The sequence below is a fragment of the Odocoileus virginianus genome, chromosome 5 (genome assembly GCF_023699985.2).
Source record: "Odocoileus virginianus isolate 20LAN1187 ecotype Illinois chromosome 5, Ovbor_1.2, whole genome shotgun sequence".
Taxonomy (NCBI): Eukaryota; Metazoa; Chordata; class Mammalia; order Artiodactyla; family Cervidae; genus Odocoileus; species Odocoileus virginianus.
In genome coordinates this window covers 59297437-59356436 of record NC_069678.1, presented here as the reverse complement: position 1 = coordinate 59356436, position 59000 = coordinate 59297437, and the positions used below count along the sequence as shown (strand labels likewise).

The 59000-nt window shown below is 44.4% G+C and overlaps 1 long non-coding RNA gene across 2 annotated transcripts; it reads right to left on the bottom strand.

The window, feature by feature from the left end:
• Nucleotides 1–22721: 22721 nt before the first annotated feature.
• LOC110138821 (uncharacterized) lies at nt 22722–49876 on the bottom strand. Of its 2 annotated transcripts, none has more exons than XR_011487577.1 (3): nt 49442–49876; nt 47935–48235; nt 22722–23684 (listed from the first exon to the last, which is right to left on the bottom strand). It is a non-coding gene; the product is annotated as an uncharacterized lncRNA (long non-coding RNA). The 2 variants fall into 2 exon arrangements; XR_002314305.2 differs by lacking the exon at nt 22722–23684 and adding an exon at nt 31482–32565.
• Nucleotides 49877–59000: the final 9124 nt, after the last annotated feature.

Genomic DNA, 59000 nt, shown 5'->3' with positions numbered 1-59000 from the left:
AGTCTTGGGAAAGCCAGCAGGTGAGGCCAGCCCTGGGGAGGCCCTGGTGGGGACCCACTGCATCTAGATTTGTCCACACAGTCCTGGTGTGCCTGCCATCACAGGGTAATTGTTCATGCTCACTTTTGCTCTTTGATCCATGGTAAATCATGTGGTCACCTTATGCAATGAGCAAGAGCAGGGAGGCTCAGGGTGCAAGGATTTTCTTTTTAACTTCTGCTATCACTGAGCAGAGAGAAGCAGGGGGAACCTGCAATGGGAAGGATTGAGAGAGAGAGGAGATACAGAGGGGAGGGTTGCTGGCAACAGTCTTGACTCCACCTAACAAGGATTAGGAGCATAGATTCTGTAACATATTAACTCGAGAATACAGCATAGTGAGTTGACTGGCTACTCCCCCACGCCTAAAAGATATGCTTACCTTTTTACCCCAAGAAACCGAAACCGTGAATGTGGCCTTATGGAAAAAGGGTTTTTATAGGTGTAATTAAGTGAAGGAGTTTGAGAAGAGATCACTCTGGATTGTCTTGGTGGGCTCTAAATTACATAACAAATGTCCACCCAGGGCTTCCCTGGTGACACAGTGGTAAAGAATCTACCTGCCAACGCAGGAGGTACAAGAGAGGTAGGTTTGATCCCTGGGTTGGGAAGATCCCCTGGAGCAGAAAATGGCAATCTGCTCCAGTATTCTTGCCTGGAAAATTCCATGGACAGAGGCACCTGGTGGGCGCAAAGAGTCAGACACGACAGAGCGCACACACAGTCCTTTTGAGAGAAACACAGAAGAGAGACACACAGGGAGAAGCAGGAGAAGGTCATGTGGAGATGCAGGCAGGGATGAGAGTGATGTGGCCACAAGCCAAGGAACACTGGAGCCTCCAGAAACCGGGGGAGCCAGGACATATTCTTCACTAGAGCTTTTGGAAGGAGTCCGCCCCTGTTGACACCTTGATTTCAGGCATCTGGCCTCCATAATGATATGAGAATAAATTCTACAGTTCTTAAGCTACCAGCTTTGCAGTAATGTGATACAGCAACCCTAGGAAACTAATATACATAAGGTGGGTTCAGTTCAGTTCAGTCGCTCAGTCATGTCCAACTTTTTGCAACCACATGGACAGAAGCACGCCAGGCTTCCCTGTCCATCACCAACTCCCAGAGCTTGCTTAAACTCATGTCCATTGAGTTGGTGATGCCATCTGACCATCTCATCCTCTGTCATCCCCTTCTCCTCCTGCCTTCAATCTTTCCCAGCATCAGAGTCTTTTCCAATGAGTCAGTTCTTCACATCAGATGGCCAAAGTACCTAAACCACTGTGAACCTCAGGCGCCTCATCCAAACATGGCAGTGAGACTGAACCTACCTTATAGAGTTGCTTGGAGGAGTGAAAGGAATTGTACATGGAAATTGCATGGCACTAAGAAGCATCTTAACAGATGGAAACTGCTACCATGGCTGATGAGTGGCAGTACTGAAATGCTGCTCTCATCCAGCAGATGGCAGAAGATGGATTTGCAAACCAGAGGCCTTGGTGAAGTTTAGTGTGCCTGACCTAAAGTAGCCCTCCTAACTCACACACTGAAGAGGGTTAATCTTTCCACCTCAAAGTGAGGTTTCAGCTGTGTGGATATTCAGCTGATTCTGTTATTTTCTGGCCATTATACACAGTAGATGCAGGCTCCTGGGTTCTGGGACAAGCTCTGTGACTTCACTAGGACTCAGCTTCTCCATCTGTAAAATAACCATTGATAAACTTTGGGAGGACTGTTGCTGAAGCTGAAGCTCTAATATTTTGGCCAGCTGATGAGAGGAGATGACTCACTGGAAAAGACCCTGATGCTGGGAAAGATTGAAGGCAAAAGTACAAGAGGGTGGCAGAGGGTGAGATGGTTTTAGGTAGTATCACCAATTCAATAGATACGAATATGAGAAAACTTTGGGGATAGTGGAGGGCAGAGGAACCTGGCATGTGACAGTCTATGGGGTTGCAAAGATTGAACCCAATTTAGCGACTGAACAACAACAATACAAAATAACCATATAATGAAATACAAAGTGCAACACAAATTAGAGGATTGTTGTGATGGACTTCCCTGGTGACTCAGATGGTAAAGCTTCTGCTTACAATGTGGGAGACCTGGGTTTGATCCCTGGGTCGGGAAGATGCTCTGGAGAAGGAAATGGTAACCCACTCCAGTACTCTTGCCTGGAAAATCCCATGGAAACAGGAGAATGGTGGGCTACAGTCCATGGGGTCGCAAAGAGTTGGACATGACTGAACAACTTCACTTTCACTTTGTGAGGCTAGAATGACCCAATGTTTGAAAGTGCTGGGAAAGCAGGATGCCATGAAGCACAGAAAGCCCCAGTGGGGATTAATTTTGTGGAATCACAAGGTCATTAGTTTATTCACTTGGCAAACATTGATTTGTGCCAGACATTGTACTAGGTTCTGGGAAGCTTGCATTCTAGTTTTGGAGGATAAACACACGACAAAGTTGGGCACAGGGCATCCTTTCCCTCAGATGCTCGGATGACATTCCAAGTGTGGATTTTGCCTGAAAAAAACAGGCTGTTTTAAACAAAATTTTAATTGGAGAATAGTTGCTTTAAAATGTTATGTTAGTTTCTACAATGAGATATCACCTCACACTGGTTAGAATGGCAATCATTAAAAAGTCTACGAGCAATAAATACTGGAGAGGATGTGGAGAAAAGGGAACACTCTTATACTGTTGGTGGGAATGCAAATTGATACAGCCACTGTGGAAGACAGTATGAAGATTCCTTAAAAAACTAGGAATAAAACCACCATATGACCCAGCAATCCCACTCCTAGGCATGTACCCTGAGGAAACCAAAATTGAAAAGGACACATGTACCCCAATGTTCATTGCAGCACTAATTACAATAGCTAGAACATGGAAGGAACCTAGATGTCCATCAACAGATGAATGGATGAAGAAGTTGTGGTATATATACACAATGGAATATTACTCAGCCATGGAAATGAATACATTTGAGTCAGTTCTAATGAGGTGGATGAACCTAGAGCCTATTATACAGAGTGAAGTAAATCAGAAAGAGAAAGATAAATATTGTATACTAATGCATATATATGGAATCTAGAAAGACTGTACTGGTTAATTTATTTGCAAGGCATCAATGGAGAAACAGACATAGAGAACAGACTTATAGATGTGGAGACTTGGGAAGAGATAGTGAGATGTATGGAGGGAGTAACATGAAAACTTACATTACCATATGTAAAATAGAGAGCCAATGGGAATTTGCTGTATGTCTTGGGGAACACAAACAGGGTCTCTGTATCAACCTAGAGGGGTGGGGTGGGGAGGGAGATGGAAGGGAAGTTCAAGAGGGAGGGGACATATGTATACCTATGGCTGATTCATACTGATGTTTGACAGAAAACAACAAAGTTCTGTAAAGCAATTATCCTTCAATCAAAAAATAAATTTAAAAATATATAAAATGTTGCATCAGTTTCCACCATACAGGAAAGTGAATCAGCCACATGTGTACATATATCCTCTCTTTTTGGATTTTCTTCCCATCTAGGACACCACAGAGCGCTGAATAAAGTTCCCAGTGCTACACGGGAAGTTCTCATTAGCTGTCTATCTTATACACAGTAGTGAATATATGTCAGTCCCAATCTCCCAGTTCTTCCCACCTCATCTTCCCCCTTGATATCTGTACATTTGTTCTCTATGTCTGTGTCTCTATTTCTGCTACATAAATAAGATCATTTATACCATTTTTTTCAGATTTCACATATATGCATTAATATATGGTATTTGTTTTTCTCCTTCTGACTTACTTCACTGTGTATGGCAGTCTCTAGGTCAACCATGTCTCTACAAATGCCCCAGTTTCATTCCTTTTTGTGCCTGAGTAATATTCCATCATATACATACACCACCTCCTCTTTATCCATTCCTCTGCTGATGGACATTTAGCTTGTTTCCATGTCCTGGCTGGTGTAAATAGTGCTGCAACAAACACTGGGATACATGTGTCAAGACACAGAATAAGTAGTCCCCTTGGCAAAACATTTATATTGCTCTCGAAATTTCTTTAAAAATTTTCATGTAAAAAGAAAAAAACCACGCTACTGTTTATGGTTAAGTGAAAAAAGAAAATTGCAGGATCATATGTACTGAAATCCCTTATGTCTGTCAAACAGTGGCCACCTCTGGGAAGGGATGAAGGTAGTATTAGAAGAGTTGGGCTTTTCCCTTTTTTCTATACTCCTATATCATTTACACTTAAAAAATAAGCACACACAATTGCTCTTCCCATTAAAAATAACCATAGTAATATTTTAAATAACTCTGCCCCTACCGAACCCTTCTACCCTCACTTGGCTAATTCAAACATTGTAACTAATGAGGGAGTGAGTTGTTTCTCTTTTTGAAAGAAAATTAAAAGGAAGAGAAAAGGCCACATTTGCTCTTCTTGTAAAGAAGTCATCTAACCCCAAGTGATCCAAGCAGTTTTAAAACCCTTGTCCTCTTTAAAGTGGTTTGCAAACATTAGTTCAGCCACCCTCCGGGCCTCCTGGTGAGATGGGCTCACATAAGAAGCTGGTGAGTCACCCGGAAGTGCCAGGCTGTGGATGCCCTGTGCCAGCCGGTCACAACGCCCCTGACATGAGTTTACAGCGTTCAAAGGGCTTTCTCCAGCATTCTCTAATATGACCCTTCTATGACTCTTCAGGAGTCCGGTCAGTATTGCTCTTCCTACATGTGAGATGGGACAATAAAAGGTTTTGGAAGGAAAAATAAGAAGCCCAAGATGGGGGAGCTAGACAGCATTAGGATTTATCATCACGTACATGTCAATTAGTGCTCAGCACAGAAAAGATGGCTGCTAATGTCAGATTCTCACATGACATGCCTCTGAGCTGGGGGGTTAAGGGAGAAGAGGAATAGAAGTCAGTCTTTCTGTCTAATCTTCCCCTCCCTTCCATCTTTCCTTCCTGCCTCCCTCCTACTCAGCTGGGAAAAAAGAGGTGAGGAAGAAGGCCTGTCAGAGGATAAATAGATAATGGTGGTTCAGGAGTCAACTTTTGTGCAGTTTTAAATTACACTGAAGATTTGAGGGAGCATGGTAGAAATATATTGTCTCATTTATGTGCAAATATTGAAGAATGAGAGGCTTCTTGTAAACTGGTTGAGTTGTTGAGTGCCCGTGAATCCGGTCATTTGCAGATGATGTTCACATCTTTGCCACACGGGGGCGCCACCATTGCTTGATAAGTGGACCAACGTGCCATTCTGTCAGGGTTGGCCCTGAATTATGGGAGCTTTGCATTACCCAAGGTTTTCATGGACTACTGCCCTCTTCTCCCCCACACCTAAATATAACCACTCTGTTTTGCCTCATAAAGTCTAAGGTAGACAGAGCTTGGAGGAAGGCACTCAAAACAACTTGCAAGAGGGAAGGATGAAGTGGCTCTTGCAGGAGGTAATGTATGAACTGGATCGTGATGGGAATGATGTCCATTCAGACATAATCCTTCTCTGCATTTGTGTAAGCCAGCAACGTGGTCTGGGGGGAGAGCAGAAGCTGGAGAACTGTCCTCCTCCCTCAGGTGCTCCACCGATCCCCCACTTGAACTCTTTTTCCTTATTGTTCTGCTTGAAATGACCACTATCACAACTGTCTCTTCCACCCTCCAGTGAACTCCTCAGAGTCTGAATTTATTCTTCTTTCAAACCCTCTCTCCTCTGTCAGTGTTTGGCAAATAGACACTTATCAATATGATTTTAAAAATAATTTTAATATAGAAAATTTCAAACATATACAAAAGTACAGAGACTGGTATATGAATTCCCTTGTACCCGTTGTTGTCATTGCACAGTCACTCAGTTGTGTCCGACTCTTTGCGACCCCATGGACTGCAGCACACCAGGCTTCCCTGTCCATCAACAACTCCCAGAGCCTGCTCGAACTCCTGTCCCTCGAATTGGTGATGCCATCCAACCATCTCATCCTCCGTCATCCCCTTCTCTTCCTGTCCTCAATTTTTCCCAGCATCAGGGTCTTTTCCAGTGAGTTGGTTCTTCGCATCAGGTGGCCAAAGTACTAGAACTTCAGCTTCAACGTCAGTCCTTCCAATGAACACCCAGGACTTATTTCCTTTAGGATGGACTGGTTGGATCTCCTTGCAGTCCAAGGGACTCTCAAGAGTCTTCTCCAGCACCACAGTTTGAAAGCATCAATTCTTTGGCATTTAGCCTTCTTCATGGTCTAACTCTCACTTCCATACATGACCACTGGAAAAACCATAGTTTTGACTAAATGGAACTTTGTTGGCAAAGTGATGTCTCTGTTTTTTTAATACACTATCTAGGTTTGTCATAGCTTTTCTTCCAAGGAGCAAGTTATCTTTTAATTTCACGGCTGCAGTCACCATCTGCGGCGATTTTGGAGACCAAGAAAATAAAGTCAGCCACTGTTTCCATTGTTTCCCCGTCTCTTTGCCGTGAAATGATGGGACCAGATGCTATGATCTTCTTTTTCTGAATGTTGAGCTTTAAGCCAACTTTTTCACTCTCCTCTTTCACCTTCATCAAGAGGCTCTTTAGTTCCTCTTCACTTTCTGCCATTAGGGTGGTGTCATCTGCATATCTGAGATTACTGATATTTCTCCGGGCAGTCCTGATTCCAGCTTGAGCCTCATCCAACTTGGCATTTCACATGATTTGCTCTGCATAGAAGTTAAATAAGCAGGCTGACAATATACAGCCTTGATGTACTCCTTTCCCAATTTTGAACCAGTCCATTGTTTCATGTCTGGTTCTAACTGTTGTATCTTGATATGCATACAGATTTCTCAAGAGGCAGGCAAGGTGGTCTGGTATTCCCATTTCTTGAAGAATTTTCCACAGTTTGTTGTGATCCACACAGTCAAAGGCTTTGGCATAGTCAATAAAGCCAAAGTAGATGTTTTTCTGGAACTCTCTTGCTTTTTCTATGATCCAACGAACCCAAAGGTTCCATGGGGTCACAAAGAGTCAGACACAACTAAAGCAACTTAGCAAGGCTTCCCTAGTGGCTCAGTGGTAACCACCTGCAATGCAGGACTTGCAGGAGACATGGATTCGATTGCTGGGTCGGGAAGATCCCCTGGAGGAGGGCATGGCAACCCACTTCATATTCTTGCCTGGAGAATCCCATGGATAGAGGAGACTGGTGGGCTACGCTCCATGGGGTCACAAAAAGTCAGAACCTAGCGAAGCCACTTAGCACACAAGACGTTTATGGGAAAGTTTCCAATAACGAAAAAAACAGAAAGTAAAGAGGCAGGAAAAATGCTTATTGTGTGTTATTTTACTTCATCTTTCCAGGAGATACAGGTATTATTATCCCATTTTACAAACAAAGGCTCAGAGATGTTAAGAGCTGTCTCTAAGGCAAAGCCAGGATCGGAACCCAGCTCTATGTGGTGTCAGCGTTTGTGTTGTTAACCCTCTGATAATATGACTTCTGTGATGCAAACCCAATAAAATCCATCCCTGGCCTGAGCCTAATGATGAGACTTCCCTCGGCCATGAACACTTGTCTTCCTCGCTGTTGTTCAGTCACTGAGAAATCACACTTGACTCTTTATGACCCCGTGGACTGCAGCATGCCAGGCTTCCCTGTCCTTCACTGTCTCCTGGAATTTGCTCAGATTTATGGCCATTGAGTTGGTGATGTTATCTAACCATCTTTGGAAAGACCCTGATGCTGGGAAAGATTGAAGGCAAAAGGAGAAGGGAGCAGCAGAGGATGCGATGGTTAGATAACCTCTCCCTCTCTTCTGCATATTCCACAAGCCCTCCCACTTATCCCAAAAGCCCTGTGGGCTACTGCAACCTAGGAGGAGGGAGGGTTTCCAGGCCCAGGATGAAAAAGGGTAATTAAATTCCTAATGAGAAAGAAGTCTATTTTTTCCTGGTGCTTGTCCCCAGAAAGTGACAGCCAGGAGCTGAAGAGTCAGGAGTCTGAAATAAATGTGTGAAGGGTTAAACACTGAAAACATTTAATACCTGGTTAAACAGGAAAACATTGAAACACCTGACTCGGAAGTTGAGATAAACCATTTGTAGGAAAAAATCCAAGGACTGTGTTTAATGTGTCATTGGATAGATGAAACTGGGCTTGATGGTGACTGTGAGTGAGTGACCAGAGTCCCCGTTTCTCTGGGGGTGGCAGGGGTCACCTTGTCAGAGGCAGGCACTGGCCAGACTTAGAAGCTGAAAATGACAAGTCTCAGGGGCAGATGCTGGCAATGCCCGCCCATTCAGCATCCAGGTAGGAAGCAAGTTTGGCCGGCAGACCTGAACAGTGTGGTTTGCTGGGCACAGCAACCTGTCTAGCTGGGAGAGCAACGCAAGCAACCGCGCTGCGAGACGTGTTTAATGTTTCACCATCACCTCTGCCCCGACCCTTGCTCACAGTCTCCGTTGGATGATTTGGCTGCTTCCGTATTCCTTTTTCAACAGGGAAAGAACAAGGCGACCCAGCCAGCGTGAACTTCCAGTACTCTTCATAGTTGATTTTCTCGTTATACGTGAATCCACTGGCTTTCTCATGACAACTTGGCCTTCCCAGGGATTTGCCTTCAGGGAAGGAGTGATCTGATCTCCCTACCAGAGTGTGCTGTCTGCCTGCCATCGTTTTTCCTTTGGAACTTCATGCATGGGCATCCTGTGGTTTTTATCAGTCTTGTGTGTGAGCCTGCTGAATGCTGGGATGCCTGGAGAAGAAGGCCCCCGGGGTAGGGGTCGGGGGTCGGACTAGTGGAATCAAGCCCCAGCCTGGTGAGAACAGAGCCCCTGCAGGTGGACAACTCATCCAAGCAGTAAAGGCAACCTTCTCGGGTCTCTTAGGAGAAAGCTGGTGGGCCTCCCCTGAAGATATCCCCAGTGACACATGGGCCTTAGCCCAGCAACTCAAAATCCCTCATGCCCTCTGGGAACCAAGTATAGATCCCTTCAGCCCTGGTTCCTGCCCACCATCTCTGTGCTATACACCCTATCCCACCTCCACACTCACATGACTTGAAAAACACCCATTCCATCTTTAAGATTCAGTCCAAGATTCCCATGATCTGAGAAGCCTTTTATGCACATTTCCTCACCCTCCACCCCACCCCTTGGGAGTAGATTATCTCCTCTTATTGCCCCATCGGCTTCTGTGCAGACCTCTCTCAGACTGGCTCTGTCCTGGGCTGATTTGGGTTCCTCCAAAGTTATATTGGAGTCCTGGTTCTAAGTATCTCAGGCTGTGACTCTATTTTGAGATAGGCTCTTTATAGAGGTAATCAAGTTGAAATGAGGTCATTTAAGGTGGGCTCTAATCCAATATGACTGAATTTGGACACAGAAATACATGACAAGAGGGCTTCCCAGGTGGCACTAGTGGTAAAGAATTTGCCTGCCAGTGCAGGAGATGTGAGAAACACGGGTTCGATCCCTGAGTCGGGAAGATCCCCTGGAAAAGGGAATGGCAACCCACTCCAGTATTCCTGCTGGAGAATTCCATGGGCGGAGGAGCCTGGCAGGCTATAGTCCATGGGGTTGCAGAGAGTTGGACACAACTGACGTGACTTAGCATGCACACACACATACACGACAAGAATGCCATGCAAAAATGGGAGTCATGCTGCCAGAAGCCAAGAAACTCCCAAATTAGAGAGGCCTGGAACAGATCTTCCCCTATGCTCCTAGAAGGAACATGGCCCTACTGACACCTTGAACTTGGACTTCTAGACCCCAGAACTGTGAGACAATAAATTCCTAAGCTACTCACTTTACAGCACTTTATTATGATAACCCTAGAAAACTAATACAGTTGTCAACATACCAGTGCCTTTATCTTGTTAGTTCCATCACCCCCACTAAACTAGAAGCCCCCTCCAAAGCAGAGCCTGCTTTAGTCTTCTTTGTACCTCAACTAATGACACCTAAATATTTGTTGAATGAGTCAGTGACCGCAGTGCATCCTCCAATTTTCTGAATTTATTCTCGGAAACAGGACCAGGCAGCAAAAAATGCCCTGAGACTTAGCCTGGTTGCTGGTACCTACTCTGCCAACAGCTATCCAGGAGCATCTTCAGTAACCACAGGAAAGATGCTTATTCTACTTCCAGTTGGGATTCAGTGGCCATCAAATTGTATGCATTCCTTCAGTCAGTCAGTCAGCAACTTTGAGTGACTCCCCTGGACCAGATTCTGTGCTAGGAACTGGGCTGTGTGTTCATGTGTGCTCAGTCATGTCAGACTCTTTGAGACCCTATGGACTATAACCCAGCAGGCTCCTCTGTCCATGGGATTCTCCAGGCAAAGGTGGCTTGGGTTGCCCTTTTCTCCTCCAGGGGATCTTCGCAACCCAGGAATCAAACATGCGTCTCCTGTGTCTCCTGCATTGGCAGGGGGATTCTTTACCACCAAGCCACCTGGAAAGCCAGGAACTGAGGATATAGCAGTAAATAAGACCAGCCCAGGCCCAGGATTCATGGAGATTCATACTTACAGGAGAGGTTGATTAAGTAATTAGGTAATTACAGTGATGTAAGTGCTAAGAGAAGAAGCCAAGGGTGCAAGGGGATCATTAACAGAAAAATCTAGTGAATTCCAGAGAGCTTCTAGGAGAGAGTGATGTTTGAGCGGAGCCAAGGGGATCTAAGAGGAATAAGCCTGACAAAATGGTAGCGCAAGTATGATTCTTGTTGAAGACACAGCACATGTGAAGGCTATTGGTTCAACAATTATTTGTGGAGCCCTTACCACGGGCCAAGCAGGTGCTCTGGGTCCTGGGCCCACAGCTGAGGGAAAAAAAAAACCAATCAAACTCCAGCTTTGTGAAGTCTACCTTTAAGGAGGCAGAAGGAAGGGAGCAGGAAGAGCTGAGGGAGGAAGAAGTATGGCGTGTCTTCAAGGACATGAAACGCCACGGGTCAGGCCCACAGAATCTGCTTTGATTGCCGCTGGGCTTTCCGTAGAATAGTGCCTGGCACACAGTAAGAGCTTGATAACGTGACGTGCTGTGGTTGGATTCGATTCTGCGAGAGGGGTGGAGCTGGGGTGAGTTGGAGTGGTGATTCTGAGGTGGTCTGGGTTAACGAGCGCTAGGCAAGAAAGTGCCGTCGAGTTTATAAGCCCTTTCACTTTCACCGTCCAGTTCTTCTGTGCTTCGCAGTGATCGGGTTGGTCTATGATATTCCCCAAGCTCTTCTGGCAATAGGGTGTTCTCAGGCTGTGAGCGGCATAGTGGCCTGTCCAGCTTGCAGCCCAGATTCACTGCTCTTGGCATTCTTTACCTAAACCAGGTTCTCTAACTCTCCAGTGCCGGGACTGCCTGTGATTAGAAACCTCTGGAGGGAAATTCTGTGCCCTTTCCATTCCGGTGGCTTCCTCCCTGGCTCCGGTCACCATGACCTGGACTCCGGGCTATTAAATGAAGGGAGAGGCCCAGTCCGGTTCCTAGGTGGATGATTCTATTGTTTAGGAAACACTTGGATGGATTTTCTGGTTGGTAAAGGCAGATTCCATTTCCCTCCTCTCTCCTCCTTTTCTTCTCTTTCAATACAGGAAAACGTTCATTGTAGAAATAATATAAAATACACAAAAGCAAATTTTAAAAAATGATCCAGTATCCCACTAACCAGGAGTAACCAGTGTTTGCATTTGGTTGTGTTTCTTGCAGACTTTTCCTCTGCAGATGTACATTGTAGGTGTTTGTGTATTTATATTTGCAAAAATGAGATTATGTATATGGTACATGTCAACTTGCAGCTGACTTAACCTTATAACTTAAGTGCAACCATCTTTCCAAGTTAAGAGAAACTCATAATCTCACTGTTTTAATTTCTGGCCTGGACTGATGCTGCTGCTGCTGCTGCTAAGTTACAACCTCCTGAATTTTCCATTTCCAGTTTCTCAGCAGCCTATGAGCAGGATTAATCTTCCTGAGACAATTCTGAGCATGTCACTTTCCCATAGAAACCGTTCAAAATGTCTCCCACTCCCCATGTCCAGCAGATGAAATCCAAATGATTTCACCCCAAATTCAAGACCCCCCGTGTTAGGACCCTGCCCCTGACCTGCTTGTCCATTTTTACCTTCATGCTTTTCCTGATGCTCCAGTGAAAGCCTGATGTCTAAGGTCCTGACTTTCCCATCTCTGCTCAGACTGCTCTCCTCCTCCCAGAGCACCATTCCCACCAACTCTCCAGCTTCTAGAACCCCAAGCCACCTTCGAGGCCTGGCTGAGAGGCCACCTTCTTCAGACAGCCTTGTTCCTTTCCAATAAACACACTAGGAACCAAGCCATGTGCTCTTTTCATTGTGGGGAAGAAAGATCAGTCACCACACCTTTGTCATTGCTTCACATGTACTGTACTTCTTGGAAGTGCGTGTGTGTGCACACACAACACAAACATTGTGGTAAATTGTGCAAAGGAGGGGTAGTTACAGGGAAGAATTAGAATCTAGGACTTCACTCCCACAGGCACTTTTCTCATTTCCAGCAAGTATCTGTATGCATCTATACATCTGCATGGGTGTGTACACAGATACAGGTGTGTAAGTGACACGTGTGCATGCACATTATGCAGGTGTAGATATGTACATGTGCGTGTAGGTGGGTGTGTATCAAGAGTCTCGCAATTTATTTTCTGGGAGCTGCTGCTTCTAAGGTACAAGCTAATTTTCCTCTGACGTTTATAGGCTTCAGTTGATTACAGCATTTTATTAGGGAGCTTGCAGGGAGAAAGCACCTGAGTCACATTCTTCATAAATCTGTCTGCCTCAGTCGAGCATTTGGCTCCTCCTTGTTTTTGTACTATTAAATTGACAAATAGCTCTTAATAAACCCATAGAGCTTACATAATTCAGCTTGGGAACTTTGAGGCTTGACGGTGGGGTGATGTGCTGATGTTGGGCAAGTTCATGTTTAACCGACTAGACTGCATAGGTTAGCTTTTCTGGGCGAGCCCTGGCACTTGGGAGCCAGATTTCCTTTCATAGCTAAGAAATCGGTTTTCCTCAGCTTTGAGAAGCAACCCTCTAGGACTTGAGCATTTCAATTCTGCAAAAAATGTCCAGGAGGTAGACAGGAGGGAGGTGGACTTGGAGACTTTCACCCAAGGGATGTTTAGAGTTCCAATGGTGTCCCTCTAGTGGACTGCCTTATTTCAGAGTTATCAGGGTTTAAGTATGCACTTCCTCCCTCCCCTGAGGCTGCCTTCTCAAATTGCTTGGCTGACCTTCACCCACTGTTGATCCTATAAGTTTTCAGCTCTACAGGGGAGAATCCACGCCAGGCACACGTGGGGATCTCCTGGTCCTCCCTGAGTCTGGTGTTGATGGTGAGGTGTCATGACGATTTTGTTCCGGTCTCTGGGTCCTGTCAGTTTTAACTTTCTCTTTCCCCTCTAATCTCTCCCTATGTGATCTCATCCACTCCTAAGGATGCCACCTATCAATGTGGGAGTGGTTACCATGAATCTCCATTTCATATCTGTCTTCTGAGCTCTGACCCTTGTATCCAACCACCAACTTGTCATCACCATCTGGGTATCAGCCTGGCATCACAAGCCCGACTCAGTTAAAATGAATTCATCAGCTGTCTCCTAAACTCGCCCCTCCTCATTGGTTTCCTATTCAGACAATGACAGTGCCAACTACCTAGATGATCAGGAGGAAATCAGGGAGGTGTCCTCATTGACTCTGCCTCTCCCTTTCACCTCCCCCACACCCCATCAACTGCACAATGGACAGTCATCAAGTCCTGCCAACCCAACAGCCTTCCGAAGAGCTCTCACTTATGTCCATTGCTCTGCATTTCACTGCCAGCACCACGCTGTCTGCACCAGACACCAGAGCCTCTTGCCTGGACAAAGCCTCAGGTCCGTTCTTAAATTCTCTAATCCATTTTCCATGTAGCAGCAAGAAAGATGTTTTTAAAAACAAATCTAATTGTGTTACTTTCCTGCTTAAACATGATCAGTGATGTTCCATTTCTTTTATTAAAAAATGCAAATCTGTTGCCACGGCTCACAGTGCCCGGCCTAGCCTGGCTACACCCTCCTCTTCAGCGTCCTCAGGTGTCCCCATGTCCCCTTTCTCTGTCCATGCTGTGCTCTTGCCTCATAGGCATAGTCCAACCCCTTAGACCTTCCCTGCTGTCAAGGCACTTCTTTCCTCTTTGGCTGAGTCGTTTTTTATATATTTATTAAGAAAATCATTCATAATTGTATTACTTTTATTTTCAAATATTTGTTTTGAAAAGTTTCTCTTTCATTACTTGACTTGTTTAAATGATCTCACTAGGTTTTACATTTTATAGAATAACAAATTAGATAAAATATCTCATAAAACATTTTTATTATGAAATATAAAAAATAGTGCAGAAATTTCTGTAACAGGGTAACAAATCTAGTGGTTATGCAATTGACACCTATCTTCCTTCCAACTGGGCCAAGAGAGCTTTGATAATGTCTGTAAAGCTTTTCTTTTTTAAAAATTTATTTTATTTTTTATAAATTTATTCATTTTAATTGAATGCTAATTAAGCTTTTCTTTTTTAAAGAAGGCTCTGACCAAAAAATGACAAAATACTAATAATTAAAAATCTACATGGTAATTTTATAGATGTTTGGTATATTATCTCTGGACTTTCCTCTGTGTTTAAAATAGCTCATGAGAGTGGCTAGTTCCCATTCATCTTTTAAGTTGCATCTTGACTCTTCTTTCTGTAGGAAACCTGCATCCCCTGGGACCAGACTAGGACCCATGTACCCATGCAATTTGCATAGCACCTGGCTGTTTTTCTGTGCCGCTCATCACAATGACTGCCATTTGGTCATTGATTTGTTTAATATTGGTTTCTTTTACTAGTTTGTAACCTCTGTGAGTTTAAGAAGTGGTAACTTTTTTTTTCAGTGATGTCTTTCCGGCATCTAGCACCTGACATTTAGCAAGTGTTCCTTAAGTCTTTGTTAAGTGAATAAAAGATGTCCTAAAGCTGGATCTTTCTGAAATAGTGGAACACATTAGTAATTTCTGTTCAGTTCAGTTGCTCAGTCATGTCTGACTCTTTGCAACCCCATCGACTGCAGCACGCCAGGCCTCCCTGTCCATCACCAACTCCCGGAATTTACCCAAGCTCATGTCCATTGAGTTGGTAATGCCATCCAGCCATCTCATCCTCTGTTGTCCCCTTCTCCTCCTGCCCTCAATCTTTCCCAGCATCAGGGTCTTTTCAAATGAGTCAGCTCTTTGCGTCAGGTGGTCAAAGTATTGAAATGGCTGTAACCTTACTCATTGTGTGTGTTGATAGGTTTTACTTTTTTAATGAATGCACCGTGAACATTTGCTCTAGCCAGGTAATATACTGGGTGCCGAGATTCAAAGCTGAACTGTGACCCTGCCCTGAAGGAGTTTACCAATTAGCAACTCAAGTCATGTTTTCATGGAAGGACACAGACAATGGGAGGCTTGGGAGTTTCCACAGGAGCAAGAAAACCTATACCCGAATGACCTCTGAGAGTTCATTCACCTAAAAGTAGGTAGGGCGTCAGAGAAAGGGTTATGGGCCCTTGTGGCTGAGCCGCTGTGGCTGTGGCCAGGTTTATTGGAATCAGAGTAACAGCCCCAAGGTCAGGAGGGCTGAGCTGACGCATTCTACAAAGAGAGCAGTCAGGGTTCAGGCCAGGTAAGGTGAGCAGGTTGGGGTTCACCCACAAGGGAAGCAGACAGAGAGGACCTCTGCGGCTCAGACTTGGTTGGTCACATCCCTGGCTGATGGTACCTCCCCAGCTGCCACAAGGCCCACTTGCATCTCAGCCTTCTGTGCCCAGGCTGATGACTTCCCAGCAAGGGCTGAGCCAAGGTCTTCAGGCAAGAGGTTGAGCAACAGGCCTGCATTCAGGCAGAGCTGGGTTTGTATCTGGCACCACTTGGGACTGCATGATTGTGAGCAAGTCCCACCAACCTTCTGAGGCTCAGTTTTCTCTTTAATGAGATGTGACATACTGTCCCTCACTCACTAGGGAGACGAAAGCGTGTATGGCGAGTGTGGCTCTGTAGTTGGTGCCTGTCAGTTACGTGCTCCTTTTCCTAAATTGTGCCAGAGGTGTAGGTCTTGCTTTGGTGGCCCTTTTATCCCTCCTCCCATCTTTTTTTCCTTTTTTCCTTTTTAACTGTTCTGGCACCTTATTCCTGCCCCACACTTTCTCCAATCTTGGAGAATCCTCCAGTGGAGGTATAACGAATAGGTGATTTCTGTGCTCTGGAGCGGGGGTCTGGAACCTGGAAGGTACTCAACAAATCTTTGTGAAATCAGTGTTCAGATGGATGGAGAATTGAATAAAATGCACATTTCACGGCTTCTGCTGCCACCATGGTATCCAAGGCCAACAATGAGACAATCATGGAACACCTTTTAATTTCTAACTCAGCTGCATCAGAGACAGCAGACAACCTTTGACCGTCAGCCAGAAGTGGCTTTATAGCCGAAGTCATCCTGCCCAGGCACACCTCTTCCCAAGTGACCCCTGTCAGTGAACGACAATGCTTGAGTATAAATGCCCATCATCTCCACGTGACTCCCTAACTTTTGAGGTCATTCCAGTTCCAGGGCACCTCCTGGTCTCATCTGAGACTGTCCTCAGGCCTGTGTTTGGCTTCAGTCCTTCCTATCTTTGGCTCCATCACGCTCCTCCCTTCCTCCAGCAGTCATCCCCTAGGGAACTTTCTCACAAACATCCTGCACCCTGAATTCCCTCTCAGAATCCACTTTCTGGGAACGAACCTGTGATACACTGGCTCACCTGAGTGGAAGGTCTGGGGATGATTGGCCACAGTTGGGCAGAAGGTGAAGCTAGATGTGATCCCTGCCCTGCAGGCCTTACAATCTAGCAGAGGAGCGTGAGCTCAGTCGCTCAGCCATGTCCGACTCTTTGTGACTCCATGGACTGTAGCCTGCCAGGCTACTCTGTGTATGGAATTTTTCCAGGCAAGAATACTGGAGTAGGTCACCATTTCCTATTCCAGGGGAATCTTCCTGACCCAGGGATCGAACCTGTGACTCTTGCATCTCCTGCATTGGCAGGTGGATTCTTTATCACTAGTGCCACCTGGGAAGCCCAGTGGAGAAGAGAGACCTTAAATATGGCAGATTCAATAGAGTAATCATAATGAGATGGAGACACTAAGGAAAAGAAAGAGTGGGGTGAGGGTTACAATAGGTTGGGGCTTGTCCCAGGGTGCAGGGGGCCTCCCCAAGCAGTAGACCAGCAAGGTGACTTTATAGATTGAGTAAGAAGGAGCCAGGTGCCAGACACCCTGCCCAGGCAGATGGGGCCACACATAATAGAAAGGAGCTGATGTGTTGAGACAACCCAAAGGCCAGGGCTGCAGTGGGATTTTTTTTTTTTTTTGACATGTATACACTACTAAATAAATATATTTATTTTTAATGCATTTTTGGCTGCACTGCATCTTAACTGCTGCATGTAGGTTTTCCCTAGTTGCGGGGATCTCTAGTTCCTAGTTACACAGGCTGCTCACTGCAGTGGTTTCTCTTAGGCAGTACAGGCTGTAAGTGCATGGGCTTCAGTAGGTGTGGCACATGGGCTTGGCCCACCCTACGTGAGGTCTTCCCGGATCAGGGATCGAACCCAAATCCCCTGCAGTGGCAGGCAGATTCTTATCTACTGTGCCACCAGGGAAGTCCAGCAGCAATATTTTGATGTAAAGAAAGAGCTTTAGGACTTTGGTGCAGTGATTAAGACTCCGAGCTCCCAATGCAGGGGGTGCCCTGGTCAGGGAATTAGATCCCATATGCTATGACTAAGGATCCTGCTTATCCAACTAAGATGCAATGCAGCCAAATAAATAATATATTTTTTTTAAAGAACATTGTTTTGTGGGTTCTTCCTTTCTTTGCCTCATCACTCCAAGACCTCCATCTCCATGTGGCCTGTTGAATGTCCGAGCCTTCTTTTTCTATCTCTGACTCCTCTCTCCTCCTCTATCCTCAGAGAGGCTGCCTTCCTCACATACCCCCTGCCCCTTTTCTCCTTCAGAATTAGTCTATTATGGTCTCCTTGGACTTTTTTTTAAAAATGAATCCAAAAAATGAACAACAATACGTGTTCCTTCTCAGATCATCTGGCATCCAAGGGGCTTTGATGCAATAACTCAATTGCAGGTGTGTGGAAGGATTATGCAGAGAGGAAACTGGCGGAGGCAGAGACTGGAGCCAAGTGGAGAAAGAAAAACCTTTGCTTAAATGCCACGCCAAAGGGGGTGAAGTTCAAGAGCCAGGTCCTGGCAGGAGGGAGATGGACCTGAACCAGGAAATAGGTCAATCAGAGGCTCAATTATCAGAATGCCGGAAAGTGGAGTATGAGGCCGCGTCAGCTGGAAGATGGTTGATTTGTGGTTGAAGTGCTTTTTATAGCCCTGCCCTGTCTCCGCTTGGGAGCTGCAGCCTGAGGTCCTGAATGTCTGCAGGTGTGAGTAATGCTGAGCGTGGCAGGCACTGCGGAGGCAGGGGAGGGGAGGGCGGGCGCACGGAGAAGAAGGGGAGCTTTCTGGAGCCAGCAACCACACCTGTCTACGTTTTTCAAAGCTTTATCACCTTTGCAATTTAAGCAGTTTCATTTCCACTGAGATTAAAAGTAAGTGTGAGCAATTAGATAAATTATGCCTGATTTACTACTCCCTAAGGAAGTATGAGAGACTAACCTTGAACTTCATCCCACCCATCAAATATCCTGATCACAGTTGCCTTCTTTGGATCTTAAGAGTTTTGAATTTTCAATTGTTTTTATTTGGGTATACATTTCTCCCCCACTACTTAACATTTTTGTCAAAATGTTTTTTTTGTTTTGTTTTGTTTTTATCTTGCAAACTTTCATATCAACGACCTGTTCTCACCTTAATGTTTTAGGACGGAAACATCACCTTCCCTTTTCTTGTGCTGTAGTGATTAAGAAGCTAGGGGTCTCTTTCTCTCTCTTCAGACCCTTCTGCCAGCAGTTCTCCACATCTGTGCAGGCTTCTCACCCCCAGTCTCTGCAACTCATGTTCCGCCTCCAACCTCCTGCCGCTGGGTGTCCCCCGCGGGGCTTCCATACAGTAGGTGGTACCCAGAGGTATAACTTCATCAGCCCTGAATGTACTGCACTCTGCTGGAATCACCCCCTCCTTGTCTGGGTTGTGATTACTGATGAGCTATGATATCGATGTAATGGGGCTAGAGCAGCCTTTGGCAGTTTTGTATTATTTATTTGGGGATAATCTTTCTAAATTGTATTTGAATAGAATACAATTATCTTTGCTGTTTAACTTTGCTATTTGTTCCTTTCTCATAGGTAGCAAAAGGGAGTTTTGGTTCATGAAACTTTGTTTCAGTTTGTGTGTGTGTGTCTGTGTGTATGCAATGGTGAATAAGACAGGTGTAGGCCAGGAAAGAATGTTTTTCTTCAAATTTTTAAACTGTGACCTATGGTAAGAAAACATCTTATACTGTAACATTTCTTAAAAGCAAGAAAAACATTTTATAAAATAAAACACATTATACTGTATATACACATATACATATAGTTTTGAAAGCATATGTGATAATTGATTTTGATATATACGACTTATACAAGGTAGATATTTTTAACTCATTTCTGTATGATGAAGTGTAGACTGAGTAATTAAGTGATCAGCAAAGGTCACACAGCTTGTAAGTATTGGTGCTCATGACTTGAACACAGGATTCTGGTCCAGTAATCTTTCTCATGCATGTAATTTTATATGTGTGAGAGTCATATAAATATACCAAGTCAAAGCAGGATGAGTTCTGACATCCAATCTCCCTCTATATATATATATACACACACATATATATATAATTGTCATATTACATGCAATATTATTCAAAAATTTAACTACACAACTGTGGAATGAGAAGATATGTGGCCATACTGGAACTTTAGAAAAGGTGTCAGGCAAATAGAACCATATTTCTTGTTAGAAGGCAAATTTTTATATCCACCAAGACAAGCTCATTGTTTTGCTCCTGGACTTCATTAACAGAAGCTGATGCCCCAAAGGAGAGAAGTGATTATCTGGTATACTTCTAAGAGCAGCTGTATTTCGTTCTGGGCGGCACACTTTGAAACCAAAGACAAAAGAGATCGTTTTTAAAAGAGAATGCCCTGAGAGGCGAGAGGGCTCAGGGCCAAGCCACGTCGGAGCAGAGGGGAGATGGATGGAGGGGCAGTCGGGATGTGGGGAGATGTGCAGGCTGTCCTGTGGAGGAGGCCGCGGACCTTCGTGCCGTGTGACCCTGTGGGCGGCAACTTCTGCACAGGCAACTGTGGTGTGTGCCTGTGTGGCGTCTGCCTTCCTTCCTTCTAGTCACAGAGCCCACGTCTTGTTCATGGAACCGTCCCTCCCCTTCTCCTGGCCTTCATGTTTTGGTGGACGACTCCACCCCTTCATCCAGGTGATTGTATGATTCTGGTCTAAGAGAGTCAGCATACCCTCTTCTCTTTGGCCACAGTGACTGATCCAAGAATCAGCTTGTGACCCAGATCAGTTCAATGAGAAGTACATTTTGAACTTCTAGGGAGTTGCTGAGGAAAAGCTTCTCCCCTCACTGGATGTGAGGCTGCAAAGATGTATCTAAAAGCGAAGTCGCTACAAAGCCACACTCAGCAGAGAGAAGGGGTGACAATGTGCCCTGGCTCACCCCTCCAGAGCCCCTGGAAACAGCTGTGCCTGGTGTCCTCTAGACCTTCCAGTTAGGGGAGCCAGTAGGCCACAATTTTGTTCCCTGGAAGGCAGACTCTGAGGCAGAGCTCAGGGTATAGGATGTTTATTAAGGAGTGTCCTAGGGATGAATGTTCTGAGGAAGGAAAGCGAGCAGAGGTGGGAACTCAAGCCAAATGAAGTTCTGACGACAGCTTCGGCCAAGCCCAGGATGAGACCTAGGTGGTGGTGACCCAGACATCTATAACCCTGGAATCGATTAGTCATTGGCTGTGGGTTGCCCCAAGAGAGGCGGTTGCAGGGAAGCAGTCCCTGAAGGGGTTGCCAGTTAAAGTTGCCTGCTGGCAGCTGTCCAGAAGCTGGTGGTAAAAGTCCTTCCTCTGGGTGGCATATCAAAGGCTTACTGCACAATGGATTCCTTATTTATTTGTTAATTTATTCTTTTGCTAATGACAGATTCAGTTTTGCTTTTCTGTCACTGGCCACTGAAGAATATAATAAGCAAACATTTTCCTAAAATTTAGAGCTGTCCATATATGTAAAGGGCTGACTTGGGTGGGGGGTAGTAGGCTGCCTCTCACCAGAGGTGTTCAGACCACTTTGAAAGGGAAGCTTCATGTGCTGGAGGGAAATGTGAGCTGGATGATCTTTCAGGCTAAGATTACATGACTCCAAGTTCTCTGGAAAACAAACTGAAAGAGATTCCGGTTACTTGTACTGTGCGGACACGTGGACATCACGTGGACATCACATGGATATCCGGAGCACCTCGCATCAAGTCATAGCAAACAGGCTTCTCCTAGCTAATCTCCCTTGACTAGAGACTTGGAGGAATCTATTTGTGAAATATTGCTTGTTTTGCTAAAGAAAGGAAGGAAAGACACTTTCTTTCTTTGTCATCAGAAGGAATCCTAAAGAAGCACCTTTTTAAAAAAAATTTGTTTTTTGGCTATGCTGGGTCTTCACGGCTGCGCAGGCTTTTCTCTAGCTGTGGCGAGTGGGGGCTACTTTTTGTTGCAGCGCCTGGGCTTCTCATTGCAGTGGCTTCTCTCGTTGCAGAGCACAGACTCTAGGGCCCGCGAACTTCAGGACTTGTGGCCCGTGGGCTCAGTAGCTGTGGTTCCCAGGCTCTGGACCACAGGCTCAGTAGTTGTGGCACATGGGCTTAGTTGCTCGGCAGCATGTGGGAATCTTCCTGGACCAGGGATCGAACCCCCGTCTTCTGCATTGGCAGGTGGATTCTTTACCACTTGAGCCATCAGGGAAGCCCCTATAGGACCATCTTAACTGACTCCACCACAGACAGAGATTTTCACTTGTCACACCCCAGAAGACAGGTGCCGTTCTGAATTAACATGATCTTGGAGACGCTCATCAAGTTTCCCTCCCTCTATTTCTGTCTGTTTCTGAGATCTTCATATTTGTCCTCGTCTCTAGCCTCTGGCCTCTTGAGTCACAGCCTGGCTCCCCAAGTCAGCCTGCACCGGCTGCTTGCTAGGCGGCTTGTCCTTTACTGCCAGGCCCTCCGCCTCACACAGCCCTCTGGGCCTCCCTGCTGTGAACTTTGTCCAGGTCCTCAGGCTCCTGAGCTCCGGGCATCCAGCTCCTGTCTGACTGGTGGAGCTTCCACTCCCTGCTGTGGCTTCCTCTGCTGGGGCTCCTTCTCCAGCCCTGCAGTCTGAGATTCAGCTGAGTTTCTGCAAACTTGGCAGAGGGGAGAGCATGCATCCTATATGTGGAATGAGGAAAGGGCTCTAGACTCGGTGCCTGGAGAGACAGTGTTTGAACCCCCCCACCCAAGTCTGTGATACTCATGTGGATCACTCTGTGTCTTTACATCTGTAAAGCAGGTCTGACCCGCCTCACAAAGTTATGGTGGGAATAACCACAGTCCAGCTACCCAAGATTGCACTTTTACTACATGCTGGGCATTCAGTTTAGACTTACTGTCCTTCTCCATTCTCCCAAAACAACACTTTGAGGATGGCATTTGTATCTCAGTTTTACACCTGAGAAAATGGAGGCTCAGGGAAGTTAAGCAATCTACCCAAGGCCACACAGCAGGGCTAAAATTTGAGCCCTAGTCTGTCAATTATAAAACCCTTGCCACTGACACTTCCCTATAAGGTGTTCAGTTCAGTCACTCAGTCGTGTCCGACTCTTTGTGACCCCAATAAGGACCACAGAAATGCTTTATAGTAGTAAGAAATCTTTTCTGCACATCAGTATTTATTATTATTTCTAAATCACCCATGAATCTCTATGTGTCTCAAAGGCACAAGTACTGTCTGTTAGGGATGGTGCTTACACGTTTGTGGGCGAATTGCAGAAAGAACCATCTCAAGGTAACAATCATTCACATCTCTAATTTCTTCAGCCTCAAGAAATACACACTTAGGAAAAGAGAGGTTTGGGGGGGGGGGGGTGGGGGACATTTTGTTACTGAATATAGACTGGAACATTTGAACCCAGAGCTTGATCCCAAGATCAACTTTGAAATAACAAAGCTTGTCTGGGATCAAAATGATTTGTATCTTTGCACTGTACAAATATGCCCCTGGCTGCCACCGCCCTCACCCTGCGATAAGACCTCTCTGGGAACCGCAGCCTGTGGTCCTGTGTGGGGCTAGAAGCCCCACCATCTCCATGCTGGTTGCAGTCCTGGCCCAGGAACAAGAAAGCAGATGCTGGGAGGACATTTGATCCCACTCATCCAAACACTGCATTCATGGGTGGCTGGAAAGATGAGGGGAATGCTGCAGGAGATCAGCAACTCCCAGCTGCGGAGCGAGCTATCGTCTCCCAGTCTCAGCTCCAGGCGGATGAAGCTGCTCTGCAGGCTGGCCAAGCCCAGAAAGAAGCGATGGGAGGGTGGGTGCTGCTGTTGCTGTTACCTGTTAGAGGAGGGAAAACTGATTAAAAAAAAAAACTTCTCTTGGAACTAATTCAGCTCAAGGTTTGAAGACTTCCTAGCTTCTCCTATGAACCTCAAAACCAAGAACAAATTAAATTTTTAAAAAATTATTTATTTTACTTTACAACATTGTATTGGTTTTGCCATACATTGACTTGAATCCGCCATGGGTGTACATGTGTTGATAGGTCATTTTGTTTCAAAAGGTCACTTAAGAAGCACCTAGAATTTTTCAATTATATGAATATATTTTCTGGGTTCTGCAATACCCCAGACAGTGTTTTAACTATTTTTTCTACTGTGAGTTTTTATTTTTTCCCCTAGAAATTGTTTTTATTTGACCTACCCAAGTCTTAAGTTTCTTAATTCAAAAACTTCATTAAAAAACACAAAACCCAGAGTTTTGGCAGGTTCTGCCTGTCATGAACTACCTAGCTGACACCAGGAGGTGGCGCCAGAGAGGCAGTACCCGGCAGGAGAGATCTTCGGAGGAGGCTCTTGATATGAAATCGTGAATCTTCAGTTTCCAAAAGGCACCACTTAATTTTTCAGGCGCCCTGAATTCCTCATGTGTCAGCAGGCTGGCTGCTCTTGTTCCTCACAGTGTAACGAGGTGACCTGGGGTTTGGTCACCTGGAGTCCATCGGGAAGCGAGATCGGGTTCTTTGCTGTTTCAGAGACAATGCTCATGGCCTTTTGAAAGGCGGTGGGTCAGTACAAATGGGCCACAGGAGTGCTGCCTTTGCCTTGTCACTATCACCGCCCCAGTCTGCGCTACTCCTTGCTCCTTACGGGTATGTCTCCTCCTCATTTCGTTTATGGAAAATATTTATGGAGGTCTCACTCAGGTGGAGTCTACATGCTTCTACAGATCAGTCCAAAACTTCCTAACCCAGCACAGCAGAGCTACAGGTAGCTCAAGCTTTGAGCCCTTCATCCGTGGCAGTGAGAAGATCCATCGATTTAGGCCCCTAGAACTTGTGTTATGTTAGTACATCATACAAATACTATGCATTTTCTCTGGGTGTTATGATGTGAAAAAGTTGAGAAACACTGGCCTCATTCACCCTTTACAACTAATGGGGTAGCACTATTAATATTTCCATTTTGCAGAATTGTGTGCCCAAGGCCTCGGAGCTAATAAACAGCCCAGCCAGAATTTAAGCCCAGACAGCCCACCCTTAGAAGTTCCATGCTTTTTACTCCAGACCAGAAGAGCTCAACCCTGGCTGTATAATATAAACTGAGGTATTAAAAAAATACCAAAGCCAAGAAGCTTTCACAGAAGAGAAGCCTAAGGAGGTATGATGATTAAGTGTAATGAGGGGTCCTAGGTGGGATCCTGGGACAAACAAAGGACATTAGGGAAAAGCTGAGGAAATTTAAATCAAGTATGGACTTTAGTTAATAATAATGTATCAGTATTGGTCCATTAATTGTGACAAATGTACCATACTGATGGAAGATGTTAATGGTAGGGGAAACTCAGCATGGCATTTACAGGAATGCTATCATGGGCTTCCCTGGTGGCTCAGGTGGTGAAGAATCTGCCTGCAATGTGGGAGACCTGGGTTCGATCCCTGGGTTGGGAGGATCTCCTGGAGAGGGGCATGGCAGCCCACTCCAGTATTCTTGACTGGAGAATCCCTATGGACAGAGGAGCCTGGCGGGCTACAGTCCATGGGGTTGCAGAGTCAGACACAACTGAGTGACTAAGCACAGCACATTACCTTCATAATAATTCCATCAGTCTAAAACTGTTCTAAAATAAAAAGTTTATTGTTAAAAAAATAAAACCTAACAAACAAGGCCTGAGGCCTCACCTCAGAGGAGTTAAATCAGAACCACTGGAGGTGAGGCCCAGACATTGGTGCTTTTTAAAAAGCTCTCCAGAAGATCAAATGTTCATCCAAGGTTGGGAATCCCTGCGCTGCTTCCCTGACACAGCCTTGAAGCAGCTGGAGTGCAGAGGTCTTGTCTTGCTACTTTTCATTCCTCTAGCACCCAGCTTGGGCTTTCCTCGTGGCTCAGATGGTAAAGACTCTTCCTGCAAAGCAGGAGACCTGGGTTTGATCCTTGGATTGGGAAGATCCCCTGGAGAAGGCATGGCAACCCACTCCCGTATTCTTGTCTGGAGAGTCCCCATGGACAGAGGAGCCTGGTGGGCTACAGTCCATGGGGTCGCAGAGAGTCAGACACGACTGAGTGACTAAGCACAGCACAGCACCGAGCTTAGAGTCTGGTCCAGGCTAAGCATTCAGTACATGTTTGATGAATGAGTGCATAACTATTTCAGCCTTTTCTTAATTCAACCCTGAGATAATCAACTTGGAAGAGAAGAGATTAAATGGAAACATTTAATGTTGTCAGGCAACAAGTCTGTCACTGGGTACTGATTATTTACTATGAGTAAGCTGGTAGGTACTGACCATGGTTGGAAGTGTGAATAAGAGGTAATGCCTTTTCCTATAGGGAAAAGGTGACCCTGTGGGGTAGTGGTTAAGCAAGCAGGATCTGGAATCAGATGAAAGTGAAAGTGTTAGTCGCTCACTTGTGTCTGACTCTTTGCCACCCCATGGACTGTAGCCCACCAGGCTCCTCTGTCCGTGGAATTCTCCAGGCAGGAACACTGGAGTGGGTTGCCATTCTCTTCTCCAGAGGATCTTCCTGACCCTAGGGATTGAACACAGTTCTCCTGCATTGCAGGTGGATTCTTCACCATCTGAGCTACTACATGCTTCAGATGCTCTAGGTTCAAATCCCAGTTTCTCCGTCTGGTAGCTGTGTGATCCTGGGCATTTTCCTAATTATGTTGGAATGATGGGATATATGAAAATGAAGCAGAAACCAATGCTGTTGCTGTGTGGACTGGAAACTCAAGAGAAGAAATCGGCAAAATGGGGCATACAAGCAGTTTTGCTGTCATTGATTTGTTTTCCACAAGACATAATTCCTGCCATCAGAATTCCACCTGTGCCCTAGTTGTGGATCACCTACACAAAGGATGGGAACCTATGTCATAATGACCTGAACAGCAGGATCCTGACGGCGTCCTGACCTCAGGCAGGGAGGACAAAGAGAAGTTAGGTCTAGAGTAAAGAAGAACTGGGCTCCTCCCGGGCCTGCTGGACTCTGCCAGAGCCATCGCTCCTCTCCTGGGGAGACCTGGTTAAATGACCATCGCTAATGCTGACAGAGGATGAACTCTGCACCTGGAACTTTTCCAAAGGCTTCGCTTGCTTTGTTGTTGTTCAGTTGCTTAGTCGTATCCGACTCTTTCACGATCCTATCGCAAAAGACTGTAGCCTGCCAGGCTGCTCTATCTGTGGGATTTCCCAGGCAAGAATACTGGAGTGAGCTGCCATTTCCCTTTCCAGGGGATCTTCCTGACCTAGGGATCGAACCCACATCTTCTGCACTGGCAGGCAGATTCTTTATCACTGAGCCACCACGGAAGCCTGCTTTACTTGCTAGGGATTATTGATGTCCACAACATTCACATGATGCAATCCTTCCCTTTTTGTCACTCCTATTTTATTTACAGAGGCCTAGAGGGAGGTGACCCGCCTAAAGTCCCCCAGCTAGTAAGGGGCATGTCAAGATTCAGCATGGAGGTTCGCAGCTCACGTGTCTAAACACCACCAGATACCTGGCAAGCAGAAGGCAGCCTGGTTTTGCATCAAAAGTGCCAGCTTCAGGATGATACAGAGTGAGGATCTGATCAGGCTCTGTGAAGACACACCAGGGTTGTTCTGAGGACTGAGATCATATGTTTAGCCATCTTCTTCCTCTTTCTCCCTTGTTAAGCTTTTCCCTCCTCCAGTCCCACCTTTATCCACCTCTGTTTAACTTCCATATTTCTTTACCTTTGCTTTTCAGAGTTAGGGATGAAAAGCTAAGATCTTCCATATCTTGATCTACTCTTCTAATGGAATAGGAATTAGGGATGAATTATTAAATATATATGCATGTATATTTTATATACACATGCAAATACATATGTGCAAACACACATTGTGTGTGTGTGTGTGTGTGTATATGTAGGGATGGTTAGATCAATAGATATATAAGCCCTTTGAAAGCCTGAGTTAAAGATCCAACATTATCTCTTATGAAAGGTCCTTGATTCTGGTATGGCACAGTGGATGCTGGAAAGAAAAGGCAGTCACCTACTTAGCAACATGAGCCTAAAGTGCAAGAAGTGTGGCAGGAACCATACTTTCAGCAACAATGCAAAAATGGGAGTGCTCAGTTTGGCTGAAGGAGTAGGGCAGGCTTCTCAGAGGAGACTGCATTGACACTGCATTGAAGGGCAGGCGGAGGACGCCAGCCAATGACGTGGAGAAGACTTCAGGAAAGGGAATAGAAGGTGCATACCGTGACAGGTTTTGGTCAAGTGCAGCTGTGAGAGGGCCTGGAGAGCTGCAGCCTGGAAGTGAACACGGGTCGGACACACTACCTGTTATTTCCTTTGATCATCTGGACAACGTACATTAATGTACCCATTTTACAGAGGAGGGAACTGAGTTTCAGGGAGGTTAAGTTGTTTGTCCTAAACCACACAGTTAAGAAACAGAAGCACTAAGATACGGCCGGTGCCACACAGTTTTCCACTTGAATATGTAGAGGTGAGGGAGAGTGCTGACATACTAAGAGGGATCAAGAAGACAGGAGGCTGAGTTTTAGTGCTCAGCGTCTTTTGTAACCCCCGGTTGTTATGGGTTCAAGTGAGATTATGCATTTGTATATGCTTTATCTGAAAAGTGCATTGCAAATACGGACGGTGTCAGAACATGGGAATGATGAATTGAATTGAACCTAAGTTCCAGTGCAATAATGCAAACCAGAGGCTTTCAGACTCCTCAAAACTGGCGAGCAGTGAAAAGTGCATGACCTTTGGCATTAGACAGACCTGGGTTCTAGGGCTTGCTCTTTTACCACTTGCCAGCTGTGAGGCCCTGGGCACATGCATTCTTTGGGTCTTGGCTCCCTTATCTGTGAGATGGAGAGGCTGTGCCCAATGTGCTCCGAGGTCATCTCTTGGCCCCACATGGTGTGGATCTGCCCTCAACCATTCAGCGCAGCCAGGCTCAGATTCACCTTCAAGTTGTCCTCCAGTGGCCCCAAAGATAGCCAGAAAATCTCAGAAAAGGACACACAAGTTGACTACAACTTTTAAAAAAAACCCAAACCTTAATTGTTCTGTTTGATTTTAAAATTCGTCTATGCAAAAATCAGAAGATACTGAAAAACAAAAATATAAAGCCTAGAAATAAAATTTTGAGGACCCAGAAAAATCTAAGAATGAATATAGAGTTCATCTCGTCTGAGGCACTATTAACTCTTTGGTGTGTGTCACCAAATTTTTTAAAATAAATCAATATGTGTAAGTCAGTATTTAAAATCTAGAAACTCTTCTTGTATATAATCTCTCATTAGTTAAATATAAGGGATACTCATATAGAAATCATTTTTTTAAAAATTCTAGTTGAATTCATTTAAACAGTCAAAATTGTTTTGAAAAAATAGTGGAACATTTTTGGTGTCAAGATCAATCGTTTTATTGTTAACGTGTTTGTCAAATGGAAAGTTATAATCTTATTAGGTTATATAACTATTCTTAAAACTCTTTACTACCTTTCAAAATCAGTCAAATACAAATTAGTCAATTAAACTTGACTTTATATCTTCAGCTTTAGAAGATAGATGTGCTAATCTCAGTATCTATGGATTGCTTTTTGAAAAGTTCACTCTCTCTATAGCATTCTATTCACTAAGAAAAACTGATGCAAGATAGCACTTTGGGGAGGGGATATTTGGTGTATCAAACCTGCAGAGCCAAACTGTCAGTGTCTGTCTAGAGCCTTCTGTCAGGAGCTGGAATTCTGCAGCTGTCTTCTCTTCATTCCATAAATGATCCAGCTCGTTCAGGCTGGGTTTAGCCCATTTCGGGAAGGAGCCTTTGATGGGTAAACCCCCAAGTGTACACTGGAGACTGGGGTTAAGAAATGCAAAAGGAGGTTTATAATTATTTATTTAACCCAAGCTCTGGTCCTTACATCTCTATGTATCAGTCAGGAGAAGACAGGTCCTGCTGTGATAACAAGCCTCCCCAATCTCAGTGTCTTAACACAATAACAATTTACTTCTCACTTAATGCTGTCATTGGTAGGCGGTGGACTCTGCTTATTTTAGTCCCTCATTGACGCAGGAAGCAGCGGCTTCATTTCAACATGTGCTTCTAAGAAAGGTGGCAAATTCTTAAAGCTTCCATCTGGAAGTGCTATAGACAACTCCCACTCACATTTTATCAAATAAAGCAAGTCACATGGCTACACCTAACTTCAAATGGGGGCTGGGAAGTGGACTCCTGCCATCTGATGGCCATTTTAGCATGAAACCAGCTGTGTGACCTCAGGCAATTCAGTTATGCTCTGAAGGTATCTGTAAAATAGGGGATATGTTCACTGGTTCACCGTTCATTCATAGGAACACAAACATTGGAGTCTGCTTACATGACTTCATTCTCAGCTAAATTACACACAACCCATATAATCTTAGTATCTGTGGACCTCAGTTTGCTTATCTGTAAAATGGGAATGATAATAGTATCCTCCCATGGTTGGATACTAGCTCATAGCATGGTTGTACCGGTACAATGCATGTATTACATAAGTTACATAAAGCAGATAGTGCTAAAAATAGTTCCAGACATATCATAAGTGTGCTGTGCTTGTTAACTTTATTATTCATGTACCATTTATTTAATGAATATTTATTCAGAATCTTCCCCAGTTATCTGAATACTCTTGTGAGGACTGAAGGAAAAACAGATGTAAATCCACAGTGCAAATGATGGGGTATTCACAAGAAAGCCTGATAGGAAGAAGTAGCATTTTTGTAGGACTGGGATTTATTTTTGCTTCCATTTACTGAGCTCCTAGTATGTGCTACTGTGCTCAGTCAATTTAGTTGTGTCCGACTCTTTGTTATCTATGGACTGTACCCCACCAGGCTCCTCTGTCCATGGGATTTCCCAGGCAAGAATACTGGAGTGGGTTGCCATGCCCTCCTCCAGGGGATCTTCTGACCCAGGAATCAGATCCATATCTCCTGCATTTCAGTCAGGTTCTTTATCCACTGAGCCACCTGGGAAGCCCAGTATGTGTTAGGCTCTATGCTAAATGCTTTCATAGCAAGCACCTACTGTGTGCTAAGCTCTACACTAAACGCTTTTATAGCAACCCTAAGAGGTAGGTTTATAGATGAGGAAATTATGGTTTCCAGATGCTAGGTAACCTGTCCCAGGTCCCACAGATGGTGACTAGTGGGACCTTTCCAGGAGACAGAGCCAGGGTATGTCTGCCTCATATGATGATTTTGCTCTTTCTCCTGCATATCCTATTAAGAATCATCTGTTCACTGCTTAACCTGCTGGTTTCTCTACTAGACTGAAAGGTTCTCAAAAACAGAGGTGTTCCCCTTAATTCTTGGTGTTCTTATGTTGCCCAGCCCTGTACCCGCCACATCATGGGGTGGCCATGAGAAGCAGGAGGAGGAGGAGAGAGAATTAAACCAAAGATCAGTGTGTTGGATTAAATCCCCCCTACCTGGCAGATAATCTTCAGAATGTCACTTCTCCTCTTGAAGCTCCCATTTCTTAACTGTTAACATCAGTTCCATGGGCCTTTCCATCTATAAAGGCTTCATGAGCCCCAGTCTTCAAACACTTATCAACTTAATAGATACTTATTGACTTGACAAGAAGACATGACCGTACTTTAAAGACTTTTTATTATCAATTTTAGGTCATGTGGCTTTTCTTTGACATACTTCAAAGTCAGAGAGAAAGCGATATTATCTAAGACACATCACATCTTCCTTTACCTGAGCACAAATTTTCCATTTGCCTCAGGCTCTGCCAAAAAAAAAAGGGGGGGGGGGGTGGATGGGAGGGAGAGAAAGGGGACGTAGCCAAGATTGTGGCGCTCATGAGCCCTCCTGCTTTGGGTCCAGAAGGAATTTCTCAAAGGCAGGCCCTCACTGGGTAAGAGCGTAGACCCAGCCTGACCTCTGGAGGAAAGGCCCCCTTGAGACAGTGTTGCAGAGTCATGCACTCTAGGCTCGCCAGGGCTGCAGAACAATGGGTTCTGGACAACTCCCCCAGTCCTTCCTGCAGATACCAGCCTGTAGAAAACACACTTTGGGAGCCGCTGGTCAGGGGGACACGGTACGTGCGGCTCTGCCCGGGAACAGCGGTGGTGGCGCAGCAAACAGCCTCTTTCTGAGGGGAAGTGGTGAGGAATCGGCTGGGCTCGTGGCCACCCCAGACGCCGGGGCTCCACTCGTAATTCTTCCTCTTCCTCACTCACATAATAACAGCTACTGCTGTCAAGCACCTACGCAGGGTGGGGACTGCTCAGCATCGTGTAGACCTTAATTTTTTAAATCTCATGTCAGCCTGTTAAAAATAGGTACATTTCCCCCCATTCTACAGAGAGGACCCCAAAGCTCAGAAAAGCTGCATCACTGGCCTCTGTTACGTTGGAAAGACTGTGACCAGGACCCATCCTCCAAGTCCACCCCTGAGGTTTCCTACAGATGAGAGGTCACCTCCAGACCTCGCCTCTCTCACTGGGCAGCTGGGCTCATTCTTCTGGCCCATCCGCCCACAGGGAGGACCCCAGGGTCCTGCCAGCGACTTCCTGCCCCGGCTGGCTGAAGACGTGTATATGGCAACACGACTTCCTGGGAAACTTCAGCGGCCCTGGTTTCCCGTGGGCTGAGTCACTGCAGCTTATCCTGGTGTTCTTAGCTGAAACAGTCAGAGGAAAGTAGCTGGAAACTCCCCCAGGTTTTACCTGCAAAGAATTTGTTGAAGACAATTCAGCCACATTCCTCAGGTTTCTCAGACCTCACCTTGCCCTGGGGAGGATGAGAAAGGCTGGGAAGATGCACAAGGGTGAAAATGAGCCCTGGAATTAAGAAGGGCTTCCGGTGCCAGGCCAGGGAGCTGGTTCCTCCTAAAACACAGCCGAGCTAGCTGTGAGGGCCCAGAGACAGTAAGCCTTTGTCCAGCACTGCGGTCCTGTGGAGAGCTTGCCAGTCCCTGCGCCATGCTATCCACCCACCTTGTCAGCTAGCATCCAGCACCTCCTCTGGGCAAGGAACTGAGCTAGGCACCAGGGACAGTAAAGAGCCCAGAGGTTAAGAGGCTGTTAGGCAGATCTGGATCAAAGTTTGGATATGCTGCTTGTTGGCTGTGTGACCTAGGGCAGGTTATTTGGCCTCTCTGAGCCTTATTTTCCTATTTGTCATTTATCAAACCTCATGAGTTTGTTGTGACGATTAAATGAGTAATGTATATGCTCAGCATAATGCCTGACACGTCCTAACATTCAAGTAATAGTAGCTATTTTATTATTGCTAAGTACAAAATCATGTCAGACTTTAATGTCTTCAGTGCAGTTCCTTGACATGCACAGAGCACCTGGTTTGTGTCAGGAGCCATGCTTGGCTTTGGGGAGATGAGGGTGGAAACCCCTGGCTTCCAGGGGCTCACAGGAGACAGTCCATCAGTAAGTCATTAGGATACAGTGAGGGAACCGCAGCAGCAGAGATACCCAAGGAATGTTGTTGCTGTTTAGTCGCTAAGTCATGTCCAACTCTTTGTGACCCATAGCCTGCAGCACACCAGACTCCCCTGTCCTTTACTATCACCTGGAATTTGCTCAAATTCATGTCCATTGAGTCAGTGATGCCATCCAACCATCTCATCCTCTGTTGTCCCCTTCTCCTTTTGCCTTCAATCTTTCCCAGCATCAGGGTCTTTTCCAATGAGTTGGCTCTTCTCATCAAGTGGCCAAAGTATTGGAGCTTCAGCATCTCGGGGTATTAAGTGGGCAGAGACACAGAAGAGGGGTTTCTGGAGAAGGTGATACCTGAACTGTGTACCAAGGAGAGTAGGAGTTAGCCAGGTGAAGAGATGGAGGGCTGACAGCCCAGGGCAGGGAGCAGGGCATTCCAGAAGAGGCGACAGCTTGAGCAAAGGCAGGTACAGTAGTCAAGGTATAGTGTAAATGGCCTCAAGGGAGGTGAAATGGTCTAAGGTAAAAGAACTCAGGGCTTGATGTAGAAGAGCTGGGTTCCAGATCCACATCCTTCCCTTCCTAACTATTGTTTGCCAAGTCCTTCCCCTCAGAGACTTAATTTCCTCATCAGTAAAGCAGAGATTACACTAGCTACTTAACAGGACTGACTCCAATCGCAAATGCTGCTGTGTTTACACAGTGACAGGTATGTTTGCAGCTGTGTCTCTTGCACTCAGCCGGGCGCCGGGTCACTTGAGTACTCCAAGACCTTTGAGCACTCAAGAGGGCATCACACGAGCTTAGCTAGCAGAGGACTCGGTGTGTGCTAGGCAGCAAGGTAAACACCGTGGGAGTCTTCTAGACCTGCGTCTCCATTCTTCCCTTGCAAATTGATTCACCAATACCTTTTTGAAATTGAAAAGTGAAAGTCTGTCACTAAGTTGTGTCCGACTCTTCGCAACCCCCTGGAATGTAGCCCAGCAGGCTTCTCTGTCTATGGGATTTCCCAGGCAAGAACACTGGAGTGGGCTGCCATTTCCTTCTCCAATATATGTGCTACTATATGATACTTGTTTTCCTCTTTCTGACTTACTTCACTCTGTGTAACAGCCTCCAGGTTCATCCATCTCGCTAGAACTGACTCCAAGTCATTCCTTTTTATGGCTGAGTAATATTCCCTTGCAAAGGGGAGAGTGGGACCAATGGAGAAAGTGGCATAGACATATATACACTACTGTGTGTAAACTAGATAGCTAGTAAGAAGTTTCTGTATAACACAGGGAGCCCAGCCAGGGGATGATCTAGAGGGGTGGGGTGGGGGGCTGGGGGGATGGAGGGAGGCTCAAGAGAGAGGGGATATATGTATAATTATGGCTGATTTATGTTGTTGTAGGGCAGAAAACATGACAACATTGTAAAACAATTTTCCTTCAGTTAAAAAATAAATGAAGACAAAACAAAAAAAAACTCCCCAAACATCATAGGAGTCTTATGCAGTTAGGTTTCACACCCCAGAAGCTGAGAACCATCTTGATCCTCTCCTGAGTGTGCCCAGGCTGGCTGAGGGGGTTCCCAGTCCTTGGAAAATCCAGGGTAAACCTGGATGAGTTGGTCACCCAACAAATGCAACAAAGGAATTTACCTAAATATAATCCTGCTGCAGGCTGGTGGCCAGGCTGGAATTTGAACCCAGGCCTGTTTGCCCTTAGTACCCAAGTTTTTAGCCACTGCATTATTACTTAACCGATAAACGATGTCCTTTCAAAACAGAGGGATCGCAGAACTCTGATTCATTACCAAACAGACGGATAATCTTCCCTGTCTCTAAACTTACTAATTCTCCTTCCGCACAATGGGCCTGGCATTCAGTCTTGGGATATGACACCCATATTTCGAATACTTCAAATATAGTCCTGCAAATGGACTGTAAACAGAGAGGGCAGTGGGGGTAGAAGAGGAAAGGGGGGATGGGATGAGGCCACAGCCACTAGCACCTGTCCTCCTGGGACCACGGCCGAGTGGTCTCAGGCTCTCTGCCCTGGTCACCTCGCTTCTCTCCAGGGCTGGAGGCATCAGATGCAAATACTTGGCAGGCCCACCCTGGGAGCCTTACAGTTGGACGGCAGCTGTGAAATGAGAGTCCAGGATGGAGAGCGAGCTGAATGGGGAGCAGAAGCCATCAGGACCTTTGCTTTCTTTTCCAAAGCACATTTGAAACCAGCAGCGCGCTGGTGCGAGGCCGGCGGCCCACGGCGCAGGATGAACTGGATGCCTGCTGGGCGACAGGCAGGAATTATGACACAAGGGCAAAGTATTATTTACTCCCTGGGAACAGGTGCTGCCCGGGACTCGCAGTCCTCTCTTGCCTGACTTCCCTGCCCACGTGTCCTCGGAGGCAGCTCCCTCCAGCACCCCACGCAGTCCCAGCCCTCAGTGGCTCTGCCTGCTTCTCTGACCCCTGCCCCTGGCGGCGTGCAGCTCACAGGCGCCCAGAGGATGCCATCGCTGGCCGGCTCCCGCCTGGGGACGTGAGCTTGCTGGAACCAGCTCGTTTTACATAAGCTGTTGCTGAAGATGTCAGGTGATAACAACTTTCGGCTCCAGCTAACCGGCAGCCGCCCTGTTTGTGCCCACGCAGATGCAACAGGCAAAGGGAAAGTCATGGAGGAGCAAAGGAGAAAAGAATCCTCCACGCAAGTGTCTTTGTGAACTGGCAAGTTCACCTCTGGAAAACTGTCCTAGGCTGAACCAAGATCGACTTTTTTTTTTTTTTTTTTTATGAGAGGGGAAACAAACAATCAGGCAGGCAAACTCCAACTACCACCAGCTGGTTTTTCCTCCCCTGATTATGTGTTATTTCCTTAAAGCACCCGTTGGTAAACATACAAGACTCTTCTGTTGATTCACAAAACAATACAGAAGGCGGTTAAGATTTCTTTGCACAGTTTGATTAAGGACAAATACAGAAGGGAAGTGAGTGAACAGAAGGCCTGGAGGTCTTGTTTGGCTCATGAACAGGACCACATGCTGTGTTCACCCTATGCCCTTCTTTGCAAACCCCATGACCCTCAAAACACATCGGTGCCAACTGTGAACCAGCTCCAGGGATTCAGAGAAAGAAAAGTGCTCTAAACCTGGCAGAGGAAGGAAGACAAATATACAGATAATCACAACACATGGCCCAGGGTGGTGGGGGCCATGAGTGAGGAAAAACATACGCTGTGGATTAAGAAGAGGATAAGGTTGCGTGTGGTTGAGGAGCTCTGGAGAAGATGGCCACATGGTTCCTAGTTCAGACCCTCATGCTCTCTACTGGAACAAGAAATTGCATCTTCAACAGCATTCTACTTCCAGGCTTGCCCCCACGCCAACACATCTTGCAGTTTGCTGCTAGGGGTGTCTTTCTAACTTAAAAATTAGACACAATCCTCCTTTCATTTAAAACCCTTTATTGGCTCTGATCACTCTAGGATAAAGGCTAATATCATCAGTTAGCCTCTATCTCCCTCCCCAGCCTCATCTCTCAAACTCATCTTTTCAAACCATTTTTCACTCCAGCAGTGTTGAGCCTTATATCATTTGCCCTTCCTTAGATTGCCTTCCTAAACTGAACTCCTATTCATCTGTCAACACCCACCTTCCGTATGACTTCCTCACAGTATTAGTCATTCTGTCTTCTGTGCTGTCTTGTTCGTGTTATAATTTTGTGACTTAAAATGCTTTACTTTCTTGCTAATGTCTATCAAAAGACTGGAGCTTCTCAGGGTAAGAGTCATATATAGTTCAAAGTTGTAGCCCTGGCATCTAGCACAATGCCTGGCACTTAGTCATGCTCAACACACGTTAGTCCCTTTCCTTTCCACCAAAGGAAAGTTGATGCCCTACTTGGGGTTGGCTGTACCTAAGGCACTGAGTGTCTACCTTCTTTCTTCTTGGGGCTTTCCTTCGCAGTCCTCACCACACCTTTTCCAAAACTTTATGTTCCCTCCATCTTTAGCACCTTCCTCCCCTTGCCAGGGGGACCAAAAAAAAAAAAAAGGCCTGATCTCAGGTGTCAAGGGAAGATAATTAAAACTCTCCTAGTGACTTAGTTTGATTTGTTCTGTCTCCAGCTCACAGCCTGTCCCTCATTAGCGAGGTATTAAAGGACTCCTCAATCTGGTGGGCCAAAGAAGAGGGCCCAAAAGAAAAGCGATTAATCATAATTAATCTTCTGTGTCTCTCAGTGTACCAGTTCTTTTGGTCTCACAACAACCCAGTGGACAGGATATTGTTACTTCCATTTTACAGATTAAGACACTAACGCTCAGAGACGGCAAGGGACTATCCACAGGTCACTCACCTAATAAATGATCAGCCCAGATTGCCTGATTCCCAAGGGCTTTCCCCTCTCACTGCTATGTGGAGGGAGAATCTATGGAGCTGGGGTGTCTGACATTTCCCAGTCACTCCCAGTCACTCTCCACACACCAAGATGGAAAGCCACTGTCCTGATCATTTCTCCACCCTGCAGATCCAAGAGGCCCCTGCCTGGTTCAGCCAGCCCAGGTTAATCCCATTTTCTGATCTCCTATCTCTTGCTGTGCTGTCTGGTTTGGAATGCATTCTGTATTAAGTTGTTTCTTGTGTATACACATTTTCATCCCAACCCAAAACTGGAAACATGGCTTAGGTTCCCCAGAAAAAAATCTTGGACAATGGCAGTCACAGGGCAAGAAGCTAACCAATAAATCCTTTCATTTCCCAGCTCTATTGATTCATAGATGCAGAGCCTTTGGTTACACCTTCAACTCTTTTTGTGATCTTGGACAAGTCACTTGCCTTCCTTTGGACTTCAGTTTCCTCATCTCTGAAGCAAGAGGTTGGACTAGAAAAATCTCATAATAATATTTAACACTTGTATAGCATTAACTATGTGCCAGGCATTGTTCTAAGTGCTTTTCATCTACTAACTTTTCATCTCAAAACAACTTAGGAGAGGGACCCTCTCATGATCTCATGTTCTAGATACAGGAAACCAAAACACAGAGAGGTTAAGTAACTTTCCCAAGGTCACAGAGCCAAGAAGTGGCAAAGCCTGGACTCAAAGCCAAGCAGTCTGGTTCCAGAGTCAGTGCTCTAACCATTATACAATTCTTTCTTTCTTAGATCTCCTTTTAAAATGTAAACATCTCTCTTATTCATTTCATAGCCATTTACTGACTCTATACCAGTCACAGATACAAATTGTGGTGGGCACCAGAATGCAAAATTCCATAAACCCTGCCACTGGGGTCCCCTGGGTATGATAAGGAGAGGGACTGACCCTGAGCCATCTAGCTGTTCTGGGGATCTGAGCTGGCTATGGTAAGGCGCAGCCGTCATATGCACCCCAAGTTCAGTTCAGTTCAGTTGCTCAGTCATGTCCTACTCTTGCAACCCCATGAATCGCAGCACGCCAGGCCTCCCTGTCCATCACCAACTCCCTGAGTTTACTCAAACCCATGTCCATCGAGTAGGTGATGCCATCCAGCCATCTCATCCTCTGTTGTCCCCTTCTCCTGCCCCCAATCCCTCTCAGCATCAGGGTCTTTTGCACCCCAAAAGTGAGCATAAATTGGGTTTTTCAGTACTGTGTTTTATTTTCTCGTGATTCACATTTTAACTCAGATCTTCGTCAGGAAGTAGGAATAGGCACTAATAGTCTATGGATGCCCTGTTCTGGCATCTGTACAGTGGCTTGTTGGGACCAACTGCTCAGGCCTCATTCAAGGGCCTCTCCTAATGGAGTCGATTCTCCTGTCACCTCATTCCCCAGAGTCACCCTCTGCACGATTCCCCCGGTCTGGATTGAAGACTCTCTTGCCCTCCTAGCCTTGGTCTCTGCCCATCTTGGTTCCACTCATCCTTCTTGGCTCATCATAGAATCCACCTCTGCGAAGCCTCTCTTGATTCCCTAGATGTAATCACTCCTTCCTCACCCTTCCGTGCAGAGTTCACATTCCTTACAGGCGAGAACATGTTTTACAGGCAATTTTCCAAAGCATGCAATACAGCGATTCCTGGTACAGAGTAGAAACTCTGAGGCATAGTAGAAGGTACAATTAACTTGACTACAAAGTTCTAGTTTCTAGTCTCTTTTCTATTAGATACTTGTATGACATACAGAAAGTCAATAACTATTTTCTTTTTTGATGTTTGTTTCTTCTGATTACTAAAGAATACAGAGAAGTGTAAAGAAGGTCTAAATTATCCATAATTCCCACCATCCAATGATAGCCACTATTGTTATTTTGGTATATTTCCTTCTTATTTCTTCTCTATGGATGGAACACACACAGAAATAAATATATTGTAAATATTCATTTTCAAACTTTTCAATTAATATTTTAGGAACATTGTCCTTGATAAAAACCTTTTCTACAGAAGTAACTTTATAAATTTTTTGAGGTATAATTTACTTATAATAAATGCATCTGGGCTTCCCCAGTGGGTCAGTGGCAAAGAATCTGCCTGCCAATGTAGAAGACACGGGTTTGATCCCTGGTCCAGGAAGATCCCACATGCTGCAGGACAGCTAAGCCCATGGGCCACAACTACTGAGCCTGTGCTCTGAGCCCAGGAACCACAGCTACTAAGCCCGTGTTCTGCAACTACTGAAGCCCATGTGACTAGAGCCTGTGATCTGCAAGAGGAGCCACTACAATGGGAAGCCTGTGTTCTGCCCTGCTCACAACTAGAGAAAGCCCATACAGCCCATACGAAGACCCAGCACAGCCAAAAATAAATAAATAAATATAAATTTTTTTTAAAATGCACCCATTTTAAGTGGATAACTTGATGCATTCGGGAAACTGTGTGCACTCATGTAATAATTACCACAGTCAAGACATAGAACATCTCCATCATTCTCAAAAATTCCTGAAGACCCTGTTTGAAGTCAGTCCTCATATTCCTCCCAAGCCCAGGCAAACATGGATCTGCTTCTACAGATTGAATTAATGATCAAAATAATATTCCATCTTATGGTATTCCCTAATTTGGCCATTTCCTGATCACTGGACATAGGGATGGTGTCTAGTTCTCCCCTGCAATAAATGACAGCTCAGTGAGTAATCTTTGGTCACTCCTCTGATGATTTCCTTGGGATAAATGCTCAAACCTGAAATCATTGAATCACAGAGCATGCACAGTTTTAAGGTTTATGATAAATATTTGAGCAAGTTGCTTTTAATCTTGCCAAGGCTGTTTCCTCATTTGTTAAAAAAAGGGGGGGGAGGGTTAAAAATTCCAGCCTCGAGGAGTTGTCAGGATTACATGGTATCAGGTATAAGACACTTTGAGTAACTGGTAAAACTAATCCACAAATACATAGGGTAGCTGAGTAGGAGAGAGTGCAATGGATCTCAGTCAGATGGCTCTAGATTTGAATTCTGACTCTGCCTTTTTTCTAGCTGTTGAACTTGAGTTAGCTATTTAACTCAAGCCTCCATGTTCTCACTTGTCAAATGGGAGTAACAGATTCTGTTCTCCAAAGGTTGTTATGAAGGGTAAGTGAAATACTCCATGTAAAGAGCTTGGAATAATTCCTAGCTCATAGCTGCTCAATAATTTGCAGTGATTAGTTCCAGTCAGGGTTCTTGGTTGGAAATAATTAGGTACCAAGTCTGGTTAACTTAAGGAAAATAGTAAGCTATTGAAAGGATTTTGGGTAGTTCACAGGACCAACAAGACGGCTGAAGAACCAGGTGTGAAAAATGGGCAGGAACTAAGGTAGATTGGGTAGCTGAGAACACAGGCCAGGTCTAGCCCCAGGAACTGTCTGGTTATGAAGCTCACTGCTGAGGCTGCTCCCAGACTTCCAAACCGTGAGGCTATGATTGTCTCAAGCCTTCCCCATGTCTTTATACCACTTGCTCCAGGTTGAAAGTCCCAGATGGAGACATCCAAATAGCTGAGACAAGGTACAGATCAGAGCTCTGGCTGCCAGGGAGTGGGTTGAAAAGATGCCTGTTTTGTTTCAACTTTTGTTTAAGGAGAAAGGTCTCTGCTTCTTCCCTAAACCCACAGAATGAGAGAGTTCGCTAATGTAAGAAGCAGGGTCAGGTACTATGAAGCTGACAGTAAGAGTCTATCACACTACTATTTTTCATATTATGAAGTCTAAATAAATATCTGGTGAATTGCATTTATTCAGTATGGCTAAACATATGCTAAATGCTGTAGGGCAAACATTATTTTAAAGAAACTTCTTGATGGATGCTCTGATAAAAGATACAGCAAATTTGCATATTCAGATGGTGTCATACTGGGGTTTCTTCCCATGGGAACAGGTCTGCACAAGGTTCTAGTGGTTTGGAGGTGTGTTTGCCGGCATGCGTGCACGCACGTGCACGCATGCAGTGGGGAGTGGGAATGAAGAGGACCGAGGGAAAAGGTAGAATCTCAGCACTCTTGATCAAATCTTCAAATCCATTATTGACTTCCTTTTGGTTTGATTTGATGTAATTTTTTTGATTAAAACCCGAGTTCAGTCACCTATGATGAGACAGTCCACTTGGTCACAGATAAGCATGACCTGAGGGGCTTCCCTGGTGGCTCAGATGGTAAAGAATCTGCCTGCCAGTGCAGGAGATGCACGTTTGTTCCCTGGGTCGGGAAGATCCCCTGGAGAAGGGAATGGCAACCCACTCCAGTATACTAGCCTGGAAAATCCCATGGACGGAGGAGCCTGGTGGGCTACAGTCCATGGGGTCACAAAGAGTCGGACACGACTGAGCAACTTCACTTTCACTTTCAATGGGTTATTACCTTTAAAAATTCTTATGATCACCCTGTGATGAGAGAACTGAGGTTCAGAGGATAAAGATAATTTTTTTTTAAGATCACACAGCTAGTGAGTGAAAATTTAGGGATGTGGAACCAGTTCTGCCTGCTGTTGAATTCAAAGCTCTTTGCTATAAGTCCAGCAAAGCAAACAGTGTGCTTATGACTAAGGATCTGTGGACAGGGCCGCAGTGTAAACGGACACGCTGGCTGGGTGGATGCAGCATAGGGACGGAGAATAGAGCTGGGTTCTCTGGGAGATGAAATCTCCAACAGTCATCTCAGGCGTCCAGAGCAAGTGTCCTGAGCGCTCCTCCCCCATCCTTTCAGGGAACTAATATTACTAGTTTTTACATTTTCTTCTTGGTTCTTTCTATGCATTCACAAATTTAGGTAACTATTCATATATCCTTCTCTTGATGACACAAATTGTACCATACTATGTACATTATTCTCCCATTTAACTTGTTCACTTAATGCCTTGGAGATCTTTCCATAAGAGTATATATAATTCTACTTCATTTTTTAACAGTTGCATAATTCTCGTAGGATGGCCATTGTATGAATATACCATAATTTACATGACACTCTCTATTAGTAAAGATTTGATAAGCTTCTCTGACTGGCCCGCATTCCTTGAGACAGGCACTTTTTCCTCATGTCATTCTTTTTTTTTTTTTGATGTGGAGCATTTTAAAAGTCTTTATTGAATTCGTGATAATATTGCTTCTTTTTTATATTTTGTTCTTTTGGTCAAGAGGCATGTGGAATTTTAGCTCCCTGGCCAGGGATCAAACCCACACCCCTTACATTGGAAGGCAAACCTTAACCACTGGACCACCAGGGAAGTCCCCTGGTGTCATTCTCTATGCATTTCAATCACCGTGCTTATCATTCTGAAGTGTAATTATTTACACACTTGTACTTTTTCTACCAGATTGTGAGTTCCTTGAAAGCAGGGACTACACTTTCTGTGTCTCCAACCCAGTACCTGGCACATGGAAGGATCTATAAATATTTGTTAAATTGAGCTGAATCTATATGCCTAACACTCCACCGGCCCCTTCAAGAATGTAAAGGCTTTGTTACTCTCTGTCTTGTGCCAAATCCTAGGTATGAAATACATACAATGTGTATATTCTCACAGAGAAACTAAACAATCCTTGAATTCAACAGTGTAATACTTGAATTCAACAGTGATTAGGAAGGACATAGATGAGGTTCTTTTCTGTCTTGGTCTAAAGAAAAATTGCTATTTACTCTTAGTGCTGCTATGACAAAGCACCATAGCCTGGGTGGCTGAAACAACAGAAATTTATTATGTTACAACTCTAAAGGCTAGAAGTTCAAAATCAAGATTTTGCAGGATTGGCTCCTTCTGAAGGCAGAAGGATCTGTGCTAGGCCTCTCTCCTTGGCTTGTAGATGACTGCGTTCTCTCTATGTCTTTTCACATTTTCTTCCCTCAGTGCCTATCTGTGTCCAAATTTTCCCATTTTAGAGGGACACTAGTCGTACTGGATTGGCACCCACCTGAATGACCTCATTTTAACTCGATTACCTCTGTACAGATCCCATCTCCAAATAAGGTCACATTCTGAGAGACTGAGGGTTAGGACTTCAGTATATAAATTGGGGGCAGGGGAGAGACAAAATTCAACCCATCACAGTCTAATTTTGAAAATTATTTAAAAGATCATATCAAGGAATTAACAGCAGGAGTCTTCTGGGACTATAAAAATTAATAATAATAAAAAAAAACCCGCCAGTCTTTGAGTCTGTGATTTACAGATGATGGAGTTTGCTAAAACGTTCCTTTCCCAGCAGGATCTGTGAGTTGAGTCACTCCTTCCCCATTCAAGGCCCACAGCACCTGGAGCCCAAGTTTTCTCCACCCTCGAAAGCGGGAAGTATTCTACTCACGGCTAATTACACTGCCTGCCCTTCCCCATGGTCTTGAAAATATTTCTTTGATGATGTCAAATCTGTACTCCTGTGACTGATAAAAATTTTCAGGTTTCACTCTGGTTCTCCAAGTGCTTTTTCAGATCAGGAGAAATCTGACAGACTAGCTATGTGTCATCAGTACGTGTGCTTTATTTAGGATGAGGCTCTATGGTGGAGCCTAGCTTTGGGCCTAAGGGGGACTCCTAGCTGGGTGCATGTCATGGGCCCCTCCTTGGTGGCCCTGTGCTCACTGGGCTTCTCACTGACCAGCTTCAAAGAAGATGTAATCATCTCTCCATTCATTTGTCTCTCTCATTGGACTGTCTTATTCACTGTGTCTCATTAACAGCTGATGCTGAGTAGCTGAACTTTCTGGACTAGTGAGCAAACCTCAAACTGCTTGTGTGAGGAGACCCTGATTCCTGAGACAGTATATGGCTTTGGCAAATGACCATGTGGGGGGAAGGGGCCCAGAGAGCAAGTGTGGCAGAATGCAAGTTGGAGATAAGGTTGCACATGAGGGTGTGTGATTGGGAGATTGAAGAGGGGAAGGCAGGAAGAAATGGTCATAGAAGTCTCCCAAAGGGGGTCAGTGGACCCATCTACCCACCCATCTACCCATTTATCCATCCATCCATCTGCCCATCTAACCATTCATCTATCCATCCACCCATTCATTTATCCATCTACCTATCCATCCATCCACCCATCCAACCCACCCGTCCACCCACCCATCCATCCATCAACAATTGCTAAGCACCTCCTAGGTGGTAGACACTATACTGGGCACTAGGAATGATACAGTGAATAAAACAAGGCCCCTGCCTTTTTTGTGTGGACACAAACAAAACTCAAAGTAATGCAAAGGTGTTGTGCCTGGATGTATACTGTAAAGTATAGTGATGAAACCCAAAACAGGGAAAAGAGTGTGCTCTTTCAGATTGAGTCCGAAGGAAAGGCTTGTGAGGCAAGGCTGGGCCAGTGTATTAAAGCAATAGGAGGGGGCCAGTGAGCTGGGAACAAAGCAAGTCAGCAATGAATGGTGATGGCTTAAAGACCTGACTCTTGTAGGGTTTTAAAATTTCTGTTAAGCTAACATTTATTAAGCGCTTACAATGTATCCAACTTTAAGGACTTTAAAGACATTAATTCATTTCTTACACAAAAATTTAGATAGGTATTATTATCATCCCTAGTTTATGAGTGAAGAAATTGAGGCACAGAAAGATGAAATAGCTTGCCCAAATGCACAGCTAGGAAGTGCTGGAGCCCAGGTTCACACACTCCAGGCATGCTGCATAACCACCACCTGCTCTATGGATCACAGCATCCACTTCAGTTAGAGCAGCAATAACTCCACCCCTTCACCTGCTCCTCTCCAGCGCTGCAAGGAGCAGCTAGTATTCCTTCATTCCCTAAAAACAGTGGGGGTGTCTGCTAACCTCACTATATAGATGCAGGAGTGCTAGGTGCATGGCAGGAAACAGTGAGGAGGAAGGCAGGAAGGTGGAGAGGATGACTGGGTGGTTAGAACCGCAAAGGAGAGAAGCACAGATGTTATGGGCACACAGAGGAGGACCACAGAGCTGTCTGGGGTGAGTCAGGAGTCACAGAAGCCTTCCTAGAGAAAGTGACCCGGAGCCAGGTCATCCCGTGCCCCAGGGGACAGGGCGTGAAAAGCCTTTCTTTCACCTCTCCTCTCCTGCAGAGAACCTTGTCTGCAGCAAATGCCCCATCAGTACCTATCACTTTCCAACAATCCGCCTTTAACTTTCCACTAATCACTATTATTCTCCCTCCCCAAATATGTCTGCTTTCTTCCTACCCTTTGCCCTACCTCCTACCTCTTACCTCCTGGGATCTCACGTGTTGGAGCCCCTAAAAAGTGACCCAAAGCAGAGGAACCCTGGAGAGTTATGGCTTTGGCCAGTGAATGGGGACGGGGGAGGATTTTGATGTGCCAGCATCTTTTACAATGCCCCTACCCCCGAAGTCACAGCATGAAGGCAGGGTGACGAGGGGGTTGGAAACGCCTTGCCTACTCATCAGGCTGGTCCTGGACAGGAGACAAGCAGGCAGGAAGGAACCGCGAGGCCTTGGACGCACAAGAAAGGGAAAACTGACAGCAGGGTCCAGGAACCCCCTCGGCCTGGCTGGCCCTGAGGTTTTCTCTGCCAGCCATAAATCCTGGGGGTGCTGCAGCCCACAAGCCCTGGCCCTTACTTTCTTCCTTGGGGGGTGGGGGGAAGGTGAGGAAGTGGATCACTCTTAGAAGACTGTTATGATTTCAAAGGAAAAAGGAGCTGTTTTTGATGTCTGCCCAGAGATAGAACCAGGTCCCAGGGGGCTGCATTTGCAGTTCCGGTAAAAGGAGCCGTGTTGACACAAAATTCTTGGACTGGCCTCATCTCATTAAAAACAAGCTGCCAAACCAAATGGGAAACGGAGTTTAGCAGAGAAGTATGTGCTCGCTCCCCTCCCCCCTCCAAACTTGGCTCCGACTCCAAGCAGCATACGACTTAGGTTCTGGGACCAAAGTCCCAGCATCAGGGAATTGTGCTGACCAGTCCCCGGGTTCACAGGACATGCAGTTTGCTCTCCCCATGAGCTATTTCCCAGCAGGGTCAGCCTGTGCCCATGGCCTGTCACTTCTCAAACTTCCTGTTCTTTAGTGAAAGAAAAAAATGCTAGGCAGAGAGATGATTGGAACTAGACCAGCTGCCCTAAGTAGGTGTTCCAGACTCCATAGATCTCTAAAGAAGTTTCAGACTTCTAATTCTTACTCAACATGTCTCAGGATGGGGGACCTGCCACTTTTCACACTCCAGTACTCTTGCCTGAAAAATTCCACGGATGGAGGAGCCTAGTGGGCTATAGTCCATGGGGTCGCAAAGAGTCGGAAATGACTGAGCAACTTCACTTCACTTCCATGGTTAAAAGTTAGGCCAGGTACCTACGCACCGGTCATGGAAGATGGAAGATTGATTCCATTCCTACTTTGCCACCTCCTGGCTCTGTGACCTTGGGTAACTTTCTTAACCTTTCTGTGCCTTGGTTCCTTCAGCTGTTGAATGGAGATAAAAGATCCCATGATATAGAACATCTCTATCATTTCAGGCAGCCCTATTGGATAGCTCTGGTCTAGAAGACCCACTCAGATAAAGAATAAAGAATCTTAGTGCCAGGTTTTCAATTCCTAGTTCCAGCTAATGTGAAGCTCAGCTATGTATATCTCCTGCACTTAGCAGGTAAAATGCTAAGGTATGGTGTTCACACACAGAAGAACTCAATAAATTGTACTGGTTGCTGTTTTTTTAAATTACTAATATCAAAGTATGTTTTTAGGTAAGATTCTTTTGAAAATAAAAAGCTAAAATAAGAACCAAAATCCACTCTAACTAGCTCATGAAAACGGTAGTGATGGGAGACGTAGGGTGGTAGATGGAAATTATAAAGGTACAAATGATCTCATAGAATACAGTGCAGGAAATATACATAGCCAGCTTCACTGGCCCTGGCAGCCAGTGGTAAGGACTCTGTACTTTTGCTGCCAAAGGTGCAAGTTCCATCCCTGGTCAGGGAACTCAGATCCTGAAGAAAAAGTTCTGCATCTGTGCAATGCACCTGAGAAACGGAATCTTTAATTTTTAATGTTACTTAAAGAAATTAATTTAAATTTAAATAAATTAACTTAAATCAATTAGTTAAAATTATTATATAAATAGGCTTCCCAAGTGGCACTAGGGGTAAAGGATCCACATGCCAATACAGGAGACACAAGAGACTCAGATTCGATCCCTAGGTTGGGAAGATCCCCTGGAGAAGGAAATGGCAATCCACTCCAGTATTCTTGCCTGGGAAATCTCACGGACAGAGCCGCTTCACTCACCTTCTCATTCCAGGTTGCAAGTTAAAGGCTACTCTACATAAGAAACACTTCCAGGTGAAGTCTTCACACCTGACCATCAGGTCATGGAATCTTACACTTTCTCAGCAAGGGCCAGGTGGGGCTCTCTGGGAGGGGCTGTGTCGAGCTGGTAGTTCAAGGGTGCTGAGGCTTTTGTGCGAGGATGGCAATGATCCAGTTGTTGGTGTTGACGCCTTGAGTATGACCATGCCTTTCCCAGGCTTCTGGGGGTGATTCAGGCCTTTGTGAGGAAAGCCCAGAGATCCTGTGTTAACTAGTGAATCTGGAAGGAAGCAGATAAAGTGTGAGCCACACTCTGCCTAGTGTGAGCTGCTGGTCCACACCTAAGTCTGGGTGTACCTAGGATACTGAAGAAAGACAAACCTCTGAAGACTTGGAAATACCAGGTTTAAGAAAGAATGTTTTTACCTGAAACTATCACAACATTGTTAATCACCTATACCCCAATACAAAATAAAAAATTCAAAAGGAAAAACAAAAAGAATGTTTTGTTTTCTTCCGGGTTCCTAGAGACACACAAACTGTAACCTAACACGGAGAAGAGAGAACAATGGCAGACTTGGGGACTCTGTGTCACTGTGAGCTCTTGGCTTTGCCCTGCTGATTTAGCTTGACAGGCCCTCTTGGTCAAGCAACTGACCAGAGCCGGCAAACAGCTGCTATGTCTGGGCTTTGTTTTGAGGCCTTTTAATTGGTTTGTCTGATTCTTTGAATAAATGGAATCAATGGGTTGTTTAACTTATTAGTCAGACATCAAATATTATTAAAGGGACAGCTACATGCCCCAAACTGTGCTCAGCTTTGTGGAAGGATATAGAAATCAAATCCCCATTGAAAACTGGGGTTTAACTCCCACCTCTCTTGGTCATCGTGAGGGAGTGAAGATTGTGATGACAGACAGCAGAGAGGTGGAGCTAGAACAGGAGGGGGCTGTGGCTTTTCATTGTTTCTAATCCTGCCAAAGGCTGCCCTCCACACAGCAGCCAGAACCACTGGTCATATAGATTCATTGAGGTTTGTTGTTGTTTTGTTGCTAAAGTCGTGTCCGACTCTTTTGTGACCCCATGGATGGTAGCCCACCAGGCTCCTCTGTCCTTGGGATTTCCCAGGCAAGAATACTGGAGTGGGTTGCCATTTCCTGCTCCAGGGGACTTTCTTAGCCCAGTGGTCCAATCTGTGTCCCCTGTATTGGCAGGCAGATTCTTTACCACTGAGCCATCTGGGAAGCTCAAAGAGATAAATAGATAAAATGACTCAATTTTTGTTAAAAGTAGAAAAAAACCTAAAATGCTCTGATGACTTCCCATTGTACTTAGAATAAAATCCAAGCTCTAACTTGCAAGCCCCCTGCTCTGACCCCATCCCACTCCCTGACCCCATCTCCTGTGACTCTTTCCTAGGCTCATTCCACCCCAAACCCCAACTACACAGGCCTCCAATTGCACCTCCACATTAAGCCCCATCTCACCTTAGGGTCTTTGCACAGGCAGGTCCCTTCTTTTCCTGGATTTTTTTTTTTTTTTTTTTTTTTGCATGGCTGGCTCATCTTGTTATTCACAACACATCCTCAGAGAGGTCTTTCTTCATCATCCAATTTCAAGTATCTCCCATCACTCCTGTCACTCTTGATTGTACTTGTCTTGCTTTCTTTTCACTGTAGTATTTACTATTCGCTACCTGACATTCTCCTGGTTGTTGTTGTTGGCTGAATTTCTGTCTTCCCCAGTCAGAAGAGCCTCTTCAATAAAAGAAGTCATTCAAGTGGGACTTTGTCTCGTTTGCCGTATGTATTTGCAACTCCCAGTTCTGCGCAAAGCACAGCTGGGTCCTCAGTTATTGTTTGGTGAATAAATAATTGACTTAGTGAGAGAAGTAGTTCTGCAAAGATCCGGGTTGTATGTTGTGTTTAATTGTATGATCTAACTAAGGGATTAGCGTTCTTGGCTGAAGGTTTTGGGCTTCAGTTCCCTCTGCTGGCAGTCGTGATTACCCTATCACCTTCCTAGTTCACTCAAAAAATATTATTTATTTAGTTATTTGGCTGTGCTGTGTTGCAGTGGCGGCTTGTGAAATCTAGTTACCTGACCAGGGATCAAACCTGAGCCCCCTGCATTGGGAGCATGGAGTCTTAGCCACTGGACCACTAAGACCACTGGCCCCTAAATCCCTCACTTTTAAAAAATGCTTGAAAAGGCTGATTCTGGATTGAGTTCAAATCCATGGGTAGCCCCATACTCTCCCTTAAATATCTAGTTGCCCTTGAAACTTAAGCATTTGGATGTTTGCAATGAAGATCAACGTCTTCCATGTTCCTTTTCAAAACCACTCCTCCTCCTTTCCCTGTCCCAGCCTTGGAGAGTAATAGCTGGAAATCTGGTCTTAATTCTCTATGCCTGCTTCCCCCTCTACCTTCGTGTTGAGTCAGATTCTACCTCCTATCATTTGAACCTGCACAAATCTGCTTTTGTGTCCCCATCCCTGGTATCCCACCTTTTATTTCTTGTTTTACTTACTGAAATAGTCTCTTGCTTCCATCTTTTCTGACTCCATTCTCCATACCACAAACACATCAATTAAAATTTGAATCACAAAACCTTTCCTTCTGTGGTTCCCTGTTGGCCTTAAATGAAAGCTGAAACTCCTGACCGTGACCTAAAAGGCCATAGCATTGTTACTGCACTGGCCTTGCTTCTTGCAACCTCTTTCCCAATTCACCCTCAACTGTTACCTGTTCTCCAAACAATATATTTTTCTCATCTTCAGTGCTGTCTTTATGCTGTTTTTTCGAGAATATTCTTGCCTTTGTCTTTGCCTGATTGCCTAACAGTTCCTTCAGTTTTGCCTGCATGTCAGGATTTCAGGTCTCTAGCTCTTAGATATGTATCCCCCCCTCAGGACACCATAAGTAATTGGTACTTCTAGAACCACTGCTAGTATTAATGAAACTAAGATGAGTATTAGTTAGAATATGACAGTTGCTAGGAGCTTAACCAAGATAGAAGTATATCTCTTTCTCATTATTAGACTGGAGGTTGGGGGCTAGGCAGCAGGACATGTCTGTCCTCAGGGTGGTAGCCTCGTTGGCCTGGTCCCAGTTGGCTCACCACCACATCTGACGTTCCAGCCATCCAGCCAGCGTGGTGGTTACTATAGACTGAATCTTTGTTCCCCTCCCCCCCAACCCATCTTTGTATGTTGAAACCCCAATCCACAACGTGGTGGGATTCGAAGATGGGGCCTTTGGGAGCTAATTAGTTCATGAAAGTAGATCCTTCATGATGGGATTAGTGCCTTTATAAGAAGAGATATCTCATGTTTTTCTCCCCAACTCCCCCTTCCTACTCTCTCCTATCCCTTCTCATCCTGCCATGTAAAGATACAATGAGAACATGGTTGCAGTTTGTAAATCAGGAAGACGGCCTTCACTAAGAACCCAGCTATGCTGGACTCCTGATCTCATACTTTCAGGCTCCAGAGCTGTGAGAAATAAAGGTTTGCTGTTAACCCACCCAGCCCTTGGCATTCTCTTACGGCAGCCAGAGTTAACCTAAGACAGTGTATGAAGGAAAGAGAGCAAGCGCCTTCTCCCCCTGGCTCTACAGTGTCACCTGGAGGCAAGTAGATAATTAGAGCAGAGAGGAGAAGACACATAGGACAAGCTGCCAATATTCATAGAGTACCGTGCTGTCAATGCCTTTTCTCATTTGACCCTTTTCACCACCTTATAAGGGTAAGTACTGTTGTTATCCTCCCTCCTATTTTTAAGCAAATGATGTTTTATCAGCAAGCTGACTTTGCAAATCTGAGAAATAACGTGAAGGGCCAGTCAGCCTGGCACACCTGTGTTAGCGGTTCTTTCTCAGAAGAGTTTTCGTGAGATGGGCACATGACTTTGATGCTTGTTAACAAACGCAACAAGGAATTCCAGCACTTTCTGTTCTTGTGTGGCTATAATTTAAAGTTCAGTTTTAGTAAAGTAAGTTTATATGTGCAGGTAGTTAAAAGAGTCAAAATGTTCTGCATGGTTTGATATAAGAGATGGTTGTTACGTTCCCTATTCCCTACTCTTTCCCCAAACCTACACAGTGCAGTTTCCCATGGTTCAGAGACAACCACTGTCAACGCTTCAGCTGACTTTTTTTTTGTGATTCACCTCCATATCTCTCAAAAACATGCTTATGTTGCTACTTTGTGATTTCTCAGTTTCAGGCATCATTTACTGGCTTTCTTCCATGGGAAGATGAGGATTTAGCTGACATCAACCCACCACCCCACGTGCAACACACACACACACTTTCTCCCTGTTCTGCCCTCTTCCCAATATAGCTGCAACTTAATTTTAGCCAGGTCAGCATTTTCACAACTGTGTCATCTCACACACTAGATTTTTTACTTTCCTGCACAATTTTTAATTTCCCGTGGAGTCATTTTCTCGTTTTGTTTTTTTTTTTTTTTTTTAAGCTTGCTTAATTTTCTGTGTACTTAGCTCTAATCCAACCTCAAACCTGTCTGGCAGTTGCATAAATCTTCTCTGAGAAATTTCAAATACATGTGGGATTCTATCAATGCTTTCGTTTTTCTGTCAGTGCTTTCATTTTGAAGCAATCTCTCTGGGGGCCTTCTGACCGGCTCTGACCTGGACAGGTGGCCTCTGAGCCTGGTACACAGCTGTCATCCCAGGATGCTTCACCGTCATCCTGGGCCTTCTTATGCCTGTTAGGTTAAAGCTCCTTAATTCTGGGTCCTGTGCTTTCCTCTTTCTTAATGTTTCCTTTGGCGGTGTGGGAAAGAGGACATGGGAGGTTTTTGTTTGTTTTAACCATATGCACAGATGTTTGATTTGCCATCTTTCACAGAAATTCGTAGCCTCTTGTCAGAGATGAATCAATTGCAATTCAGGAATATTAAGCAACTTGGAAGTTATCCAGTCAGTGTAGGAAGCTATTCCCCCTGTCAGAGCACCCTTCATACTGTGTTTTCTTATCTATTTTTCCTTCTGATCCATGGGATCCCTTAAGGAAAGAACTGAATCTGTCTTGTTCTTTTATGCATCTCATGTGGCAGGTCCATCCTAGGCACTCAGCTAGTGTTTCTGAAGTGAGTTTGTGAGGTCTGGTTTTGGAGAACATTGTTTATTCCACCCCAGCACTATGCATTTTGATTCTAATATCTGAAACCCAAATTATCTGTGCTTGATGTAATTAATTTTCACCCCCACCGCTTGAGTCTGTTCTCATCTTAGGAGAAAGATGGATGTCTTGTCTGCACCGGAAAGAACTCAAGAATTTCCAGGGGAAAGTCTTGCTCCTGCCTTGCTCCTGAATCACACAACCCTCTTCCAGAGTTTATTTGTGTGAGATATACAATAGCATAACGACAAATTATTTTTTTCCTGAGAGAACAACAATTACTCAACTGAAAGCAATGCTGTATTTATGACATTTTTTCCCCTTGTTTTTAGGATACCTCATGGAAACTTGATAAAACAAAGGATTTATTTTTGTTAGGTTAAATCTGTGTATCAGGCCCCATGTATTTGCTACCCATTAAGTCTGACCATCTCAACTAGGGGAAAAAAAACACTTTGATTAATAAAAACAACCTGAAACAGATCCCTTGAGCCCGGTAACTGTGTATTATGTTAAAACGTAATGTAACAAACAGGGCCCAGGCGCCCTCCCCAGAACCCACACCTACCACAGCTAAAAATAGCCCTTGGTCTTTCCCTGAAGCTCAAAAACAGGAACAGCAAAACTTGTTTGCCTTATTATGTGTTCTGCACAGGGATCCAAGCCCTTTCTCGTCCTGGCTCTTAACACGTGTGAGCAAATTTTAAATCGGCTGGTTGCAAATCGGAAGGCCAACAATAGGAAGTGAATTTTGCACAAACATGGCTTCCCGGGTCCTTAGACAATGCCCTGCTCACCCTGGGTTCCTGGATGAGAATAATAACCAGAGGCACCGGCTAGCGGAGGCCACTCTGAACACTGGCCAGGCTCTGTGGGCAGGGGGACAGGCACTCACATGTATTAACCCTTTTAATCCTTACCATCCATGAGGGTGAGTCCTGTTACTACCCCCATTTTATAAAGAAAAGAGTCAAGGCCTTAGGTGACAAAGGAACTTGCTACTCACCCAACTTGATAGAGGAGTGGTATCCACACCCAGCTGGGTTTGACTATTGAGGTCAAACCAAAAGCCCTCACCTGAACTCCCATAACGCCATGGCCACTTCGAAGTAGGGGAGGATGAAGGAATATCTTTCCTACCCCAACTAACCATAACTGCTATTGACCCATGAAGATAAAGGTAGAAACTATATTGTCTTGGAATCAGGTAGGACTATGAAAATTGTCTATCCTTGAATATCTTTCCTTCTGTAGCAGATCTGACTAGCGCCCACCAACTCCATGAGAAAATCACAGGCTTAGGAATTAGCTAGGCTTGGCTTCACCTCTTAGTTCTCCTATACATTAATTCTGTGATGTTGGACAACACCGATACTGATGACAACAAATAGATGACTGTACTCCATGTGCCAGGCACCGGCTAAACTCTTCTCCATGCATTAAGTGTGTGCTAAGTCACTTTAGTCGTGTCCAACTTTTTGCAGCGCTACAAACCCTAGCCTGCCAGGCTCCTGTCCATCATATTCTCTAGGTGAGAATACTGGAGTGGGTTGCCATGCCCTCCTCCAGGGGATCTTCCTGACCCAGGGATCAAACCTGTGTCTCTTACGCCTCCTGCATCTCAGTGCAATATCTTTTCATTACTCATGACAACCTCTGAAGCATGTCATTGCCCTCATTTTGCAGTTTAAGACCCTGAGACTTGAGGAGATAACGTAAGGGGGTCAAGTTAGTATGGTAGTCAAAAGCATAAACTATGAAATTAAACATCCTTGGTTCAGTTCCTGCTTCCTACTGTGTGACTTTGGGCCAGTTACGTAACCTCTCTGAACCTGTTTTTCCATAAATAAATAGGCATACATAATGATATATACCACATAGCATTATGAGAATGAGAAAACCTTTTGTAATGGGTGCTAAATAATAGTTCCTTGAAACTTTTCCCGTTTCTAGAAGAGCCCAGTCCTTCTCCGTTTCTAGAAGAGCCCAGTCCTTCTAAGTTCTAATTATTTGAAAAGCCTCTTTTTTTTTTAAACATCCAAAAAATACTATTGGACTTCTGTCCAGTGGTTAAGAGTCCACCTGCCAATGCAGGGGACACAGGTTCAATGCTTGGTTGGTTCGGGAAGATTCCACATGCTTTGGGGCAACTAAGCCCAACGCACAGCAACTACTGAGTTCATGCTCTGGAGCCTATGCTCCGCAACAAGAGAAGTCACCGCAATGAGAAACCCATGCACTGCAACTAGAGAGTAGCCCCTGCTCTATGCAATCAGAGAATGCCTTCAAACAGCAGCAAAGACCCAGTGCAGTCAAAAATAACTTAATCAATTCAAAAAACTGAAAAGCAAAAAAAATACCATTTTCCTACTATTATTAATACATTGAGAATCTAAGTTTGATGCAGGGACACCAGGAAAACAATAAACTGAATTTAAAAAAAAAATCTGAAACATTGTAAAAGTTGAGAATATTTTTCTTGCATATTGTTTTTCTTACAAAATGATAATGTTATCATACCATTGTGCCATTATTTATACTGTCATAAATGGCAACCCACTCCAGTATTCTTGCCTGGAAAATCCCATGGATGGAGGAACATGGTAGGCTACAGTCCATGGGGTTGCAAAAAGTCAGATGCGACTGAGCAACTTCACTTTACATGCACTGATTTTAATTATATTATAAGTAGTATATTTTCTTATTGCAGTAAATATTCTATATATCTTTTATTGCAATAAATATTCTATATATCTTTTATTGAGGTAAAATTGACATACAACATTATATTATTTTCAAATGTACAACATAATGATTCTGTATTTGTATATATTGTGGGATGACCACCAAAATAATGTCTGTTAACATCTGTCACTATACATAGTTAGAGTTACTTTTTCCTTGTAGTGAGTACTTCTATAATATGCTTTCTTAACTGCTTTCAAATATGTAATATGCTATTATTAACTAGAGTCACCATGCTGTACATTATATCCCCATGACATTTATATTATAATTGGAAGTTGTACCATTTGACTCACATTTCACCAACCCCTGACCCCCACCTCTGGCAACCACCAGTCTCTTCTCTGTTACCTATGAGCTTGCATTTTTATTTTTTATTTTTAGATTCCACAGGTAAGAAAGATCATACAGTATTTATCTGTCTGACTTATTTCACTTAACATAATGCCCTCAAAGTCCATCCATGTTGTCGCAAATGGCAAGATTTTATTCTCTTTTATGACTGAATAAATACATATATCCCATTTTCCTTATCCATTCTTTTGTCAACGGACAACTTAGAATATCATGGCTATTCTAAATAATTCTGCAATAAACATGGGGTGCACATATCTTTTTAAGCTACTGTTTTCCTTTTCTTTGGATAAATACCCAGAAGTGGATTTACTGTATAGAAGTTCTGTTTTTAATATTTTGAGGAAACCCCATGCCATTTGCCATAGAGGCTGCCCCAATTTACATTCCCACTAACAGTGTACAGGGGTTCCCTTTTCTCCACATCCTCACAGACCCTTGTTATTCCTTATCTTTTTGATGATAGCTGTTCTAACAACTGTGAGGCAATATTTCATTGTGGTTTGTATTTGCTGATGATTACTAGTGTTGAACGCCTTTTCACATACCTGTTGACCATTTGTATGTCTTTGGAAAAATGTCTGTTGAGATCCTCTGCCCATTTTTATTTGGATTGTTTGTGTTTTTTTGCTAATATGATTTGCATTTTTTTTCTCCCATTCAGTAGGTGTCCTCTGCATTTTGTTTCTGGTTTCCTTTGACATGCAGAAACTTTTCAGTTTTATGTGTCCGGCTTGTTTATTTTTGCTTTTAATGCCTTTGCTTTTGGTGTCAGATCCAAAAAAATCATTGCCAAGACCAGTGTCAAAGGGCTTACCTACTTTATCTTTTTTCAGGAAGTTTTTGGTTTCTGGTCTTACATTCCAATCTTTAATCCATTTTGTGTTATTGTTGTGTGTGGTGTGAGATAGTGGTCTGGTTTCATCCTCTTGCATATTGCTGCCCAGTTTTCCGAGTACTGTTTATTGAGGAAATTGTCCTTTCCCTATTCTATATTTTTAGCTCCTTTGTTGTAAATTAACTGACCATTTATGCGTGGATTTATTTCTGGGCTCTCTTTCATTGATCTATATGTCTGTTTTTACAGCAACACCATACTTTTTTGATTACTAGAGCTGTGTAATGCAGTGTGAAATCAAGGAGCATGATGCCTCTAGTTTTGTCCTTCTTTCTCAAGATGGCTTTGGCTATTTGGGATCTTTTGTGGTACCATGCAAATTTTAGAACTGTTTACTCTGTTGATCTGGAAAATGTCATTGGAATTTTGATAGGGATTGCATTGAATTGTAGATTGTTTTGGGTAGTATGGACATTTTACAACAGTAATTCTTTCAATCCATGAGCATGGAATATCTTTTCATTTATTTGTGTCTTTTTCAATTTCAAAATGTCTTATATATAGTTATTAGTGTTTAAGTGTTTCACGTCCTTGTTTAAATTTATGCTTAGATATTGTTATTCTTTTTGATGCAATTATAAATGAAATAGTTTTCTTAATTTCTCTTTCTGTTAGTTCCTTAGTGGTATACAGAAATGCAAAAAATTTCTGTATGTGGATTTTATTAGTTTTAACAATTTTTTGGTGGAATCTTTATGGTTTTCTACATATAATATCATGTTATCTACAAATAGTAACAGTTTTACTTCTTCCTTTCCAATATGACTGCCTTTTATTTCTTTTCCTTAAAAATTGCTCTGGCTAGGACTTCCAGTACTATGTTGAATAAAAGTTATGGGAGTGGGCATCCTTATCTTGTTCCTGATCTCAGAGGAAAAACTTTCAGCTTTTCACTGTTGAGTATGATGTTAGCTGTTAGCTGTGGGCTTGTCATATATGGTCTCTATTATGTTGAAGTATATTCCCTCTATACCCACTTTGTTGAGAGTTTTTAATCATGAATGAATGGTGAGTTTTGTCAAATGCTTTTTTTGCATCTATTGAGATAATCAAATGTTTCTTCATGCTTCATTTTGCTAATGAAATGTGGTATTGTTTCTTAATGTGGTATATTAAGTAGATTAATTAATGTATTTGAACCACATTAGCATTCCTAGAATAAACCCCTTTTAATCATGGTTATGACCTTTTCAATGTACTGTTGAATTTGTTTTGCTAATATTTTTTGAGGATTTTTGTATTTATGTTCATTGGGAATATTGGCCTGTAATTTTCTTTTCTTGTGTCCTTAACTGGCTTGGTATCAGGGTAACACTGGCCTCATGAAATGAGTTTGGAAATGTTCCCTGGTCCTCTATTTTTTGCAAGAGTTTTAGGATTGGTACTCTTTGAATATTTGGTAGGATTCACCAGTAAAGTTGTCTAGTCCTGGACTTTTATTTACTGCTCTTGGTTGCTCAGTCATGTCCGACTCTTTGCAACCCCATGGACTGTAGCCCACCAGGCTCCTCTGTCCATGGGATTCTCCAGCAAGAATACTGGAGTGGGTTGCCATTTCCTTCTCCAGGGAATCTTTCCAACCCACGGATCAAATCCAGGCCTCCTGCATTTGCTTGTTGAGAGGTTTTAAATGACTCCTTTGCAGGCCTTTTCATATTTTGTCTGAAAATTTTTCTCTTGGCTGTTCATGCTACCCTCTCATAGTCCATCTAGCTACAGGTGCAGATTCTGCACTTTGGAATGTAAAACACGTAGTTTATAACTCATTCATTCAACTAGCATGCTTTTGAGTATCAGGTACTCTTCTAGGTTAGTGAACAGGAAAAGGTGTAGATTACAGTGTATGTGTGACAGGTGTGGGGAGAGGGAAGTAGACAGGCAATAAATAAATGTTATAAATA